Below are 71,314 nucleotides of genomic sequence, written 5' to 3'. Positions count from 1 at the left end.
CCGCCAACAAACATTGCTCCTTCTGTTTAAAAAACTAGGAAATAAAATGTCACAAAAAACCTTTGTTAATGCAGAGTTAAGGTGCCCGGCGATAGCTAGGGCCCTTCCCAAAGGCTGAGTTCAGCAAAAGTCTGACTTCTGAGAACCAGGAAATACAGAGAGAAGATAAATGCCCACACAACCTTAACACTTCCCTATTTGTGCGAAACCCCAAAATACCCACACCACACGCTCCCACTCTACCGTGTCACTGCAGTGGGCAGGTGCTCCCTGCCCTGGCCCTATGTTCAAACACTGATCCCACTCCCCCAACAGAATACCACACTTGTAAAGTGTAACGGCCACTTCACACCCTTTTCCAGCCCCTGAGTTGCTGAAGTCAGGGGAGAGTATTGTCATACTTTTCAAGACCACCTGGCTCACTCATGCCTTCCCTGATGACGGGGAAAGAAGAGCTGTCAGGCTGTCTGGAGTGGCTGAAGAGCACGGGTACCAACCTCAGGGCAGACTGTTCAGAAGCAGGGCACAACCCCCACATTGGCTGTGAGTTCTAGACTTACATTTCACCAACCAAGTATCAAGTGGGAACTCCTTAAGAACTACAACAACCTTAACGTGCAGTCACAGACAGTCCCCTTGGGCACTCCAGTCTGTCTTGCCACCCAGGTGAGCCTGCCTTTGCAATAGATGGCCCCTTACACCAAAAATCACAATATTAAGGTTATTCCTAGTCCCAAAGGACCAGTCACTTACCCCAGGTCAATTGCAATTTAGATATAACACCAAAGATGATTCTTGTAGCCAATCCTATAGTAAACTACCTAAGGATTTATTAGCTAAGAAAAACAAACATATCTATTCAGGGGACGCCATCATAGGGCCTAATCATGTCGGCCACACTATCAGAGGCTCGTTCACCTGCACATCTACCAACGTGATCTATGCCATCATGTGCCAGCAATGCCCCTCTGCCATGTACATTGGCCAAACTGGACAGTCTCTACATAAAAGAATAAATGGACACAAATCAGATGTCAAGAATTATAACATTCAAAAACCAGTCGGAGAACACTTCAATCTCTTTGGTTACTCGATTGCAGACCTAAAAGTGGCAATGCTTCAACAAAAAAACTTCAAAAACAGACTCCAACGAGAGAGTGCTGAATTGGAACTAATTTGCAAACTGGATACAATTAACTTAGGCTTGAATAAAGACTGGGAGTGGATGGGTCATTACACAAAGTAAAACTATTTCCCCATGTTTACTCCCCCCCCAGCACTGTTCCTCACACATTCTTGTCAACTGCTGGAAATGGCCCACCTTGATTATCACTACAAAATGTCGTTCCCCCCCCCCCCCGCTCTCCTGTTGGTAATAGCTCACCTTACCTGATCACTCTTGTTACAGTGTGTATGGTAACACCCATTGTTTCATGTTCTCTATGTATATAAAATCTCCCCACTGTATTTTCCACTGCATGTATCCAGGGAAGTGAGCTGTAGCTCACAAAAGTTTATGCTCAAATAAATTTGTTAGTCTCTAAGGTGCACAAGTAGTCCTTTTCTTTCTACAAGGGAAGAGGCAATTCTTGATTTAATCCCAAGTAGAGCACAAGATCTGGTCCAGGTGGGTAAATATAGATGAACTACTCAGTTACAGTGACCGTAATGTAATTAAATATAAACATCCTTGTAGGGGAAAACCCCCACAGTAGCATTTAACCTCAAAAAAGGAGAACTACACAAAAATGAGGATGCTAGTTAAATGAAATTAAAAGGAACAGTCACAAGGGTGAAATGCCTGCAAACTGCATGGAGAGTATTTAAAAACACCATAATAGAGGCTCAAACTAAATTTACCCCCCCCCTCAAAGTAAAGAAAACCAGAAAAATGGCTAACAGCAAAGTAAAAAAGGCAGTTAGAGACAAAAAGATATCTTTTTACAAATTGGAAGTCAAATACTACTGAGGAAAATAGAAAAGAGCATAAACTCTGTCAAGTCAAGCATAGAAGTATAAGTAAGTGAGGCTAAGAAAGAATCTGAAGAACAACTAGCTAAGGACACAAAAACTAAAAGCAATTCTTTTAAGTGCATCAGAAGCAGGAAGCCTGACAAACAGTCAGTGGGGCCACTGGACAATCAAGGTGAGAAAGGATCACTCAAGGAAAACAAGGCCATTGCGGAGAAGCTAAACAAATTCTTTGCATCAGTCTTTACTGCAGAAGGTGTGTGGGAGCTTCCCACACCTATGCTATTCTTTTTAGGTGACAAATCTGAGGAACTCTCCCAGATTGAGATGTTAATAGAGGAGGTTTTGGACCAAATTGATAAATTAAACAGTAATAAGTCATCAGCATCAGATGGTATTCACCCAGGAATTCTGAAGAAACTTATATGAAATTGCAGAACTACTAACTGTGGTATGTAACCTAGCACTTAAATCAATCTCTGTACCAGATGAATGGAGGGTAACTAATGTAACACCGATTTTTAAAAAAGGCTTCAGAGGCAATCCTGGCAATTACAAGCTGGGAAGCCTAACTTCAGTACCAGGCAAATTGGTTGAAACTATAGTCAAGAACAGAATGATCAGACACATAGATGAACACAACGTGTTGGGGGAAGAACCAACACAGCTTTTGTAAAGGGAAATCATGCCCCCCCAATCTATTAGAATTCTTTGCAGGTGTCAACAAACATGTGGAAAAGGGTGATCCAGTGGATATAGTGTACTTGGACTGTCAGAAAGGTTTTGACAAGGTCCCTCACCAAAGGCTCTCAAACAAAGCAAGCAGAGAGGGGATAAGAGGGAAGGTCCTCCCATGGATCAGTAACTGGTTAAAAAGATAGGAAACAACGGGTAGGAATAAAAGTCAATTTTCACAATGGGGAGCTGTAAATTATGGCTCCTCCCAAAGATCTGTACTGGGACCAGTGTTGCTCAACATATTCATAAATGATCTGGGAAAAGGGGTAAATAGTGAAAAGGCAACATTTGCAGATGAGAGAAAGTTACTCAAGAATGTTAAGTCCAAAGCTAGGAAGGTGCATAGGAATCTGCCCCCAGAGAAGTCTGGAGAAGCAGCTGATAAGTAGTTGAGAAACTGAAGGGCAAGGTCCCTGAAAAAACAATGAGTTCTCAGAGAGAGAGAAAGAGAGAGAAAGACAGGAAGTGAGAAGGTGAGGGACAGACAGAGAGAGCATGAGTAACAAAGGAGATCTCATAAAACGGGGTGACTGGACAACAAAATGGCAGATGAAATTAATATTGATAAGTGCAAAGCAATGCACACTGGAAGACATAATCCCAATGATGCATACAAAGTGATGGGGTCTAAATTAGCTGGTACCACTGAAGAAAGATTTTGGAATCATTGTGGGTAGTTCCCTGAAAACATCTGCTCCACGTGCAGCGGCAGTCAAAAAAGCAAACGACGTTAGGAACCTTTAGGAAAATGGTAGATAATAAGCAAGTAAATATCTTACTGCCTCTCTATAAATCCACGGTACGCCCACACCTTGAATACCGCGTGCAGATGTGGTCGCCCCCTCTCAAAAAAGAAATATTGGAATTGGAAAAGGTGCAGAGAAGGGCAACAAAAATGATGAGGGGCGTGGAACAGCTTCCGTATGAAGAGAGATTATAAAGACTGGGACTGTTCAGCTTGGAAAAGAGACGACTAAGGGGGGATAGGAGAGAGGTCTATAAAACTATGACTGGTGTGGAGGAAGTGAGTAAGGAAGTGTTATTTATCCCTTCACATAAAACAAGAACCCGGGGCCACCCAATGAAATTAATAGGCAGCATGTTTAACACACACATACGGAAGTTCTTCTTCACACAACGCACAGTCAAGCTGCAGAACTCATTGCCAGGGGATGCTGTGAAGGCCAAAAGTATAACTGGGTTCAAAAAAGAATTAGATCAGTTTATGGAGGACAGGTCTATCCATAGCTGTTAGCCAAGATGGTCAGGGACACAACCCCATGCTCTTGGTGTTCCTAAACCTCTGACTGTCAGAAGCAGGGACTGGATGATAGGGGATGGATCAGTCAATAATTTCCCTGTTCTGTTCATTCCCTCTGAAGCATCTGACACCGGCCACTGCCAGAGACAGGATACTGGGCTAGATGGACCATTAGTTTGACCCAGAGTGGCCATTCTTGTGAGATTACGCTGTTTTAAAAAGTAACACAGCATCAATTCTCCTATGGAGGGAACCCAGAGGATCACCGGCAGCAGTCCCAAGGGAGATCCCAACAGCAGCGGCAAGGACCAGGGGCTGGCTGCTTTCCCTGATAAATACTGCAAGAATCCAGAGCAGGAGACATTAAGAATTTGTGTGAGGCCAACAATCAACCCAGGCAGCGAGAGATGCCGATCCCAGCAGCCACAGGCAGGTGTCTGCCCACACACTGGGACAAGAAGGCTGACTAACACCAGACCCAGTCACTGGAGATGGGGAGCTAACTGCTTCATGCGAAGGTTTGAAGGTAAGTGTCACTAGCCTCGGGGCAAATCCTCAGGTCCTTGTTCATATGCAGCCCTTGCTCTGAGACACCCCCCTTGGACAGTGTCCTCACACGCTGGGAGCTCTGCCAGAGTAAGGACTTCAGAGTTGCTTTCTTTGTGGTTCACAACTAGAAAAAATGATGAATCAGAACAGAGACCCAGCTATCATCTCTGCCCTTACTCATCCCTCTGTCTGTCCTCCCCTCATCCTCTTGCTCGCTGGCTGGCTGTCCCCATCTCTCTCTCCCTGACAAATCATTGTTTTCTCAGGGACCTTGGCCTTCAGATTCTCAGCTACTTAACAGCTGCCACTCCAGACTTTTCTGGCAGGCAGATACCTGTGCACCATCGCAGCCCAATCCTCAGATGCTTTATGTCTCATGCTGAGTATTTCCTCCCTGCATTTCTGTGGGACTTGAGGGCCCTCAGCATTTCTTGGGCAGTATTGAACACCCCACCGAAAAAGGGTGTACATTAGAAATGAACTGAATGGAGACTGGATTCCTTACAGATTAGGAAACTTTGCCCAAGCATTTACTGCTCTACCGTAATTTTTTTCCAGAGGATGGGTACTACAGCGGTTAGGGCACCAGCCTGTGATTTAGAAGACATGGGGGCTCTTCTCTGATCAGGCGCAGCCTCTTTGTATGACCTTGGATAGTCACTCAGTCAATAATTAATATTTAACAATAATCAATAATAGCTGGCAATTCATTATAAGCAGTTTCAGTGTTTCTGGACTAGTCATTAATGGGATATGAATGAGAGGAATCTGAGTATGCATCTACTCCAAGGGGTGGTTTCATCTGTGCCTTGGGCACGGCCATTGGCAGAGTCACTTTCCTGTCTGTGCTGTTGGTCATTGTCACTCCCTCATCGCAGGCACTGACCTGGTGCAATCTCATTCCTGCCCTTCTCTGGGGAAGCTCATGTGTCTGTCCCTCGCCCCCATCACATTGTTAAGCTGGAGCTCAGACTACAGTGGACAAGTAACTCATCTTCAGCTCCCAGCATGATGCTGCGGGGCAAGGGCTGATGCGATCCACCATTTACACTAGTTTAATCTGGCAAGTGACCTCTGCCCCGTGCTGCAGAGGAAAGCGAAACCCCCTCAGGGTCTCTGCCAATCTGACCTGAGGAAAAATTCCTTCCCGATCCCAAATATAGCAATCAGTTAGATCCTGAGCATGTGGGCTAAACCCACCAAGCAGATACCTGTGAAAGAATTCTCTGTAGTAACTCAGAGCCCTCTCCATCTCGTGCCCCATCACCAGCCACTGGAGATATTTGCTGCTATCAGTTGCAGATTGGCTACATGCTATTATAGTCAATCTCATCATACCATTCCCTCCACAAACTTGTCAAGCTCAGTCTTGAAGCCAGTTAGGTTTTTTGCCACCACTGCTCCCCTTGGAAGGCTGTTCCAGAACTTCACTCTTGTGATAGTTAGAAACCTTAATCTAATTTCAAGCATAATCTTGTTGATGGCCAGTTTGTATCCATTTGTTCTTGTGTCCACATTGGCACTTAATTTAAATAACTCCTCTCCCTCCCTGGTGTTTATCCCTTTAATGTATTTGTAGAGAGCAATCATATCACCCCTCAGCGTTCTTTTGGTTAGGCTAAACAAGCTAAGCTCTTTGAGTCTCCTCTCATAAGATAGGTTCTCTATTCCTTGGATCATCCTAGTAACCCATCTCTGCACCTGTTCCAGTTTGAATTCATCTTTCTTAAACATGGGAGACCAGAACTGCACACAGTATTCCTGATGAGGTCTCACCAGTGCCTTGTATGATGGTACTACCACTTCCCTCTCTCTACTGGAAATACCTCACCTGATGCATCCTAGGACTGCATTAGTCTTTTTCACGGCTGCATCACATTAGCAGCTCATGGTCATCCTGTGATCAACCAATACACCCAGGTCTTTCTCCTCCTCTGTCGCTTCCAACTGATACGTCCCCAGTTTACAGCAAAAATTCTTGTTGTTAGTTCCTAAATGCATGACCTTGCACTGTGCACTATTAAATTTCATCCCATTTCGAGTACTCCAGTTTTCAAGGTCATCCAGATCTTCTTATTTGATATTCTGGTCTTCCTCTGCATTGGCAATACCTCCCAACTTTGTGTCATCCGCAAATTTTATTAGCACACTCCCACTTTTTGTGCCAAGGTCAGGAATAAAAATGTTAAATAAGATTGGTCCCAAGACTGATCCTGGATGAACTCCACTAGTAACCTCCCTCCAGCCTGACAGTTCACCTTTCAGTATGACCCATTGTAGTCTCCCCTTTAACCAGTTCCTTCTTCACCTTTCAATTCTCATATTAATCCTGATCTTCTCCAGTTTAACTAATAATTTCCCATGTGGAACTGTATCAAATGCTTTACTGAAATCCAGGTAGGTTAAATCTATTGCAATTCCTTTGTCTAGAAAATCAGTTATCTTCTCAAAGAAAGTGATCAGGTTGGTCTGGCACAATTTACCTTTTGTAAAACCACATTTATTTTATCCCAATTACTGTTTACCTCTATGTCCTTAAGTACTTTCTCTTTCAAAATTTGTTCTAAGATCTTGCATACAATTCAGGCCAAATTAACAAATCTGTAGTTTCCTGGCTCACTTTCCCCCCCCCTTTTTAAATATAGGCAGTATATTTGCAATTCTCCAATCCTAGGATATGATCCCCAATTTTACAGGTTCATTAAATCCTTGCTATTGGGCTTGCAATTTCATGTGCCAATTCCCTTAATATTCTTGGATGGAGATTACCCAGGGACCCCGATTTAGTCCCATTAAACTGTTTGAGTTTAGCTTCCACCTTGGACGTGGTAATTTCGACTTCCATATCCTCGTTCCCATAAGCCACCCTGCCACTACCCCAAAGCTCTTCATTAGCCTCATTAAAAACTGAGGCAAAGTATTTGTTTAGGTGTTAGGCCATGCCTAGATTATCTTTTATGTCTACCCTCAGTGTTTAGTGGTCCCATTTATTCGTTCCTTGTTTTCTTCTTATTTATATGGCTATAGAACCTTTTACTATTGGTCTTAATTTCCTTTGCAAAGTCCAACTCCGCTTGCGTTTTGGCATATTCAGTTTATTCCAACACATTCTGACCTCCATGAGGTAGCTTTCTTTGCTGAACCATCCCATTTTCCATTCCTTGCAGGCTTTCTGCTTTCCCTTAATCACCTGTTTGAGAAGCTTGCTTGTCTGGGCTGGTCTGCAACCCTTCCTTATGAATTTTTTCCCCTTGCTTCAGATGCTGGCTTCAGATAGCTTCTGCTACTTCTACCAAGTAATTCCAAGTCTCCTCCACATTAAGATCCTGAAGTTCTTCGCGCCAGTCCACTTCCCAAATAATTCCCTTAATTTTTTTAAGTTAGCCCTTTTGAAATCAAACACCCTAGTTGCAGATCGAGTTTTGTTTATCCTTCCATTTAGTTGAAACTCAGTTAGCTCATGATCACTCAAACCAAGGTTGTCCCCTACAACCAGTTCTTCTATGAGGTCCTCATTGCTCACCCATACCAAATCTCAAATGGCATCACCTCTTCTTGGTTCAGCAACTATTTGGAGAAGAAATCTGTCAGCAATCACATCCAGGAAAACCTGGGCACTACTATTATTAGTTTCAGAGTGGTAGCCGTGTTACTCTGTAACAGCAAAAACAATGAGGAGTCCCTGTGGCACCTTAGAGACTAACACATTTATTTGGGCATAAGCTTTCATGGGCTAAAACCCACTTCATCAGATGCATGGAGTGAAAAATACAGTAAGCAGAATATATATTCTAGCACATGAAAAGATAGGAGTTGCCTTACCAAGTCGGGGGTCAGTGCTAACAAGCCAATGCAATTAAGGTGGAAGTGGCCTATTCTCAATAGTTGACAAGAAGGGGTGAATATCAAGGGAAGGAAAATTACTGTTGTCGTGCCAACAAAGCCAATGCAATCAAGGTGGCCCATTTCCAACAGTTGACAAGAAGGTGTGAGTATCAGCAGAGGAAAAATTACTTTTTGTAGCACTTGTCCCCCAGTCTATATGTGGGAAATCAAAGTCTCCCTTAATCACACAATTCACAGTAGTATTTGTTTCATTACAAACATTAACAAGAGGTCTCTATCCATATCGGATCCTGGTGGTCTGTAGCAGACTCCAAGATTATCCTGGGAGAACCTCCAGAAGCTTTCTTCCCCAAAGTGATTTTAGCCAAAACAGACTCTGTCTTATTGATTCCATCACTTCTAATTTCTTTACAGTCTACCTCATCATTAATATACAATGCTGCTCCACCACCTTTGCCTTTATTTCTGTCTTTCCTGAACAGCACCCACCCATCAATACCTGTACTCCAGTCATGATTATTACTCTACCATGTTTCTGTTATCCCTATAATATCTCGTTTCACTTCCAGCACCAGTAGTTCTAGTCAATCCATTTTGTCACCCAGGCTCCTTGCGTTGGTGTACAAACATCTTATCTGTTGCTGCTTGGCTTCACCCACATTCCTTGCCTGATCGGGTACAGTTATTCTTCTTCCAGTGTCACCTATCTGACTGGTATCAGCACTATCCTTCCTCTTAATGTCCATTCTCCGACCCACTGTGGCTCCTTTCTCCATTGCTGTATCCTTTCTGACTTGATTTTCCACCCTCTCAATCTTAGAATCAGGCGTGGATATTACATGAGCATCTCCCCCAAGTTTCTAGTTTAAAACTCTTTTAATCAGTTGTGTCAACCTCCATCCCCAAATGGTCCCTTTTAGTCTTAAATCTAAGAATCAATTAATGAAAAAAGTTGGGGTATGGGGCAGAAGAGGGGCAAGTTAACAGGGTGACAGCTCTTTGGGGTGTGGGGGAATCTCTCTGAAGTGAAGAAGTTTCTCTGTTGTGAGAGAATATAAACCCAGCTCTCAGTTTGCAGTGGGAACTCTTAGGGGATCAAAACATGGAAATCTATCTAATTTCATAGTCCAGCCAAATCTTTTGATGTTCATTACTTTTCACGATCACAGGATGCAGCTCATGGAGAAAGGAGATGCGGAAAATGAAACAGATGTGACAGAATTCATCCTCCTGGGGTTTGGGGATCTCCCTGAACTGCAGATCTTTCTCTTTCTGGTTTTCCTAGTGATCTATATTGGGACCATGGCAGGGAACTTCCTTATCATTGCGCTAGTTGTGGCTGATCAGCACCTTCACACCCCCATGTACTTCTTCCTGGGGAACTTGTCCTGCCTGGAGATCTGCTACACTTCTGCCCTCCTGCCCAGGATGCTGGCCAGTCTCCTGACTGGGGACAGAACCATTTCTGTGGGGGGCTGCATGACACAGTTTTTTTTCTTTTGTTTTCTAACAACTACAGAGTGTTCTCTCCTGGCAGTGATGTCTTATGATCGGTATTTAGCCATATGCAAACCACTGCACTATGGAACCTGTATGAATGGCAAGTTGTGCCTCCAGCTAGCGGCTGGGTGTTGGATAAGTGGATCTCTACCTTGTACAATAATGATGCGTTTTATGTCACAATTAATTTTCTGTGGCCCCAGTGTAATGGACAGTTTTTTTTGTGATCTCACCCCAATGCTAAAGCTCTCCTGCAGCGACACCAGCCAGATTATGCTGGTTCTTTACATATTTTCCTTCCCAGATGCAGTTACCCCATTTCTATTAACCTTGACATCCTATGTTTGTATCGTAAGCACCATCCTGAGAATCCCTTCCACCACCGGGAGGCAAAAGGCCTTTTCCACTTGCTTCTCTCACCTCATCGTGGTAACATTTTTCTATGGGACCATAATGATTGTCTACTTGCTACCGAAATCCAGCAACCTGAGAGCCCTGAACAAAGGGTTCTCTGTCTGCTACACAGTCCTGACTCCCCTGGCCAATCCCCTCATCTACAGCCTGAGAAACAGAGAAGTCAAGGAGGCCCTGAGAAAAGCTGTCAGGAAATGTCTGGCCCTCACAAAGAAGTCAGACTAGTTGAATGAAATGAGGATCAATCAATCTGCTTTCTACTGTGAAAGAAGGAGGGTCTAAGTGGGCCCTGATACAGAAATGCAGTATACAAGAGATGTGTGTGCTTGTGCACACACACACCCACACCCACATATATATATATATATAAATTTAAGAGTGATACAGATAGTTGGAATGTTGCAGGGGGAGGAGGGGAGAGAAGATTTTGACTTTTCATCAAAATAACTGAAACCTGAAAAATGAAAAAAAAATGCTTTTTGGCAACTGACATCTGAAAATCTTCAGATGGAAACTGTAAAAAAAAAATAAAAAAAAGTCATGCACTGTTGTGGCTGTGTTGGTCCCAGAATATTACAAAGACAAGCTGTGACCCTCTGTACCTCAAAATAGTACCCTGGACCCCCCTATTCACCACTGGGATAGGAGGATGCTGTGTTTGGTACAAAGTGTGCCTTGGGAGGGATCATTTGAGAAGTCTGGATCTGCTGAACATTACTATCCTGTTGAATTGTGGGTACTATCATTGTATGTGATGTTATGAAGAATTGCTAAATGTGTTACTGAAATATAGTGGGATTGTGAGATGGGCACAGCTGGCCTTTCAGTAACAACAAAGGGGCACCCATCGCTGGCCAGACAGGCGTTGATGGCCCATCAAGAAGAATCCACTCTCCCAGAGAATCCTCAGAGGGCAGGTACACAGTGGGTACTGCCCGACCCCACCTCACAGCAAGGATCTTTCTAGCACCTGGAGAGAAAGTATAAGGAGGGTCAATGACATCACCACTTGGCCTCTCTCCTCCACCATCTTAACACCTGGAAGATCCTCTGGAAGACAAAGACTTTGAACTGGGGAAAATTGGTCCCCTGCTGGGAAAGGATTCCAGCCTGTGTATAGAGAACTGTGAGCTGCCTGTAACATTTATTAGGGTGAGAAACTGTTTGATTCAAATGTTGCTTCATTTGTAGAATTTAGACTGCAAATTTATTTGTATTTCTTATGTAACCAACTCTGATCTCTATGCCTGCTTCTTATAATCACTTAAAATCTATCTATCTATCTGCAGCAGACTTTATATACACACAGAGATCATAAAACAATACCTCCTCCCACCCCACTGTCCTGCTGATAATAGCTTATCTAAAGTGATCATTAAGTTGGGCCATTTCCAGCACAAATCCAGGTTTTCTCACCCTCCACCCCCCCACACACAAACTCACTCTCCTGCTGGTAATAGCCCATCCAAAGTGACAACTCTCTACACATTGTAAGAAAACCTGGATTTGTGCTGGAAATGGCCCAACTTGATGATCACTTTAGATAAGCTATTACCAGCAGGACAGTGAGGTGGGAGGAGGTATTGTTTTATGATCTCTGTGTGTATATAAAGTCTGCTGCAGTTTCCACGGTATGCATCCGATGAAGTGAGCTGTAGCTCACGAAAGCTCATGCTCAAATAAATTGGTTAGTCTCTAAGGTGCCACAAGTACTCCTTTTCTTTTTGCGAATACAGACTAACACGGCTGTTACTCTGAAATTTGAGAGCATAGTGATTGTCTGGTTTCACCCACATAGCTGTTGTCTGGGCATTTGATTCACTGGATGAGGTACAGCACATGTCATGATAGGCACAGATAGGACCCATGGATCTTGAAAGGCGTGTTGGGGGAAGTATTGCTCATTGTAGCAGAGGAGATATGTCTGCTGCTTTTGCATCTGTTGTTCTGGCAGGGTCTGATGCGGCTTTGAGTTGGTGTGTCCTGATCTGTGGGGAACTTGCTTCTGATGGTGAGGTTGGAAAGGATGGAGGGTTGTCTGAAAGCCAGAAGTGGGGGTTCAGGAAAGATTTCTTTCAGAATGTGATCCCCATCGAGTGTGGATTGTAATTGTTTAATGATACTTTTCACAAAGCAATCACTCTACATCTGACCTCTCAGTCCTCATTCTCAAAAGAAATCTGCACAACCCTGTCAAAAGATGAGCCTGGAAAATTAAATTCATAACTTTGCAAGACACTAAAAATCATGAACCGAATAGAGACACTAGATTTATGGCTTATTACAACAAACTGTAACCAACTAACCCCCGCTCCCCCCCACACACACAGCTGCATTTCCCACCCTCCCTCCCATGACTGGGGGTGTGTGTGTCATAACCATAAGGGTAGCCTAAAATTACAGGTAAGGAGGAACCTGGTTGGCACCTGACCAAAGGAACCAATGGGGACAAAAGATAGTTTCAAATCTGGGGCTGGGGGGGAGGCTTTGTTTTCAGTTCTTTGTTTCTGTGTTCCTTTGCTCTTAGGACTAAGAGGGACCAGACTTCAATCCATGTCCTCCAAACCATTCTGAGCCAGTCTCCCAACTTGTGAATTTTCCCTTTGCTGGAGGGAGGTTTATCCCTGCTTTGTTGTAACTTTGAAAGTAAGGCTAGAGTGGGTTCCTCTGTGTTTTGTTCATCTTTTGTTGCCCTGTAAAGTTATCTTCCAACCTGATTTTACAGAGGGGACTTTTATCTTTTTTTTTTTTTTTTAAAAATCTTCTTTTAAGAACTGATTGATTTTTTTTTCAGTGTCCAAAGATCCAGGGATTTGGGTCTGTGTTCACTTTGTACCAATTGGTTAGGATATTGTTCTCAAGCCTCCTCAGGAAAGGGGGTGTAAGGGCTTGGGGGGGATATTTTGGGGGAACAGGAACTCCAAGTAGTCCTTTCCCTGATTCTTTGTCTAAATCACTTGGTGGTGGCAGCATACTGTTCAAGGACAAGGTGGAATTTGTGCCTTGGGAAAGTTTTAATCTAAGCTAGTAAAAATAAGCTTAGGGGGTCTTGCACATAGGTCCCCACATCTGTACCCCAGAGTTCAGAGTGGGGAAGGAACCCTGACAGGTGTTAATCATAGAATCATAGAATATCAGGGTTGGAAGGGACCTCAGGAGGTCATCTAGTCCAACCCCCTGCTCCAAGCAGGACCAATCCCCGACTAAATGGGACATTTCAACTTGAATGGTCCCCTGAAATGTGTTTGAACTATTTATGATAAACTATCTGTTCCACCTTGTACTTAGCTGTGACACCGAGTACATTTCCTAGGCTGAAGAGCTCTGTGTAAGCATGAAAGCTTGTCTCTCTCACCAACAGAAGTTGGACCAATCAAAGGTAACACCTCACCCACCCTTTTTTCCCTCTCTCTCTCTCTCTCTCTCTTTCTGAAAAAAAATGTTCCTTTGTTTTCAGTTTTCTGTCAAAATCTTTGGAGGTGGTTTGTACTGTGCTCCTTTCTACTCAGCTGAGGAAAGAGAGAGGGGCCCAGACTCACAATCCCCGCCCCGCCCATGTGCACACACCTACCCTCCACGCTGCAAGACTCTCACTTCCCCATTAACCCGCTGTCCCTGGGGGAGAGGAGCTCCTAGATACATAGATTTTAAGGTTAAAAAAATCCATTCTGATCATTTTAGTCACATCTCCCGCATAGCAGAGGCTGGAGCTTTCCAGCCAGCGATTCCCCCCTCAGGCCCATCGCCCTAGGGGGCTGGTGAAGATACCCTTTGGGGGAGCTCAGGGAAATGGTCAGGCCCCACTCTCTGGTGTCGGGGTCGCTGTCTCTATCCCAGCCTGGTGCGGAGATGAGGCCCCAGCAAGGAGGGGAGGGAGGTTGGAGAGCCAGCCTGCCCCACGCTCACCCCACAGCAGCATCCTGTGGGGCTGGGCCCGCCTCCCTACTCTGGTCTGTTGGCTCTCCCCACTCTTAGATTTGCTGGGTGGCTCATTCCAATGAGTGGGGCTCAGACCTCTGACCACCCCAAGGGGACAAGGAAGGGGAGGGCTAAGGAGGGGGAAAAAGGTCCCCAGCCCCACATACGGTGAAGGTAGGATGCTGGTGCCAGGGTAAAGCGGTGAGGGGCCTGTGGGGGGTTCCGGGATGAGCCCCAGGGGACCGGAGCGACTGAAGAAGGGAGAAGGGGGTTGGTGTAGCCAGGAGCTGGGGGCATTCGGGCTGATGGGTAGGGTAGATGGACCTGGGTGTTGGGGGCCGAAAAAGGGCCCTGGGGGGAGTCGGGGTGCTGGAGCGGTGGCAGGAGGGGCTGGGGTAAAGACAGAGGGAGGTGTGGGGAAGGAAGTGGTTTGAGGATGGTGGGGGATGGGGGCGTAGGGATGGTTTTCAGAGGTGGGTTTATTAGGCAATGGGGCTGGGGGGGGAGGACGAGCAGCGGCGGGGGGAGGTCTGGGTGGGGTGAGGGGGTGCTGTCAGGGTGATGTTTTCTGGGGGTGTGTAGTTGGAGGGGTGTGCCATGAGGTGGATATATGTGGGGAGAAGGGGGTTGGTGTAGTGTGGTGGGTGGGGGATGTGGCAGAAGGAGGTTTTGTGGGGTTTGGGTTTCTCCGGGGGTGGGTGGATGTGTTTATTTGGGGATGGGGTAAAAGGGGTTGGATGGATTTAAACAGGAGCTGTGGGGAGGGTTGGGGGTTATATGGGGGTCTGTGGTGGGGGTGTTGGCTGGGAACTGCAGGAGGGTATTGGGGGGGTCTGTGGCAGAGGGTTGGTTGGGGGGCTATGGGAGAGGGTTGAGGGGCACTGTGGGAAGGGATTAATTGGGGGGTCTATGATGGGGGTTTGGAGGGGAAAGGGAAGGGCGGTGGGGGGCTGGGAGCACAGGCAGCCGTGTGGCAGTGCCGATGGCAGCAGCTGGCTGTGTCTGTCTCCCTCCCTCCCCTGCAGCCCCTTCCCCCTCCCCTCCCTCCATCTTACTCCCCACACCAGGGACAGGCCTGGCACGCTGGGCACGCTCAGGATGGACTCTGCCTGCAGCACCACACCGGGCCACGGGGACTCTCCCTGCACGTCCTCCTGCTGGGCAGCCAGCGGGCTCTCACCAAGCGGGAGGCTCCCTCAGATCTGGCAGGGGGTGAACCCCCTCTAGCCCGAGCCCACCCCTGGCAACACCCCTGGCTTGTCCCGGAGCTAGAGAGGATCTTTTAGAAGGAGGCATCCAGCCCTGATTTAAAGACTGCAAATGACCCAGAATCCACCACAGCCCTGGACAAACTGTTCCAATGGCCAATTGCCCTCACTGTTAAAAATGTGCCCCTTCTTTCTCACCCAAATTTGTCTCCCTTCTGCTGCCAGCCATTGGCTCTCATTTCGCCTTTGTCTAGGAGACTAAAGAGTCCCTGGCAACCATCAACGGAAGCTTTGCTCACCGTCTCCCTGTTCAGTAACATAGTTTGAGGTTCTTGAGTCTTTCACTGTAAAGTTGGTTTTCCAGATCCCCAAATCGTTCTTGGAGCACAGGTCAGCACCACCATGTTGTGCAATGGACACTTGACAAAATTACTGGACTTAGTGACAGACATTGCAGGAAGGATTATGTCTTTCAGTCATTCAACCCAGATTCCAATTGCCATGGACATTACAATTTTTACTACAGATACTTGTCTCCGTGTACGGACACGTTGCCTACCTCTGTCTTGGAGCAACTCTGAACCATTTACCAAGGGATGTGGTGGAGTTGCCATCATCTGGAGACTTTACAGGAAGGCTGGAGCCTCCTTCTAAAAGCTACACTCCAAGTAGGGTCATAATTGATTGACTTTCAATAATGAACATGCCTTTAGAGCAGGGGGACTGGATCCAGGGTCTCCCATGTCCTTGGGGAGTGCTGTAACCCCTGAGGCTCAGAGTTATGGGGCAGCTGTGTCTGATTCAAAAAGAGGGGCTGAGAGCCCCAGTCAGAAGTATGCACCTCCCTCCAGCCAGGATTTAGGCGCTGAACTTTTTGAGGGGGCAGGTTTGGGACACACTCCTCTTAGCATCTCCCAGGAACTACCTTAGGCGCCTGCCTGCAGAGCACGCTGGCTTTTGTGACTCCCAGTCTTAGTCCTGTCGCTCCCCATTCATTGTCCAGGGAGCCTGAGTACCTATCTCATCCATTGTGAACCCCAAGGATGTCCTTGCCGCTGACAAGCTAGGAGTTGCTCCACTCTAAGTTCCTGTGTGAATCATAGAAATGCAGGGTGGGAAGGAACCTTGAGAGGTCCTCACTGCCCGGGGCAAGATGACCTCAGTGCCCTGCTATTGACACAACCTAAATCAGTGGTTTTCAACCTGGGATCCGCACACTATGTCTAAGGTTTCCAAACGGGTTTGCACCTCCATTCAAAATATTTTAGAGGTCCGCAAATGAAAAAAAGCTTGAAAACCACTGACCTAAACGATTCTGTATTGGAACGGGTATTGACAGCAGTGAGATAGGATGTGAGAGTGGTCTGCGGCTTTAATGATGGGTAGGGAAAGTATAGGGTTAGTTGGTATCATGCATGTAACAGCGAAGGGATTGTTGTGACACAGGGGCCCCTTGGTGCCAACTGGCAAAGAGTTTGCTGTTTACAAGCAACTCCTGTCTCAGAACTGACAAACTCACTACAACTAATACATCTTTTTCAACGTGTTTATCCATAAAGGGTAGCATCCAAGGTGTCTACTGAAAGCTTGTAATGTACCGATACTCAATTATTGCGAGGTGTACATATAGGGAATAATGTAGCTATACTAAAAGTTTTGCCCTTATGGTCTTGGAGTAAGAGTTAGTCAGCAGGGAATCGTGTCTTGGTGATGGCCCATTTAACTGGAAGGGAGTTGTCATCCCTCCCTGGCTCATCTATTATGTAACGTTTCGCTCAATTGTCTACCAACCCAGAACAATCAACGGAAAGCCAAAGACACTATAAACATCAAAACCCCGTGGAAGCAAAAAAGACGAAATGACAGGGAGGGGACGGCCCTGTCTGGGAATAAAGACAAAAGACTGATTCTGTACATGACAGGAGAAAGACTGCACTCGTTCACTGAGGAGGTACCTGGCCGAGCAGGGGTACTTTATGAAAGACCAGGTCCTAGCTCCGTGGGGCCTGCAATCCCTGTGACAGACTGAACTTTGGGGTGAGAATCTACTTTATTAGATAGGAAAGGTGACCATGAGTAAGCTTAGGCCCTAGTTTGTGCTTTATGATTTTGTTTTGTATGTAGCCATTTGCTTCTGTCACTCACACTTGTTTCTGTGTGAATCTCTGTTCTTTCTCAAATAAATTCCCTTTTGTTTTACTGTGACTGAACTCAAGTGCTGTGTGACAGAGGACCGGGGGCGGTAAGGTGAAACTAAGGAACCCAGCGATTGGGGTGGATGCCAGAAGGGGACACTTTGAAGGAACTCAGGAGGTGGGGTGCATCGATTGTGAGGCTGCAGGGCTGGTGGAGACCAAAGGAGAGCATCTGAGCCGCCAGTTGTGTCCGGAGCTCTCACTCAGCCAGCACAGGCAGGACTCCCTCGTGCTGGAGGCAGGGGGTAACAAGGTGACTCCCAGCCCTGGGCACCCCGAGAAGCATCATAGTTGTAAAAGTCTGGTTACATTTTACAGGGCCTGGCTCAGTACTGAGGGCCAGGCAGCTGTAGATATACCCGTCCATTGCCGTGACAAGGCAGAGAGGCAGCGTGTGTATTATGGTCATGGGGGAGGAGCAGCACGCACTGAGGGCAGAGTTAAGGTGACTTGGGCTTCTACCTTACCTGAAGTTTGAGTTTTGCTGAACGCAATGGTATGGAAGGGCACGAGCTTTCCCCTTAGCTGCACGGTTGTTCTGTGATTCCGCAGTGTTCCTCCCCATACTTTGGTTATAGTGAAGTGGCTTTCAACCTTTATTCATTGCAGACTCCTAAAAAATTTCCAAGGAAGGTATGCACCCCTGTGGAAATCTTATGCAGACTACGGACCCCAAAGGGGTCTGTGGACCACAGGCTGAAAACCACTGGTTTAGTGCAATAGCAGTGCCTCACAATGTTTGCAGTTGCTACCAGGACTGCCATGGCAAGTTTTAACAGAATCTGCATAAGCATGTGAATTTTAGAGCACTTGGAGTCATCCACTTAACAAGAAGGGCTTCCCAACCTTGGCTAGGGCGGAGCTACCCTGGCACTCCATTACTGTATGAAGCAGGGGGAGAATGACGGGGAGAGGATCCACCCATCTATCTGCAGCAGATTGGGCTCAGAGAGGTGGGAAGTGGCCCACTCATCTCCCTGAGAGGTTCTCAGCTGAAAGAGAACACCCAGGAGGGCTCAATACAGCCTGAAAGCACAGCTCTGAGGCACGTGAACTGCCCCTGTTCACTTTAGTGGGGGTTCCCCTCCCCCCACCCCAGGGCTGGAGAGTTTCTGGTGTGTCAAGCACCCCCCTTCTCAGCAGTGTGTCCTTGGTGCATGCCCCAAACCTGCCTGTTCTCAGCTCCCCCATCCAGAGGTGCAAAGGCTCCCCTGATCCTGGCCCACAGAAAGGCTAGCTCCACCTGAACCTGATTCAGGTAGGAGGAGACTAGAAGAAGGGGTCAGACCCCCATAGGCAGGGCCAAAAAAATACTGCAGAGCTGTGTGGGGACCATAAATTGGAGTGACCAGGACATCTCTGTAAATGCGCATGAGCTAGCCCTGACCTTAGTACAGACACACACAGACTTTCACTGCCATTCAGCTGGTTGTGGACATCCAAATCCCCTCAGCACTTTTGAAATCTCAGCCTGATCTCCCTGGGAAGGGAGTGACTCAACGCAGGCACACCTCCTCCTAGCTGGTCTGGGAATCAGTTCTCTCCCTATCTGGTGCCCTCTTCCATGAGTTGCTCACTTTGTTACCCCTCCCTATAACTCAGGGTGCTCCCTTCTTGTGACTCAGCCCTCCGGCCAGGTCACTATGTGGCACCTCAGGGTAACGCAGTCCCAGCCGACAAGCTGTCCATCTGCCTTCTCAGGCAGCTTCTGTCCCAGCACCAGGCCCTGGGCCACTTTGCCGGTGGGGGGACCCAGGCACCCTCTGACTTGCAAGCTAGGCCTGCTCAGTCTCAGACCTGGTTGCTGCAGCCCAGCGCTCTATCTCCTTGCCTTCCCCTGGGTTCACCCCTGGAGCTTCCTCCATGCCCCTTTGCTACTTCACTCCTCTAGATCTCTTGTCAGACTCCCTGGCTCAGGGCACAACTCCAGGGCTTCTTTATCCCCCTGGATCTCCTCCTTGTCCCAGGCCAACTCCCTTTCTCTCCAAGGAACAACTGCAGACATCCTGCCTCCCAGCAGCTCATTCCTGCATGGGCTTCCTAGCTTGATAATGCTCGCCCAGCTCCTCCCACAGCTGGGCTTCACCTGCCATTAGGCCCTATCAAGCCCTGGTTTCCCTCCAGGTGCAGAATCAAAGGTTAATTGGCCCCTCCCAGCCCACATTAACCCACTCAGGGCTTGTGTGGGGTGGACACCCCATCACACCCACATACCCAGTGCAATTTTCTTGAGCTCAAAGTCCTTACAAGAAAGAGAAGCATGGCTAACCCCCTTTTGCAGATGGGGAAACTGAGGCACGGAGTCATGTGATTTGCTCAGGGTCACCCAGCTGGTCAGTGGTAGGCATGGAAATAGACAGCAGGCTCCCAGCTCCCCAGCTACTGCCTCCCAGGATATAAACACCAAGTTAGTGAAGAAAATGATAGAGCCCAGGATTGTCAAAGGGCCTCACGGGGGCCAGCTGAAATTCTGGGGGAGCTGGGCCTTTATATCCCTCTCAAAGACCTTTGAAAATCCAACCCTAATAGAGGGGATATTATGTCAATGTTTGGGTGTTTTTTTTTTTTTTGCATGTGTTTATTCTCCTTGACATGAGACAGGAGAGATTCTCTTGCCGTGAGCACCCTGACAGTGCTATGAACTAAGGTGAATGGACGTTAACTAACAGAGATACATGTGTGATTAATTCAAAAGTTGACGTGGGAACATGCAGGTTTTTGGCAGGGGTTTCCCCAAGGTCAGACGGGCAGAGAGCCTGGGGTTTTTTTGCCTTCCTCTGCAGTGCGGGGCGGGATCACTTGCTGGCTTGAACTAGTGTAAATGGTGGATTGTCTGTCACTTGAGGTCTTTAAATCAAGATTTGAGGACTTCAGTAACTCAGCCAGAGGTTGGGGGTCTATTCCAGGAGTGGGTGGGTGAGGTTCTGTGGCCTGCGATGTGCAGGAGGGCAGACCAGATGATCATGATGGTCCCTACTAGCCTTAAAGTCAACGTGATCTCCGGGGGGGAAGACAGAAGCAGCACCCAGCAAAGCCCCCCTCAGCTGCAAGGGGTGCTGCAGGAGGCGATGGTGACCTGCTGTATAGCCTGGATCCATTTCATTTGAAACACATTAATTTCACTGATGCTCTGCTTAGGACAAAAATATTTAAAAAAACAAACAGAAAAACAAACCAACCCAAAAGGCTGCTTCGTTCTGTGCTCATTAAAACCATTCCTGTTAGCAAAGCTCCTTCTAAAAAGAACTCTCTCCAATGAGCCTTGCAGTGTCTGTGAGTGTACCGAGACCGACAGGAGGACGCGCTGATCATTAGAACTTCGCTTGTCTTAATGAGGACTCGGAGAAGGGCTCAGCCCAGCACAGGGCTGGGCCCGGCCTGGAGAGCTGACAACCCTCTCAAGCAATTACGGGCCAGCAGCAGAAACAAAGTTACTCGTTGCTTTAATGGGTCCCGCCGCGGGCCATTAGAATGGCAACACTGCTGGGAAATGCCAGTCTCGGTGGCAGTCTCGTGGGGACTGATTAGAACAGAAACTCAGAGGCATTGATTAAAGTTAGACAAAGGAAGGGACAGGCCTGTTCCTATGCAGATAGCCCTGATGGGTAAAGCCAAAGAAGTCAAGCCGTTCATTCCCAGTGCCTGTGACAGGTGATCCCCCCCTTCGTAAATTCCATCAGACCCTCAGGTAGTAAGGGAATGTGAGGGGCTTGCTGGGGGGTGGGGGTTGCAGTGAAACAGACATGTAAACAAACCTCAGTTTCCCACGAGGTTAGCAAAGGCATCACCGCCCAGGGGCACTAAGCAAAAGGCAATTCTGGGTTTCTAGGCCTCAGTGACTGACGGGCATTGCTGTCCTGCCCGCAACCCCTACTTTTGCCGATGTCCTCGGTCCTAACCCACAGCCCCCTTCTCCCCCACCCCATTCCATCTCTGGGCTCACACACACAGCTGTGCTGCTGCCCCTCCATCCCGACCCGCAGCCCCCTGCGGTCCCAGCCCTGACTCCCTGACAGCTCTGCTGAGGGATCTCAGCCCTGACTGACAATACCCCTGTTGTGCCCGTCCTAACGCTGCCCATACATCACAGCAAGGAGCTGTCATTGCTGCCCTGCCCCAAACACACAGCGCTGACAGTTCCCGTCCGTCCTGACCCTCTGCGATCCAAGTCCACCCCCCACCAGAGCTCTGTCAATGCACCACAGTTGTGACCGGCAGCTCTCCTCCTGCACTGCTCCTGCCCTGTCTGCAGCACGCAGGCGAAGGAGCCTGGCCCAGGCCCTGCGTCCTCAGAGCTCTGGTATTTCTGTGGAGTTCTGAGCTCCGGCAGCCCCTGCCAGGCCAGGCCCAGGCCAGAACTGAGCTGTCTCCATGCCTCACAAAGCAGCTTGCACTTCTCCCCCCTCACCCACCCACTCTCACAGAACAAGTGTCCTTCCTTCCAAGAGGGCGCAAAAGGGAAATACGCATCCCGCCCCACACCCGAGCGAGGGAAGAGGACAGCAGGGATGCATGGACCTGCACCCACACACTGAGCAGGTCTCATTCCCTCCAGCAGGGGACAACAACAAAACACACACACACGAATACACAGAAAGAAAAGGAGGACTTGTGGCACCTTAGAGACTAACCAATTTATTTGAGCATAAGCTTTCGTGAGCTACAGCTCACTTCACAGTATGCATCCGATGAAGTGAGCTGTAGCTCACGAAAGCTCATGCTCAAATAAATTGGTTAGTCTCTAAGGTGCCACAAGTACTCCTTTTCTTTTTGCGAATACAGACTAACACGGCTGTTACTCTGAAACAAATACACAGGAGATCCCACAGCCTCCGGCAGGGGGAACACCCTCACACACATACTGTCCCAGATCCACAGGATCCATGCTGCACCCCCAGCTTTGGAACAGTCCCTTGGCGGATCCCCTTCGATGGGCCAGACCCCCAAAGGGTCTCACTCTCCCTTCAGGGGAGGCCACGTGGCCTCACCACCTCCTGGACTGACCCTCTGGGGCTCCAGCCCCCCTGCTTCATCCCATGAGCTCTGTCCAGCGGAGCCAGACTCCTGAGAGAGACGTGTCCACTGTGCAGGGACCCGGGCGCCTCCCCCAGGATTTGCGGTAACATTCGGGCAGCGTGTGCAAAACAGCTGGGTTTATTAGTCACGTAGACACAGCCTAGGAAGCTCTTAGGTTAGCAGAGAGAAATGAAGGTGAAAACGTCATCCGTTCTGGTCAGCCCGGGGCCCCACCCAGCCGCAGTGAACCCCATGTCCAGGCTATGTCTGTCGAACCTCTGCAGTCAGTTCCCAGGAGAGAGAGCGTCCGGAAGCCGCCTCTGACCCCCCAGCTCACCCCTTCCCAGTCCTCCGTTCTCCAGCTGGCAGGTGGGTGTCTTGGCTCAGCTTCCCTGCGAGAAGGGGGGAAATCCAGGCAGCGCTGGCATTGTCTCTCTGGCCCCCTTGTTCATCTGGGTCAGTTTCAACCAGTTCCTTAACGACTCTTCCTGCCACCCAGACAGGGAGCTGACAGGCACACTCCTCTGTCTTTTAGCCTTTCCTGAAAACACAGGGAGTCCTTTTCCCCGCACTGGGTAACCACGTGCCATAGAGGGGAAACCGAGGCACATAGTGAGGTCATAAAAATATTTCCAAAAATTCCACCTTCCTCACATATATACATACACACAGAGCAATATATCACCAAAAATGTTAAACTTCTGTTACAGTTCTGGGTCTTCATAGTGTGAATCAGAATTCACCTTCCGTGACTTAAGTGGGGTTAATGCATTGGGGCACCTGAGACCCTGATTTGTCTCCAGAGGTCAGTTTCTAACCTTGGTCTCACTGGTGTAAGTTTGGAGAAGAAGAAGAATTCATAAGAATAGTCTGGAGCACGTGATGGGGATCCAAAGACCTTAGCTTTAATATCGGAGGTGGCCCTGACTGTCTTTGCGACCTCAGCCAAATCAATCACTCAACAGGTGCTTGCGAGGGGTACTGACCCAGGCGATCCCGGACGAGCCCCCAAAAATGTAACCCTTCTGCCCGTCAGAGTTGGCAGCAACAAGGGCCGGGTTCAATATCTAGGGGTTCCATTCCAATAACACAATGCAAACCGGCTCGAGCCCCCACCCAGTGACCTGGGACCAATATATACCACCCCCACTGGGCGCCTCCAAGAGGCAATACTTCCCCTCTCGCAAGCACATAGTCTGAGTGTAGCAAAAGTCTTTTAATAACAGAGAGAAACAATGTGGCATTATGTTGGGGAAACACCACCAACAGGATTCATAACACAACCCATGAGCAAAAAACCCACCCCAGGCAAATTGGGGGCATGCCCTTTTCCCTTTGGTTCTTGAGTCCAGCAACCCCAAATCACCCAAAGTCCCAAAAGTCCAATGCCCCAAAAGTCTCTGTCCCTGGTCAGGGCAGCCCCAGAGTTCGAAAGTTTATCTGCGGAGCTTTACCTCCCAACCTGGGTGGAAATGGGACAGGGGTAAGAGGCACCTTACGTGATCTGAAGCTGACCGCCCCATAGCGGCGCTCCACTCCGCCAGCCGCCCCACAAACTCCTTCGCTCAGCTGCGCTCCGCTCCGCCAGCCGCCCCACAAACTCCTTCGCTTAGCTGCGCTCCGCTCCGCCAGCCGCCCCACGAACTCCTTCGCTCAGCTGCACCCCGCTCCGCTCCGTCAGCCGCCCCACGAACTCCTTCGCTCAGCTCCACGGCCCACAAGCAGCTCCTGCCATCCACACACTGCGCCGCATCGAACTGCTTCACCAGCCGTCCCGCAAACTACTCCACAATATATCTTCAGGCTCCCCCACTACTTAACACAACACTCAGTGATTTCAGCTCTTAGGTGAATTCAGCTTATAATAGGGGAGCCCCAGTGCTGGTGCACTGTCAGCCCAAAGTGAGCTCAGCAGCCTATAACTAGACTTCTAATGAAATCAAAATTAGCTCTGATATTCCACAGTGGAGAGAGGAGGAAGTGCAATTAGCACTTAAGGCCCTCACCAGGGGGCCCATGCCACCAAGTATTAATACTTGTCCCCAGCCTCTCTCCATTCACACAGTTTTGGAACCCATGACCCTTGCCTAGCGAGTGCTACTTAGTTGATGGTGAATCCCTCCATCATAACAAAAGGCCACGTACAGTTCCAAGCACAGTTCCCATAATCAGGGTAATAACAATTTATTCTTCCTGCCCCAATAACAGAGACACTGGGGATCCCACAGCAGCCAAAGTGACCATTTGGGCAGCTATGGTCTCATTCTAGGCATGGTGGGTGTGCCTATGCAAATGAGATCGGCCCCTGAAGTTCTTTTCCACAACTTGCCACACCTCACCACCAGATGTCAGGGTGGAGCTCATCCTGACACTGCTTACACACTTATGCAAAAGTTTTCAAACTCAGGTGCCTAAAGTTAGCCAGCAAAAATCCTTACTAATCAAAGTGGCCAGACTTGTGTATGCTGGGCACCTGCATTTCTCAGTGACCTGTCTGGGAGCCAGGGCTGCCCAGCAATCCTGAAAAACACACCCAGACCATAACAGAGACATTAAGGCTAAGATTTTCAAACTGCCGAAGGGATTTGGATGCCCAATTTCTCTTCATTTCTAGGGGAGTTAGGCATCTAACTCCTTTAAGCACTTGTGAAAATTCCACAAAGCACCTAAATACCTTTAAAAACCTGTCCCTCTGGATACTAGGATTAGATGCTTTTGAAAGTATGTCCCATCTCCTCTCTGTGCCTCAGTTTCGCCAAATGGGGCTGAGGTCTACGGTTGGGCCAGATGAGAGCTAAGTTTGGCACTTTGAAAGCAGCTTTATAGAAGCTAGATGTCCAAATCCCATTGAAATTCAGTCGGATTTAGGTGCCTAATTCCAGCCTAATTATTATTAATTTTAGGTCCCCCAATTTGAAAATGTTGGCCACAAATCAATCTTCCTAAAACTGTTCATTTGGGAAAAGCAGAGGTTGCAATTTTCATTGAGGAGCAGGATGCTTAATGCTAAACGATTCTTTTGAACAGCCACGGATCAGTTTCACTAGGAGACGTATAGGTTCCCAGCTGTTCCAAGGCCGGAAGGGACCCCCGTGATATAGTCTGTTCTGGGCATAGCACAGGCCAGAGACCCTCACCCACGGACCCCAGCGTGGTGGTGACGGCTGAGCGTGTGTTGGAGGCATTGGACTGGCCCCCGGAACTCCCAGCTCAGTTCCTGGCTTTGCCCCAGACTCCCTGTGTGGCACTGAGCGCGTCACATAGGTTGATGTTTTCAAACTAAATATGATGGGAATTGTGTGCCCAAATCACCTTGTCAGGATTGGAAAATATCAACCTTAAACTCTGGCTCCAGCTGAGGATCTGGCCCACAATCAGCCGTCGCTCCATTGGAGTCGCTGGGCAGATCCCCAGGTGGTGTGACCCGGCCGTAGCTCCACTGGACTCATCTCATCCCTGCGTGTCCTCAGACACGACAGTGCTCAGAGGCATTTACCTACCTAGATAGACAGTGAGGGCAAAACCTGTCCCCACTGAGATCAAAGACCAACCTCCCATTGGCCCTGTGTCACCAGGATTGGGGCCTACATGCGTTCCCTGCTGGTGACTTAATACAAAGGCAAATCTCAGTGGGTGCCTGGGGCGCTGCGATCCCATCCACAGTCCAAGCGCCCCAACCAGCCCTTGCTGATTAGGAGTTTGGACTGACAAATGGGAAGCATTTGGAAGCGAACTGGTAAAGAGAAAAGATGGAGAATACAGCAGATCTCCATGAAATTCTGGCTGCTTCATGCGGTCGCCAGAGGGCAGCAAAGGATAAGGAATGAGAGGGAAGCAGCATTATAGGGACTGGATGGAAGGGGATGACTCCCTGGTCTCTTCTGGCCTTGGAAACTATGGGACCATCTCATCTTCCCTCGTGTAACACAGGCCCTAGCACTGGTCGCATTCTGGGCTGTATTAACAGGAGGGTCGTATGTAAGACGCGGGAGGTAACTGTCCTGCTCTACTCGGCCCTGGCGAGGCCGCAGTGGGGTACTGTGTCTGGTTCTTGGCACTGCACTGAAGGAAAGATGTGGACACATTGGAGAGAGTCCAGAGGAGAGCAACAAAAGTGACCAGAGTTAGAAAACCTGACCTGTGAGGAAAGGTTAAAATACTGGGCATATTTTGCCTTGAGACCAGAAGACTGAGGGGGACCTGCTAACAGGCTTCCGATAAGCGAAGGGCTGTTCTGAAGAGGACGGTGATCCATTTTTCTCCATTGCCACTGAAGGGAGGAGAAGCAGCAATGGGCTTAATCTGCAGCAAGGGAGATTCAGGTTGGATATTAGGAAAAACTCGCTCTCCCTCTCTCTCAGGGTAATCGAGCTCTGGAACAGGCTTCCAAGGGAGGTTGTGGAATCCCCGTCACTGAAGGTTTTTAAAACCAGGTTGGACAAACACCTGTCAGGGATGGTCTAGGTTTACTCTTGCTGACTCAAAGATTAAAGGATTTATTCCAAGAGGAGGTGTGAACTATACATTTGATAAGTGAAGTTTCTTGCTCAGAACTATTTCTGCTACAGTAACTGACCAAGATGGTACCCATCATGTATCTACCCTAGGTATTATACCGCACCCAGCACTGTCGTATCCGACTCCCAAGTATTTTTCGAGTTATCCTCATAGCACAACTGGAAGTGGGAATATCATCAGCATCCTCATCACTATTTTTCAAAGGGGAAACTGAGGCACAAAGCAATGAAGAGACTTACCCAAGATGACGCTATGATTCAGTGACAGAGCTGAGAATCGAACTCAGCACCCATGTTCCCCAATCCAGGGCATCACTGGGATGCTCTCTGCAGGCCAGTCTTAGATATCGCACCCCATCAATATTTTGAGGACCACACTGTATTAAGTTTATGTATCATTGTGTGCCAGGAACTGTACATAACTCCATGGGAAAGGGCTATACCAGCTCCTCCAGGAACCAAAAATACCAGGGGAGGGGTGAGTAAAGCAAAGCAACTAACCATCTATGTCTACACTGCACCCTACGCCCGGGTTCTGACTCATGTCTGAGCCCAAGGCCCCCTTCTGCGTGCACACAGGTCAGTCTGACTCAGCGCAGGAAGCACTCAGGGCCAGGGTCCTAGGATGCTGCTCGGGGGATGGGTCAGAGCCCGACTCCCACTGAGACTCGGGTCCAAGCCCTGTCACCGTTCAGTGTGGATGCGGGTCAAGCCGCAGACCCGAGTCAGAAGGTCTGCACAGTGCAGTATGGACATGTTAGCACAGCTAACCCAGACCCAGCATTGTAAACCCAGGCTTCCAATGCAGCGTGGACACTCAAGCACGGGCTTGGAAACACTGAGTCCACAAGCCTGGGTTTACAATGCAGTGTAGACACCCCACCGCAAACTGATCCGCTCCCCAGAAGTTCCACGCCCTCACGGGGGTTCGCACACATTGGGTTAAGCTGGCTTTTCCAGAAACGAGGAAACAAAGAAAGGACTTTTGCTCTGAAAGGATGAGCTTGAACTGACTCGGACCCATCGACGGACAGGACCTTCTGGGCTGGCGGAAGCGTTGGAAAGACTCTGACCTGCTGGGACCCCATAAGACTGACGCGTGACTCCTGCTATGCTCAGCGTGTTTACATCGGTTTCTTGTCTTGGTTTCTCTGTGATGCTTTTACCACAGTAGAAGCCAGAAGTCCTGAGTCCCAGTCCCCACTACTCAACCCACTAGGCCACATTTGCCTCCAGGAACCAAAACAGAACCCGGGAACGCCATGGGCCAGTCCCCTGCTCTAGTCGCTAGCATGCCAAGCCCAAACAGAGCCAAGGAGAGGACCTAGGAGCCAGGACCAGACGGGAAGGGATGGGGCATTACAGGCTGGAGGGTTCATACATTAATGGGTGTGCTACAGTACGTGAGGCTGTCTTTGGTCACATATGTGTGAGTACAGACGGTCGTATGATTTTATTTTGTTATTCTGTGTGTGGATTTTCTATCTATCTATCTATCTATCTATCTAAAGGCTCAGGTATACAGACTGGCTCTGCTTCAAAGTCCACTAGAGTCAGCTGGAAGCTGGGATATCCAAAGGCACCGAAGGGAGCTAGGCAATTAGCTTCTACCAATGGAGTTTATCTAAAGACCACTGGAAAGACTCACGCCGGCTGGAGTTTTCAATGGGAGCTGGTTCCCCAGCTCTCTCTGAAAGAGCCTTTCCTCTGACTTCAGGTGGTTTGGACCAGGATAGGAGGTTGGCATTTTCAAAGAGGACAAATCCCCTGGAACTGGGTGCCTCAACCACTTCTTCCAAAATCCCAGCCACAGGGTTTAATTTGCAAAAGCCTAGTAATATGGGCTAAAATACTGTGCCCATTGAAGTCAAAGACAAAACACCCTTTGATTTCAATGGGGCCAGGATGTCACCGCTGGTATTGAAGTTCCCCTATTCATAGCGGGAAGTGAGAATTAAGATCTCTGAATTCCGTCTGGCCTTTGGGGAAATCTCCGTCCCAGGGCAGCATTCCTTCAGGCCTTAAGGCAATTAATCCATTACCTGGTATCTTAATCCTTCCCTGGAGTCGCTGCGCAATGTGGCTGTAAATTGAATTTGTTGAGTTGCCTTCTCAGACACGGAAAGGCTGAAATAGGGACACCTCCCAGCACAGAGTCATATGGTGCAAGCTGTTCAAAGGAGGTCAGTGCTGGCTAACATGAAGTGGGAAAACTGTTTGCTTCTTCCTTATGTTCCTGCAGTTTCTTGATAAAAATAGCACTTTCTTTCCAGGGAATTAACCAGCTGAGGTCTTTCATCGTTTGCTTGAGTCCCAGGATGTCCTGAGAAGGGCCCGGTGCTGTCCAGGATGGACACAGCGTGAGCATTAACCGTCGAGATGGACGGTCAGGTTTTGAAGCATTTCTTCCTGTGGTAGAGAATTCAGCAGCTGGTGAATGGGGACGGATTCACAACACGCAGCACGGGGCAAGCTTCCTCCATCTGCTGCCTGATTCCACCTTTCAGCCTTCACCGCGGAATTGCATTTGCCAACACAGCATTGTTCAGCTGGAAAATGTCTGACCAGCTCTAGTCTGGACCTAGGCAGAGAGGAAATGAAGAATTAAGCCAATCACTGTGCTCGTGTTTGCGTTCAGGATTGTCCAGCAAAGAGAAAACTGCCATTACGACAAAAGGAGGTCGTGTTTGGACAAGCAAAGATCCGGTTGGTCTGCCTGGCTGTCCAACAGTGGAACTCCGTGCAGATGGGACGAGGTTGACACTGGATGGCTCATGCAGGGCGAGGTCAGTGCAGCCACCTCCGGGGTGGGGGCCGGGGGCTGTTTACAGAGGGACCCCTCAGTCATTTGTAAAAAGCGAAGAAATGTGCAACATTGATGCAGGCGATCACGAGGACTCCCCCACAATGCGGAGAGGAGGCAGCGGCTGTGAGCAGCGTGGGGGTTATGCAACAGTGGGTCAGAGTGGGGTGGAGCTGGGGGGCAGCCATCGCTCCTCTTCAGCCAGCGGGAGGCAGATGCATCTGAATTGGTGGCAGTGGTGGGATCCCAGCTGGGGGTTTGCTCCGGGCTGGGCACAGGCTGGCCAGGTGGGTCTGCACCCAGTGGCCCCTGCTGGCCCTCGGGCTTCCAGTTGGACGCCCAGGGTAGTTTGGGGAGCGAGTGCGGGGATCCTGGAGGGGGCTCAGAGCCCGAAGATGGCAGGGCCATCGCTGCAGCCCAGCAGGGCGTTGGCAGCTTCCAGGCACTCGCTCAGCTGGGCCCCTGAAATGAGAGGGGGGTACTGGAGAGACACCAGCCTGGGGAACGAGGGGAGGGCCTGGGGGCAAAGGGAACAGAGCTCACAGCATGTGCGGGACTGGCGTGGGGGTTGGGAAGCTGGGAAGTAAAGGTGCTGGGGGGCGGGGCACGGAAATCCCAGAAGGGTGCTGGGATTGGGATGGGGAGAGGCTGGGGATGGGGGCTCTTGAGGGCTGGGCTGTGGGGCCCTGGGGCACAGGAATCGCAGGAATAGGGGCCCTGGGACCCATAGGGCACAAGCTCTCAGGGCCCTGAAGGAGGCTGGGCTATGGGACATGGTGGGCAGGCTCATGGCTCTGGGCCGTGGGAACAGGGGCATGAGGATGGAGGTTCCAGGGGCCCAGGCTCAGGGGCCCCATGGGGCAGGGGCTTTAGGGTCAAGTCCCTGGACCCTGTCCCTGCCCCCCACCCCACAGGCCCCCTCTCACCTGCTCAGTCCCGCACCCAGCCCACAGCCTTGGCCTCCAGCAGCTCGACTCGTCGGGCTGCCCCACGGCCTGGCCGTGCAGCCAGACCATGGCCAGCACTGTGGCCCAGATGCTGGGGGTCACGTCCTGTGGGGGGCAGGATAGAGACAGCCTGAGTCAGCGCCCAGCCTGGCCCCCTCCCCTGACTTCCATCCCTCACCCAGCCCTCCTCCTTTTCTACAGACCCCCCACTCCATCCCCCCACCCCGACTCGGAGGGTTCCTATAGCCCCCGCTCCAGCACCGTGGACCCTCTACCCAGATGCCCAGTGCCATGTCCAGGGAGTGGAGAGATGGCCTGAGACAGAGCCCAACCTGGGCGCCTCCACCTGGCCCTGGGCCCCCTCAATCCAATGCTCCGACCCCGTTAGGGGGTTCCCAGCCCCCCGATCTGGGCCCGTCTCGCCCACTGGGCTCCAGATTCAGGGGTCCTTTAATCCAGTCACCCACAGACTACCCCCCACCAATCTCATCTGGGAGCAGAGAACAGGCCCAACCCATGGCACCTGCCCCCGATCTCTCCCCTCTCCTCTGCACCCCCGCTCACCTCACTGGGTATCCTCCCCCTGGCGTTGGTCCCGCTCACCCCCAGCACAGCAGCCAGCCGGGGGTCCAGGTTCCACCAGACGTCGGCATTTTGCAGAGACACCAGCCTCAGCAAGGGAGACTCCTCCGGTGCCCGCTCTGGGGAGAGACACAGGGAGATGGGGCTGGCACAGGTTGTGGGTACAGAACAGCGACATGGCCTGTCCAGGCTGGGGGACAGCCAACAACCTTAACTGTCACCCTCTGTGTGTCCTTAACTCTGTCCCTCCAGGGGTGTCATTAACCTGCTCCTCTGCACCCTTTACCTGCTCTTCTGCACCCTTTACCCCACCACAGACATCCTTAACTCTGACCCTTCTTGCACCCATGGGATGACAATTAACTTTCAATCCGAGATGGGCACCCAACTCCCTGTGACTGTTCCTGCCCAGGCATTAATTCCACGACCCCACAGTGTTTCTCAATCACAGTCTGACCCCGGAACCATCCCCCACTACAACCTGCGATAAGGACCTATGTCTGGAGAGAGACACAAGAGTCTAAAGGGGTAGCGGGGGATGGGATGTTACAGAGTCTATATGATAGTATAGCCATGCATGGGCCAGGGTTACAGGGCAGAGTTAACGTTATCTGGGCTACAGTCACTTTGTATTTCCAGACTCTCCAAATGCAGGTTTTAAGGTAACCTTCACTTTAAAATTTCTGCCTTTCGTGGGTTTCTTCGTTTATAAACCAGAAGGTGCCAATAAAGACTTTTGCCCCTGAACTCGCCTGTACAAGCCTCCAAGCTCAGACCCAGCTTCACAAGGTTTTTTTGCCTGGGAATTTCCCTCTGGGTTTATTTCACAGAAAACTGCTCAGAGACATTCCTGTTAGGAAAAACTACTGATCCCACCCCCCTGCCGCCCCACACACACATACCCCCTTAGCTCACTGACACAAACCTTACACCCCAAATTCCACCTTCACAGAGTTTTTTGCCTGGGGGTTTCCTTATTTTTTTATTCATTTTCTTTCAACATAATTTGCTTCATGACACAAAAAAAAAAAAAAAAAAAAAAAAAACAGCCAAGAATTCCCCCTCCCTCAGCGACACAAAGGATTTTCACCCAGGAATTTCCTTCGTTTTCTATGTAGTTTTTTAAGACTTGCACAGCTCCATGACCTTCCGGGCACATGGGTCTCTAACCCGATGAAGCATCACCCTGGCGTTGGCCCACCCCCGGAGTCCTGACTCCCAGCCCCCTTCACCGTTCTGGGGTGCTGTCTCCGGTGGGGCCCCCTGATTGCAGGACTGTCTGCCCTTGTGTTGGGCCCCCCCGGCTGAGCTTTGGGAGGCCACGGAGCCAGGACAGGTGCTTGCGAGGGAGGAGATGGCCGGCGCTGGACTTTGGGAGCTTCAGACACGCGGGGCAGAGGTACTCACGTGCTGCAGCCAAGTCACGGGACAAGCGCCCGAAGACGCTGCGCTGGTTCGGTTCGTCCAGGCGCACTCCGCTCGCCGGCCGCTCGCAGATGGGGTCTCTCGAGACGCAGTCTATCATCTCCGTATAGTCCATGATGAAATCGAAATTTAGGGAGCAGATGGACATGCAAACAGACCCAGAGAAGCAAAGGGAGGGAAGAGAATTCCGCCCCCCCCAGCACTTAGAGCCAATGCACCACTGGGACCCCTCCTCCATACCCCCAGCCCCTTTCCCCGAGCTGGGACCCCCCCACACCCAGCCCCATCCTCCTCTCCCCACAGCTCCATCACAGCCAGGATCTCCCAGCTCCTGCCCCTTCCCCGCTGGCTGTGAGCCCCAGATCCAGTCCCCACAGCCCCATTCTTCTCCCCTCAGCCAGGACCCCTCCTCCAGCCCCAAGGGATGCAGGGGTGGGTGCTGCGCTCCATGGATGAGGGCAGGATGCTGGGGGGCGAGAGGCCCCTACTAGCCAGGTCTGCTCATGACAGCAATGTGCCCGCCCCTCCTGTCCCTGCATCTGTCTGGGTCGGTCTGTCTGTCTGACTGGGTCTGTTTCTCTCTCTGCATCTCTCCGTCCTGTCCCCGTCTGGGTCTGTCGGCTGATTCTCGGTCTCTGTCCCTGTCTGACTCTGGGTCTCCGCATGCCTGTCTGTCTCTGTCCGTCTGTCTGGCACAGGTCCCACTCTTCCTGTGTGTGTGTGTGGGGGGAACAACACACCCCCGTGGGCTACTCCCCGTCTCGCCCTGCTCTCCCCATGCCCCGGAGGTATGGGGATTGGGGTCGCCATTGCCCTGGAGCAGGAAGGGGACAGCACAGCCCCCGGGAGTCAGGGGGGCAGGGAGAGGGGCAAAGGGACATTACCCCATAAACATGATGCCCCCTGCATGCCCCTTCTGGGTCCCCCCCTCTTACACTGGGATCCCCCCGTGCTGGGATCCTTCCCTGAATTGCCCCCCTCCCTGGCGCCAGGTTCCCCCCACCTCCCCCAGTGCCAGGTTCCCCCTCTCACCCGAATTCCCCCCACATGCTGGGTCCCCCCCGGCGCCAGGAGCCCCAGTCCCTTCGGGGGTTACCTGCCAGCGGGACATCCCTCTCACCAGCAGCCCCTGCACCAGCTGCCCTCGCTCCATGTAGGCCATGAGGGAGCAGACGACCCCCGAGCTCAGGCTGGCCTCCAGTGCCCGGCGCCGGTCCCCCTCCGATCCTGTGCTCACGGCCCCCTCCAGCTCCAGCAGCAGTGACTTGGCGGCCAGCCGGTGAACGGGCAGCCTGTGCCAGGGAGAGAGATTCACGGGGTCAGCCCTGGACACCTGGGTTCCAGCCGCTGCGGGGAGGGGTGCAGGGTCTAGCAGGATGGGGGCTGAGGGTGCCAGGACTCCTGGGTTCTATCCTGGCCCCGGGAAGGGAGTGCGGTCTAGTGGCCACAGAAGGGGGGCTGGTCCCATCCTGTCTCTGCTCTGCTGGGGTGAGGACGTGTGGGGGCAGGACCCAGCTGCCTGGGGTGGGGGATGGGAGCCAGGGGAGCATTGCTGTCACCTGTCTCCATCCTGTGGCTGCAGGGAGAACTGCGGCGTCTCCTTCTAGGTCTGGTTCTGGATGCAGTACTGCAGGGTGATGCCCCCCATGGGAATGTCTGGGGGCTGCGGGGAAAGAAAGGTGGTCAGAGGTGGAATGCAAGGGGGGAGAAGATGCCCTGGGACCCCTCAGACCCAGCTTACAGAAAAAAGGGGATAAAGACACCCAATTAACACCAGTTGGGGGGCTGGCTTAGTAAGCCCAATGGCCGTCATTAGGATCCAGAGATAACAATCCCCATTGAGCTCAATGGGGCTGGGGTAGCACAGAGACTTCCAGCCCAGTGGCCATCATCAGAGGTCAGAGTTATCAATCCCCACTGAGGTCTCGTCTACAGGACATACTTTGGTAGAACTACATCGCTCAGGGGCATGAAAAATCCACACCCATGAGCGGCGTAGTTACACCGACCGTAGCCCCCCATGCAGACAGTGCTACGTCGGCAGGAGATGAACATTTGTAGTGTAGACCGGCCCTGAGACCAATGCAGCCAGGCTAGTACAGAGACCTGCAGCCCAATGGCCATCGTTAGGGGTCAGATTTATCAATTCCCATTCAGATCAATGGGGCTGGGGTAACACAGAGATCCCTGGCCCAATGGCCATCGTTAGGGGTCAGAGTTAACAATCCAAACTGAAATCAATGGGGCTTGGGTAGCACAGAGACCCCTGACCCAATGGCCATCGTTAGGGGTCAGAGTTATCACCCAGGAGGGGACTGTGGGGCTCCTGGCTCAGTCGCTGACCCCGAGCCCTGGGGGCATCCCAGGGCGGGGACCTCGCTCTCTCACCTGGGGTTGCCCGCGGAGCTGGGCATAGACGAGGCACCACTGCCCAGCAAAGATCACCTCGGGGTCCCAGTGCATCAGCTCAGCCTGCATCCCAGCTCAGTGAGATCTCGGTCACCGCCGGCTCACCGCCGGCTGCAGGGCCCGCTTCAGAGACTGCAGCACCTGGTGGGGGACCGGGACACACAGGGTGGGCCAGGATGCCTGGGTCCTGTCCCCAGCTCTGGGGGGGAGTGGGGTCTAGTAGGCTCGAGTGGAGGAGCTGGGAGCCAGGACTGCTGGGTTCTCACCTTGGGCTGGGTGCGATCCTGGCCGGTGATGAACTCGGCACTTCCCCCCACTGCCCGGGCGATGCCTTTGATCAGACGCCCCCGTCCCCGATGCCGAAAGAGAAGCACCTGCTGGGGGGCAGAGACCGGAGGGGGAGGGGCAGAGCAAGTGGGGTCCATCCAGTGCTGGGGGGGCAGGGCAGTTGGAGAGGGGCCAGTAGGGCTGGCTGGACTGGGGGGGCTCCCCATATTGGCAGGGCTGGGAGGCAGGGTGAGGGAAATGGTTGGGCAGATGCTGGGCACTATGGTGGTGAGGGTCCACATGATGGCAATGCGAATGGGGGCAGGGCTGGGGGGGGTTAGGCACCTCCAGTTACCTGTGGGTCCCCCGGTGACGCTGCACCTCTGCGATGATGTCCTGGGTGTTCTCTACCTCCCCGTCCATAAACACGAACAGCTGAGGGGGAAAGAGATGCTGTCAGAGCCGGGGACCCCAACCCCCCCAGAGACACCCCCTCCCTGTTGGGAACGGGAGCAGCCCCCTGGAGAGTCTGCCCCACTGACCCTCCCAGAGACCCCCAGCCCCATCCCTCCCCTCCCAGAGATCTCTCCTGAGGGGCTGACAGACAGGGACTGCTGACCTCCCCGATCTCTGTGATCCCCAACCCCTAGGCATGACCCCCACCCATCACCTGTTCACCGGCCCCTGGAGACAAGAACCCACCGACTGCTGTGGGCACTTTTCCAGGATCTCCCTCCTGACCCCCCCCTCCAGTGACCTCCCTGCCCCTCCGGGCTGCAGGGCACCCCCCAGAGCTGGGCACAGCACAAAGCGCTGCCCCTCCCTGCTCTATACAGAGGTACCCCCACGCCCCGGTTGCTACCTGCCACGCCCTGCTCACACCCCCAGGGGCACCAGCCCCTCTCCCAGGGTCTCCCCCTTGAACAGCCTCCGAGGGGAGCGGGGCGGGGGGGAGGGAGGGCAAGGAGGGGCCTGTAATGTCGTATGGTCCACAGCGACAGCTGGGAGCAAACACCCCATGGGCGGCAGCGGGGCCCTGGCAGTTGGGGGGTGCTCAGAGTTACTGCAGAGAATCCTTCCCAGGGGGCTGGCTGTGGGGGGTCTCGCCCCCATCCTCTGGGCAAGCTGACCCCCGCGTGTGGGGTGGGGAAGGGATTTTCCCCTGGCTCAGACTGGCAGAGACCCGAGGGGGTTGGTCTCCCTCAGCAGCCTGGGGCACTCACTGGTTTGAACCGGAGCAACTGGGGGGAGTCGCTGTGACCTGACGCCTGTAACTCAGGGTTTGGGGGTGCCGGTGACTCAGCCTGAGGGGCGGGGCTGTCCCCGGGGGAGCGAGGGGCTGAGCAGTGTCACGGGGGGGAGGTGGGGCGGGCGAGGAGCTGGGGCCTGATGAGATGATCACGATGGTCCCTTCTGTCCTGAAAGTCTGTGAGTCTGTCCCCACAGGCCTGCATCCCTCTCTGAGACCCCCCACATCACCCCTCGCCCCCACAATCACTCTCCAAGCCCTCCCCTTTGGCTGGCCCCAGCGCCCCGGTACCTGGCGTGGGTGCCCGTCCCAGCAGGGGCTGCGGTAAATGGCTCGTAGCGGCTCCAAGATCTCGGTGCCCCCCAGGTGAGCCTGGAGCAGCTGGAGGCGCTGCAGGGACTCGGCCTTGGTCTGCTGGGTATTCTCCACGCTCTGCCTGTGGGGGGCGCCGACAGGTCTGGGGCTGGGACAGCCAGAGCCAGGGACACCCTGCCCCCAGCCAGCCCTGCCCCCTCACCCACCGACACTCCTGTCCCCTAACCAGCCCTGCCCCCTAACCAGCCCTGTCTCCAACCCACTGACACCCCTGCTCCCAACAAACAGACATGCCCTGACCCCCAACCCACCAATACCCCCTGCCCCCTAACCACCCTGCCCCCTAACCCACAGGCACCCTTGCCCCCTAACCAAGAGACACCCTCTGTTCGCTAACCAGCCTTGCCCCCTAACCCAGCCAGCCCGCTCCCTGCCCTTCGGACTCACGGGTAGAAGGACTCGAATTCAGACCCAAAGCCATAGATGTTGAAATAATAGCCCAGGGGCAAACTCTTCAACAGCAGGACCAGGGTCTCCCGGGGACAGACAGACGGATGGAGAGTCAGCCCCACGGGCCCAGCCAGCCTGGGTTGCTCCCCTGGCACGGCCCCATGGGCCCATCGAGCGCAGCCTCCCACCTGGCCGTCCCTTAGTGCTGTTGATGTGCTGGCGGGACAGGTCTCTGCGTCCATGGGGCAGGCCGTGCTGCCGGAGCGGCCCAGCAGGAGGACGAACTCCCCGGCTGGCTCTGGGCCGGCACCGCCTCAGGCATACTGGGCAGCAGGGTCATCATCACGGCCGGGTCGCCCATCAGGGAGCCTGCGGGGAGATGGGGGCCAGCCCCCAAATGGGGTGGGCATGGGGTCGAGTCCCTGTGAGCCGCCCTCTCAGAGCCCCATGACTCAGAGCCGCCCCCCAGAGACCCACCCCCACTGCTCTGTCCCTCCCCCACTCCCTCTCCCCTTAGATCCCCCCACCCCTAATACCCAGCCCCCCAGGGCCTGCTCTCCCATCCCCAGTTCTCCCCCATGCCTCCCAAACCTGCAGTGCTCCCCAGTGCCCGCCTGCTCCCAGACACCCCGCCCTGCCAACGCCGCTCCTCCAAGACCCCCCCCGCTCCTGTCCCCTGACCCTCGCCTGCCCCCAGATTCCCCCAGCACCCACCTACATCAGTCCTAGGACCCCCCTTTCCCCCATCATCCCCCTCATTGCCCTGTGCCCCCCCCCGATCCCATGTCACCGCTCAGCACCTACCTCACCCTCCCCAGATCCCCACCCCATGGATCCCCCTCTGCGCCCCCGCCCAGGGGTAGTAGGGTTCAGGATCCCCTCCCGCACCTGGCTCGGCTCTGGGCAGCCGGGCCTCCAGCACCACGCTGGGTTTGGGTGGCTCCGTGTAATACACCAGCAGCTCCAACTCCCTGTCCCACGGGGGGGCCTGGGCCAGCGACACCTGGGGGGCGACAGACACACAGTCACCTCCACACGGTTCCGGGGGGGGCAAGGTCCCGCTGGCTCTCGCGCCCGGCTTAGCACCCCCCCATGGAGACGGGGTGAGGGGCAGACCCTGGGAACGCTGACTGGGCCCCCCGGGTTAGGTGGAGAGAAGAGAAGGAAAAACAACCCCAAAGGCCAACGCGGGAACTTGGATTTTCCTGGTGAAAAATTGCAAACATTTGACATTTTGGGGGGGCTAAATCTTTCCAATTTGGGGGTGACATTTTCCTGGTCCCCCCACCTCCATTTACTTCCACTGAGAAACAAGGCGAGGGAAAATCCCAGACACTAAAGACTTACAGAGCCCAGCGACTGCCAGGGATTGCATCCCCAAACTGGCAGATTTCAGCCTGTCCAGATTTTCCCCAGAGAAATTGGGAAATTCCCCAGATCCATTGGTGTCACTCGATCCGCCACCCCCACAATCACCCAAAGAGTCTGGCCCATGTTCCCCCTTTCGGGACCCACCCCCTGCCCTACACCACATCTCTCACCCCCTGGGACCTTCTCCCCCAGCCCACAGCCCCGTTCCCTGGAATCCACCCCTTACCCCAGAACCCTCCCCCCTACCCCACCCCCAGCACCCTCCTCCCAGTGGGGAAAGCCAGGAGTCCAGGTGAGCCCTTACCTGGGCAGCGGTAAGGTTCCCGGCTGTATAGCTCAGGGGGGTGAGGGGGCAGTTGGAGAGCAGTCGATGCCTTGGGGCGACTGCAGCATGGCGCTTAGGCTCAGGGTGTAGGGCAGCTCCCCGTGGAGGACATGCGGGACCTCCTGAGTGATGTTCTCCCCATCCCACCCTGCAGAGAGAGACACAGGGGTGAGGGCCAGGGGGCTGGGAGAGTGTGGGGAGGATAGGGGGTATGAGATATTGGGGGGTATTAGGCTGGGATATCAGGGGATTTCAGGATGGCTGGGGTGGATCACATATCCTGGGGTGGGGACTCCAGACCCTGGGGGGGCCACTTACCACAGGGAACACAGTAGTGGCCTATGGGGCATTATGGGGGCTATGTGGGTCTTTCACTATGGGGTACGTAGAAGGGGCTATGGAGGTTTCGGGGGTTATAGGCTGCGGGGTCACTCACCGTGGGGTGTGTAGCTGGGGTTCTGGGGGCTATGTGGTACAGGGAGTTATGAGGGATCTAGGGCACCTAAAGGTCTGGTCTCAACATGAGGCTTGTAAAAGGGGTGTAGCATGGCTGGAAGCACACAGCTGGGCTACAGGGTGCAAGGGAGTATGGGGAGATCTGTGGGTCTCACCATGGGGCGCGTGGGGGGGGAGGGCTGTGGGTCTCACAGTGATGGAGGTAGGGGATCTGTGGTTCTCACTGGAGGGCGCGAAGTGGGGACCTGTGCGTCTCACAGTGTGGCGTGTAGAGGAGGCGCAGGGGGATCTGTGGGTCTCACCGTGGGGCGTGTAGCGAGGGTGCAGCACAGTCAGCAGCACGTAGCGGGCGGCCCCGTCATGCTCCAGCGGCAGCTTGCAGGTGTAGCTCAGGGTCAGCATCGCCTCCTCCCCGGGGGGCAAATTCCCCAGGGAGCAGCTGAACACATTGCCCCCAGCCCCCTCCTGCTGAAGCAGGAACGAGCTCTGTCCCCCGGCCAGCGCGTCCCCGTACAGCTCCTGTGCCTGCCGGGAGAGACGGGGTCACCCCGAGATCCCCTGTCCCCCCGACCAGCACATCCCTATACAGCTCATGCACCTGCCGGGAGAGATGGGGTCACCCCGAGATCCCCCCAGCCCGGCCCCCTCCTCTCTTCCCCCCGGGACCCCTGCCCCCAGCACCTGTCTCTTGTCCCGCAGCTGGGCCTGGATCCAGGCCCCCCGCAGCTGGGCCTGGATCCAGGCCCCCCGCAGCTGGGCCTGGATCCAGGCCCCCCGCAGCTGGGCCTGGATCCAGGCCCCCCGCAGCTGGGCCTGGATCCAGGCCCCCCGCAGCTGGGCCTGGATCCAGGCCCCCCGCAGCTGGGCCTGGATCCAGGCCCCCCGCAGCTGGGCCTGGATCCAGGCCCCCCGCAGCTGGGCCTGGAAGGTGTCGACAACCGCCTCGGCGTCCATGGGGAATTTGAACACGGCCTCCACGGGCCCCAGCTCCTCGCTCCTGCAGAGCAGCCGGCAGCCCACGTCCGCCACAAAGCCTCGGATCAACACCGACACCAAGCTGCGGTGCAGGGACACTGGGGGGAGGGGGACGTCAGCCACAAGCCCCCCACGGGCACCAGGGGGAGGAGCTACGTCAGCCATGGGGCCACCCTCCCCCTCACGGCACCGTCCCCTGCAGCCCTGACTCACCCGGCTCCTTGGAGCTGGTCAGGAGGCCACAGCTCATCATCTCGGCTCCGGGTTCGGGGATCTGTGTGAGAGGAAGGTGGGGGGGTGAGATACAGGGTTCCCATGGAAACTGACGGGCATAGGGTGCCCTGACCCCCCCCACACACACACACACACTCGGAGATGGCTCTGAGACCCCAGCCCCACCCCTCTGCTCAGCCAGGTCCTGTGGCAGGGAGTCCCACAGGCCCAAGCTCCTGAGATCAGAGTCACGGCTCTGCCCCAACTGCACCAGCCCCTGGCAGGGAGGGGCAGGCAGGGACTGGGGTACAGCTGGGAGTTGGGGGATGGAGAGAGAAACATAGGGGGGTGCCATATGGGGATGGATGGACAGATGGAAGGAAGGAGAGGTGCAGGGGTCAGACGGAATGAAGGGGGATGGGGGACTCGTGCGTTAGAACGAGAGGGCTGGGAGCCAGGACTGCTGGGTTTTATCCCCAGCCCCTGGGGGGGCGCCCTGGAACAGCGACAGGGGTTGCAGGGGACCCGGGTCGGTCACTGGGGGGTTGTTAACCCAGCTAGGCCCTTCTTCCCGCTGTCGCCCTGCAGAGAAGCAGAGGTTTGTGGAGCAGGCTCCAGCTCCTGGCCGTTCTTGGCAGGGATATGGCCCTGCTATTTACTCAGCTTTCACCCCAGGCTGGAGCAGTCGCCATAGACCCCCCACCCCAACGGGGGTGAAATCCAGCCCTTGGCTGCGCCCAGGGGCTCCCGGCGTTCTTGCTCCACGCCCCCGAGCTGTTCGGCCTGGGCCTTGGATTTGCTGCTTTACGACGGGGTAAGAGGACGGCAGCCGGTTGATTTCTCCCGCAGCAGAAATCTGGCTCTGAGGCGCGCAGGGAGTCTCTGCGGAGGAGCGGGGAGCTGAGGGTGGGATGGGGGCGAGGAACGCCAGAGCTGCCGTGAGCGAGAAGGGCTCCCAACCCCACTCTCCGAGCCTCGTTTCTGCTGGCCACCACTCCAGCCGCCTGGAGAATTCCCAGCTGGAAGGTGGGACGGGGAGACTGGGATCACCTGGGGGGCGGGGGGGGGGGGAAACGTAGGCAGATTTCTAGACAAACCTCCCGCCCGGCTTCACACGTGGCCCAGGATGGAGAATCCACCCGAGCGCCCGGGGAGTTGGGCCAGCAGCTAATTCCCCCCCCTCCCCGCCAGACAGGTGAGCCTCCCTCCTCACCTGAATTCATCTGCCTGCAACTCCCAGCCACAGGACAGGCCACGTCCCCCCCGCAGGTATTTACCGCCTCTCTGGGCTGCGCTCCCTAGGCTGGGAAAGGGCTGAGGCCAGGGCAGGGCTCCAGCGGGGCGCGGGGCGGGTCGGTTGGTCCCGGCACTGAACTCTGATGCCTAATTCCCCGCCCGGAGAAAGGGAGTCGGCGTGAAACTTCGGCCGATTCACAGGCGGCGGCTCCTGCTGCAGCCGCTGCTTCTTGGGGGGCGAGGGAGCCGCAGGGTGGGGTGGGCGGGGGTGGGGAGCTCCGACCCCTCATGGGACCCAGCGGACCCCAGGAGCCTGTGGGGAGCAGGTCAGGGCCGGTGCCCCCCGGTGCAAAAGGGGAGGGCTGAGATTTGTGTCGTCACACCGGCCGGGCGCCACGGGGATGGCCCCTGGGAAACCCACGCAGGGAGAAGCGCGGGAAGGGGGGGGTGGATGGGGGGGGGCGGAGCAGAAACGTTTCGGGGTCACCTCCCTCCAAACACCCCCAAACCCGCCCGGCACGCAGGGCCCCGCAGCCAGGGCGGGGAGACTCTGCAGGGGCGAAGCCCTGAGTGGGGGGATGGGCCCAGACCAGGGGGTGGGGGCCCTGGACACGGAGGGGAAGGGGGGCTGGGGCCAGGCCCCCCAGGGGAGGGGGCTCGACTGGGGCCCGATCCGCACCCCCGGTACCTTCTCGCTCGGTCTCTGAGCCAGGCTGGGAGGGAAAGTGTCCCCGCGAGCCCCACCCCCCGCCAGGGAGCGTCTGCAAACGCCTCACCCCCCCACCCAACCCAGCCAGGGAGCGTCTGCAAACGCCTCACCCCCCACCCAACCCAGCCAGGGAGCGTCTGCCAGCTCCCCGTCCCCAGCTTCTATAAACCAGGGACCGTCTGCACAGTTCGCCGCCCGCCCACCCGGGAGCCAGGGACTGTCTGCAAACTCTTCGCTCCACACATCCTGCCATGTCCCCCCATTGAACTGGGGCTGGGGAGGGGGGGTCTCCAAACTGCCCCTTGCTCCTTCCTGCCCCTTTATGGCGCAAAAAGCCGGGAGGATTGTGGATGCAAATGTTTCAACTCCAAGATACCCCTTTCCCATCAGGGTATTCACCCCACACTCTCCATCCAGGGGCAGTGGTGGAAGAGGGGGGAGAACCGTCAGTCGACCGTCACACCTGCCTCTCAGTAGCGAGAAGGCATCCGAGAGACATGAGGAAGCTCGGCTGCACGTGGGGAAGGCAGGGGGGAGTTTTTCCACCCACCGCGTTTCCTCTGGGGTCTCTGCAGATCCTGCTTTTAATGTCCCGCTGGATGGTGCTGGATCGGCCCCCCCGCCCTGAGTCCTCTGTGGGTGGGAGCCCAGAGCTGGGGCAGAGAGAGGCCCCCCACACACACACACACAGCCGCACACCCACAGGCCTCTGGCCTGGGGGGACTAATTGTAATGGGGAGGTGGGAGGTCAGTCTCCATGGCCCCTCCAGACCTCGCTCTCTCTGCTAAGGCTGCCAATGAGGTAGCGCCCAGGGGCATGAGGGCATCTTCTCCCCTACGGCCTGAGCTGGGACCCACCAAATGGACCCCACAAGCAGGCGTCAACTGGGTTCGCTCTTCCACCCCCACGGAAGTGGCTCTGGACCGTAGCTGCTGCTGGGGCAGGTTCATAGGAGGCGCCTGTGAACGGGGCAGCCTGACCCACCCAGAGGATGACACGGGGGGCACCCAGGGATCCCCCCTTCCTTGCAATTCCAAACATCACAGTGTGAGAGGAGGGGTGTCCCCACCCCCACTCCCTGAGACCTCCTCACCCTCTCTGCGAGCATCTCAGCAAGGAAAGGAGAGGTTGTTACCTGCGGGGGACACCGGGCTGGGGAGAATCTGGAGAGAAAAGAGAAGAGAAGAGGTGAGAGCTCCAGGGAGGGGATGGGGGTGCAGAGGGCAGGAGGGATGCTGGGAGGGGGGGATCTCCAGACAGATAGACAGACAGAGGGAAGCGGGCCGAGGGAGGTCACTTACCCAGCACAAGTAGAAGGAGAGTTCGTGCCATCCTGAGCTGTTTGCTCTGGGGTGGGAGCTGGGTTCTCAGCTCAGCCACCGGCCCCGTCTGGGTGCAGGGAGGGGCACGGGCCCTTCCCCTCTGATGGAGGCAGAGGAAGTCACAGCCTTAGGCACAGTCACCGCTCAGCTCAGAGGGCCATTGCACTGTAACTGCAGTCCTCTTACTTTAAAGTGTAATGTGTATCCCTCTTTTGTATTTATATAGGGCTCATGTTGAAGGAGATTTTTGTCCACCCACTCTGTTCCTGTGAGACACTAGGGCAAATTCTCCGAAGTCAAGTGAGTTACACCAGATGTGAATTTGGTCCAATGTCCCTTTGTAACATCAGTACCCAAGCTTGTATCACAACTTGATAATCACTCCATAGGAAGGGTAAATAAGTCTTTAATTTAAATCCTCAGATCCTCAAACCATCAGCCTGGGATTTATATTGCATATTAGACAAAAAGTGAACAATAAAAATCATATCGTATGAGGTGATCAGGTCCCTCATTCACATTAATTGCTGTGTTTCTATGTAGAATCATAGAATCATAGAATATCAGGGTTGGAAGGGACCTCAGGAGGTCATCTAGTCCAACCCCCTGCTCGAAGCAGGACCATTCCCCAATTAAATCATCCCAGCCAGGGCTTTGTCAAGCCTGACCTTAAAAACTTCTAAGGAAGGAGATTCTACCACCTCCCTAGGTAACGCATTCCAGTGTTTCATCACCCTCCTAGTGAAAAAGTTTTTCCTAATATCCAACCTAAACCTCCCCCACTGCAACTTGAGACCATTACTCCTTGTTCTGTCATCTGCTACCACTGAGAACAGTCTAGGTCCATCCTCCTTGGAACCCCACTTCAGGTTGTTGAAAGCAGCTATCAAATCCCCCCTCATTCTTCTCTTCCTCAGACTAAACAATCCCAGTTCCCTCAGCCTCTCCTCATAAGTCATGTGCCCCAGCCCCCTAATCATTTTCGTTGCCCTCCGCTGGACTCTTTCCAATTTATCCACATCCTTCTTGTAATGTGGGGCCCAAAACTGGACACAGTACTCCAGATGAGGCCTCACCAATGTCGAATAGAGGGGGATGATCACATCCCTCGATCTGCTCGCTATGCCCCTACTTATACATCCCAAAATGCCATTGGCCTTCTTGGCAACAAGGGCACACTGCTGACTCATATCCAGCTTCTCGTCCACTGTCACCCCTAGGTCCTTTTCCGCACAACTGCTGCCTAGCCATTCGGTCCCTAGTCTGTAGCTGTGCATTGGGTTCTTCCATCCTAAGTGCAGGACCCTGCACTTATCCTTATTGAACCTCATCAGATTTCTTTTGGCCCAATCCTCCAATTTGTCTAGGTCCCTCTGTATCCTATCCCTGCCCTCCATCGTATCTACCACTCCTCCTAGTTTAGTATCATCCGCAAATTTGCTGAGAGTGCAATCCACACCATTCTCCAGATCATTTATGAAGATATTGAACAAAACCGGCCCGAGGACCAACTCCTGGGGCACTCCACTTGACACCGGCTGCCAACTAGATATGGAGCCATTGATCAAAATGGGCCAAAAGAAATCTGATGAGGTTCAGTAAGGATAAGTGCAGGGTCCTGCACTTAGGACGGAAGAATCCAATGCACCGCTACAGACTAGGGACCGAATGGCTAGGCAGCAGTTCTGCGGAAAAGGACCTAGGGGTGACAGTGGACGAGAAGCTGGATATGAGTCAGCAGTGTGCCCTTGTTGCCAAGAAGGCCAATGGCATTTTGGGATGTATAAGTAGGGGCATAGCGAGCAGATCGAGGGACGTGATCGTTCCCCTCTATTCAACATTGGTGAGGCCTCATCTGGAGTACTGTGTCCAGTTTTGGGTCCCACACTACAAGAAGGATGTGGATAAATTGGAGAGAGTCCAGCGAAGGGCAACAAAAATGATTAGGGGTCTAGAACACATGACTTATGAGGAGAGGCTGAGGGAACTGGGATTGTTTAGTCTGCAGAAGAGAAGAATGAGGGGGGATTTGATAGCTGCTTTCAACTACCTGAAAGGGGGTTCCAAAGAGGATGGCTCTAGACTGTTCTCAATGGTAGCAGATGACAGAACGAGGAGTAATGGTCTCAAGTTGCAGTGGGGGAGGTTTAGATTGGATATTAGGAAAAACTTTTTCACTATGAGGGTGGCGAAACACTGGAATGCGTTACCTAGGGAGGTGGTAGAATCTCCTTCCTTAGAGGTTTTTAAGGTCAGGCTTGACAAAGCCCTGGCTGGGATGATTTAACTGGGAACTGGTCCTGCTTCGAGCAGGGGGTTGGACTAGATGACCTTCTGGGGTCCCTTCCAACCCTGATATTCTATGATTCTATGATCACTACCCGTTGAGCCCAACAATCTAGCCAACTTTCTACCCACCTTATAGTCCATTCATCCAGCCCATACTTCTTTAACTTGCTGACAAGAATACTGTGGGAGACCGTGTCAAAAGCTTTGCTAAAGTCAAGAAACAATACATCCACTGCTTTCCCTTCATCCACAGAACCAGTAATCTCATCATAGAAGGCCATTAGATTTGTCAGGCATGACCTTCCCTTGGTGAATCCATGCTGACTGTTCCTGATCACTTTCCTCTCATGTAAGTGCTTCAGGACTGATTCCTTGAGGACCTGCTCCAAGATTTTTCTGGGGACTGAGGTAAGGCTGACTGGCCTGTAGTTCCGAGGATCCTCCTTCTTCCCTTTTTTAAAGATTGGCACTACATTAGCCTTTTTCCAGTCATCTGGGACTTCCCCCGTTCGCCACGAGTTTTCAAAGATAATGGCCAATGGCTCTGCAATCACAGCCGCCAATTCCTTTAGCACTCTCGGATGCAACTCGTCCGGCCCCATGGACTTGTGCACGTCCAGCTTTTCTAAATAGTCCCTAACCACCTCTTTCTCCACAGATGGCTGGCCATCTACTCCCCATGCTGTGATGCGCAGTGCAGCAGTCTGGAAGCTGACCTTATGTCTTGCTATCACTGTACACTGAGTTGAGTACGTTGTGAAATCAGTAACTTGAAATATTCTTTTATCTTGTGAACCATCAAATGATATTTCCTGAATTGTTTCAGGTGGTCCGATGGTCCAGTGAAGCACAGTCTAGAAATTCCATTTGAAACATCCATGTTTGCCAAGAGAAACCAAAGCTACCAGTAAAATTCTATTCAAGTATCAGGGGAAAGGAAGGTGAATTAACTGTATGGAGATCACAGTTAACAAAAATTATCTCTCTCTGTGTCCCCAGACACATCTATCTATCTAATCTAATTTCTTGTACTATCTAGGTATTCCAACAATAAATAAATCCAGACTGATCAAGTGCATAGTGTCTCACAAAAGTAGAAAGAAAAGGAGTACTTGTGGCACCTTAGAGACTAACCAATTTATTAGAGCATAAGCTTTCGTGAGCTACAGCTCACTTCATCAGATGCATATCGTGGAAACTGCAGCAGACTTTATATATACACAGAGAATATGAACCAATACCTCCTCCCTATTCTCTGTGTATATATAAAGTCTGCTGCAGTTTCCACGATATGCATCTGATGAAGTGAGCTGTAGCTCACGAAAACTTATGCTCTAATAAATTGGTTAGTCTCTAAGGTGCCACAAGTACTCCTTTTCTTTTTGCGAATACAGACTAACACGGCTGTTACTCTGAAACCTGTCACAAAAGTAGAATTCACAGAATAAACTAAATTGGTTGAGAACGATTTGGGGACATAATCTTCCTTGTACATATTACTTTCATAACCTTTACCATTTTGAAAACAGCCTCCACCAGGCCCAAAGTGATAGCTATCCACAAAAGCACCACATTTCGGAGGCACTTCCCTATTCTAACACCTGTGAGTGCATGGAAACGTTAGAATTTACACTCACAAAACTCAATGGGCTCAAGATTCAATGGAAACATGGACACTGCTTATGTGAATCAGTGAGTGACCACTTACAATGATCTTTATGTGAATATTAGGTAAATCAGATTGCACAAAATCTTAACCAGTTCCATGTTATTTTATGAAGCGATATTAATTGTACGTAGCACATCTGTATGTTTTAAGTACATTTGATTGACCGGATGCTAATCTACTGTAAATTGGCAGTTGAAGGTCTAGCCCTAGACAGCAGGCACGCCTCAAAGGATTTGAATGTTGGGTTAAGATAAAATTCTGGACAATGTAGGATGAAATCCCGGCCCCACTGAAATTAAGTTCTGTCGTTGACATCAGTGGGGCTAGGATCTTCTTATGATTTTTAATGTCTGTCTCACAATATTTGTTGTTTTTCTTCAAATCTCAACTGCTTGAAACAACATATCAGCTTTCATATTTTCTTTTACATAATCATTATCCCTCTCTCTTAGGTAGTTCTTTTCATCCATAGATCACAAAGCACTATATAAAGGAGGTGAGAATCATTATCCCCATTTTACAGATGTGGAAACTGAGGCACAGAGAGAAGCCATTTGTTAGGGGGCTTATTCCTTCACCCACTTACTTCCCTGGTCCTTCTCGTATGAACAGAGAGCAACAATACCCCAAGTCCAAAGGTGCACACAATTCTATGTTTATTGGGGTGAACTTCCAGCAAGCATGATTCCACTTTCCTTCCTTAGTGTCCCTCTTCCCAGCTCTGATACCATAGAGCCTTACCTATGTCCCTGTTCCCATTCCTGCCCTTAGCTAAACATGATTCCAATTTCCCCATCCCCATTCCCTGTTCCCATTTCCCCCTGCCCACACCCCCACCCACCCACTTCCTGATTGACTTGCGGACTATACAGCCCCCTAACACCATTACTTGCCCAAAGTCACCCACCAAGCCAATGGCAGAGCCAGGAATAGAACTAAGAACAGGAGTACTTGTGGCACCTTTGAGAGTAACAAATGTATTTGAGCATAAGTTTTCATGAGCTACAGCTCACTTCATTCTCCTAGTTGCAGTCCAGTCCTCTTGCCACCAGGGCATACTCATGGTTACAGAGAAAACCCTAAAAACATGAAGTGCACCCTAAAGACTCAAAAACCAGACAGCAAATCAAAAGAACCCAACATTTATTATTTAAAGCCAATCTCATGATTTCTAAAGACGTCTCCTCTCCTTGCTGAGATGCTCGCAGCGAGGGTGAGGGGGTATCAGGGAGTGGGGGGTGGGGATCCCCGTCCTCTCACACTGTGATTTTAAAGGTGAGTCAGGACTAAGATTCTGGATTCAGTTTTGACATCATCAAAATTTTGTAAGCTATTCTCACATATTTTCAGTCCAAACCGGCAGAATCCGTGTGAAATCAATCTTTCCAAAGTTTTGGAATGCCCGTGTACTAAAAACAAAGAAAAAAAGAAGCCTACAAAAATACCCATCTGGGTTTTTACCCAGTCTGGAACTGGAACCAGAACTTTATTCTGAATCCCCTTCAAAATCCACTGGGGTCTTGATTTGAGGTTCCTGTGAGTTTATCTTACCTTGGTTTGGAAGGGTTAAATTTTTATCAGTAAATGTCAGGAAATGCCAGTTTCACCATGCAGAACATCAACCGACCAAAAAAAAAAAAAGGTCCGAAAAACCAGTTGTCATTAAATAATTATTCTCTGACCCACCTTGTTGTCTGACACGCCACAGTAATTTCCCACAAGTGTGAAAATAAAAATAGACAATATTTTTTTTAAAAATGCTTACAAATAAACCTTGATATTTTCTGTCAAAATTATAAAAAATAAAAATTGAATTCTGCCAAGCCTGTCGATATCTCTATCCTCTCCACAGGCCATGCTTTAATATAAATAAATAATTGGCACATGTGCAATTTGTTTCATTTTAAATTAAATACAAAGTAAGAGGATAATAATGCATAAGGGCTGGATTTTGAAAAGTATTTAGCTGCTTAGTGGGGTTTTAAAAAGCATCTAGGCCCTTAAAACTCATAGAAAATCCAATTAAGCACCTAAATACATTTAACAACCTGGCTGTAAATGTTCAAGGATGTGAGACACTAAGGACCAGATTGTTAAAGGTATTTAGTCACCTAACTCACATTGATTTCCATTGGAGTTAGGCATCTAATTACCTTTAGACTTCTGGCCCTCAGGGATTGTTGTTGTTTTTTCAGTACCCTATCAACTTTGGTATATCTTCCATGTTCAGACTCATTTTTCTTTCACCACATTTTCTGTGACAGCCAATGACCTCCAGCACATTTTGAAAAACATCGCTTCCCTGAATACATGCCTCAGGGCTTCTTTTACCTCTGGGTTCCTCAGTGTGTAGATGAAAGGGTTCAACTGGGGTGTGACAATAGTATTCAAGACGGTGACTATTTTGGTCAATTCCAGTGAGTTCTGCATGGAAGGGTTGACATGTAGGAAAATGGTCGAACCGTACCAGATAATCACAACTGTGAGATGAGAAGAGCAAGTTAAAAAGGCCCTTCTCCATTCCTTATCTGATGGGATTGTCAGTACAGTGGAGATGATATAAATGTAGGAGAGCAGGGTTATGACACAGGAGCCCAGGATGACGATGAAGGAGATGATAAAGGCCACCGGATCAATAAGGTAGGTATCTGTGCAGAAAAGAACTATCCACGGTGCTACGTCCCCAAAAAAGTGATGGATGACACTAGGGCACAGAAGGACAACCTGGTGATCAGAAATGCTGGGACAGAAATAGCCAGGAAACCACACAACCAAGAGCCAACAGCCAGCTGAGCAGTCAAGGTGCTGTTCAGGATGGAGCTGTAGAGCAAAGGATAGCATATAGCCACATAGCAGTCGTAGGCCATGACAGCCAAGAGAAAATCTCTGTGCATCCTAGGGAGAAAACAAAATACATCCGTAGGACACAGCTGACGAAGAAGATGGATTTGCTTTGGGACACAAGGTTGGCAAGCGTCTTTGGGATACAAGCTGTGGTCTGCCATACCTCCGAGAAGGAGAAATTGCAGAGAAGGAAATACATTGGGGTGCGAAGGTGACGGCTGGTTGCCACTAGGACTATGATCGCCACATTTCCTGCAACAAGGAAAGCACAAAGAGCAATATCTGCAAATATTGGGTCCCAGGGAATCCCAGGAGAATAAATTCCTTCACACTGGTGTGATAGCCCTTTTCCAGTGCGGTCAGCTGTTTTACCTGCCAAAACAAATGAAGACATGAAATTAAACTGATTAAACACAACTGTGGCTTTGTGGGATGCAGATGATTTTGATGCACAGAAAGAGCAGATAATTAAAAGAGGCAGGAAATAATGGTTTAAGGCTGAAAATATCCTATTGCCAGTACATTTCTGGAGCCTTCCTGCTCACAGGGTGAATTTAAGCTTGTCCTAAATTTTCCTGTGGAAACTTTTTTTCCAGTGGAAAGTGGCTTTTGGACCAAAAAGAAACTTTCAGGATAGAAATTCCATTTTCAGGTGTTCCTTGAAAAAACAATTTTTAGTTTTTGTCAATGAAACATGTTTTTTCCACAGTCAGCATCCAAAGCCCAAGATTGATTTTATTTTAATTTATATTTTTGTTGTTTTAAATTGAAAATTTTCAAATAAAAAGATTGTTTTCTGGGTGTGTGGGGGGGTGGGGGTGGGGGTTGTCCTTTTGATAAAACCCTGAAAAATTTCAACAGAAAAAACAACATTTTTCCTGTAAATTATTCAGGATTCAGGAGCCAAATCATTTTCAAATGAGACCTATGGGTGTTAGGCATTCAGCACAATCTGAGATTCCTTTAGAAGTGAATAAAACCCCATCGTCTCTTTTGAAAATCCCTGCTAAATAGGGTGAGCTTTTCAAAAGTTCTCAGTATAGGCCTATTTCTGCTCCCGAGGAAGTCAATAGGATTTTTGTCATTGAGTCAGTGGGAGCAGACTTAGGTCAATACTGAACACATGAGATTTGTACCTGTCAATTTCCTTCCTACAATGCAAGAGGACATTTAATTCTTTTTGTGCAGAAAGTCTCAGGTTCTAAGCCTGCTGAAGTCCCAAGTTGGAGCAGGGATGTTATACAAAGTTGCAGTTCAGAGGACAGCTACTCAATTTTGGAGCATAAATAACCATTTACATCTATAAACCAGCATTCATTTTGGGTGGTTGAAAATGAGTCAGTTGCAACCTCCTTTGACCAATTGAGACTGAGGTGTGCAAGGTCATGCAATGTGCCAATTACAGCAAAGCTCAGGGCCAGAGAGGATCAAAGAACAAAGGAAGCAATTTTCCTAAAAAAAAATCACAAAAAATGCATCCCTTTTTTATCAGAATTTTAAATTCTGATGAAGAATTTCATCAAAACTGTGAATTTCAAACATTTTTGACCAGCTGTGCCAGGAGTCTGCAATTCTTCTCCCCGTTTAGTCATTCGAACATACTTCTCAACCAGAACCGTTAATAGAACCCAGGAGCCCTGATTCTCAGCCCCCGCTCTGCTCAAACCACGATCCTAACTCCCCTCAAAGAATGGGAATAGAACCCAAGTGTACTGATTCCTGTTCCTTTGATACAACAGCTATTCTATGCATCCCTAAAAGAGCTCGGCACAGAATCCAGGTACCCTCACTCCTAGACACCTGTGCTAAGCAACAGACCGCAAGCCCCACAAATACAGCAAAACTGTAATATGCCGAGTTTCGAAAACACCTTCAGAAAAAATATCAGGTTCCCAGTGCTGGCCAAAAGTTTCCTTCACAGATGGATTAATGCTGAGGTCTCAAATTTGAGGCATTCAGCATTAGAAGCCACTTTTGAAAACGTTGTCCCTAACTTGAAATCTATCAATGACTTTTACAGTGAATGTTCTGAATTTTTGTTTGATTGCTTGTTTTGGGTGTTCTGATTTTTCATTTTTCATCACCTAAATTTAGTCCCCCTCCCTATTTGGATTTGAATTTGCAAAGGATCTGAAGGGAGTTATGAAATGTAATGGAGTTGGGTGCCTAACTCCCTCAGACAACTTTGAAAATCCCAGCCTTAAATATTTTATATCAAAGTCTAATCAACACGGGCAATCAACAATTATATTTTCTCCCTCTTCAGCATAAACCATTTATTTTGTTATGAATAATATCCTATGAATAACATCTAATGCCTTGATTCTGCAAACAGTTAATACATAAATAAACTTGCATATATAGACATATATAAAATAAAAATGCCTAAATTTACTCACATGAATGATTCCTTTGAAGTCAAGGGTTCCACTCACATGAGTAAAGTGAGGAAAATAAGTAAAATTTTTAAACATTTTTAAACAATGGAACTTACTGCAACTCATCATTCAGCAAATCTTCTCACTGGGCAAACCTTCAGCTGGTGTGAATTATCAATAGACAGGGCTGATGAGAGAGGGAAGGTGGAACAATTGTACTGAGGTCCTGAGCTCAGTGCCCCCGCAAAACTATCTATTTAGGGTGAAATGGGAGGGGGAAAACATAATTTACCGGGCCTCCAAATTTCTCTCAGCAGACCTATCAATGGAGCTACGATTATTTAGACCAACTGAGGATCTGGCTCTTTTTATTCAGTCTCTACTGATGGAAAGAGCTGAACCTAGCAAAATTTCCAGAACAGTTAAAACACCTGATTGACAAAATCTACTTGCCTGCCCTTTATCATGATGAAAATGATGAAAACAGCCGTGACATTCTATTTTCTCCATAAAAAGAAGGACTCATCTCAGCTGAATGGTAGAGTTAATCTTTTCAAGACTTTCCTCCTACTTTCAAGACTTTCAAGACTTTCCTTGTACCAACGAGACCGTATTGGCTTGCAGGGAACTGTATGCCTTTCACAGTAAATTATGTTAAAAATATTGAATTCCTTTAAAAAAAATACCTCGTTTGTAAGGTAGTGAACTGTAAGCACTCAGAACCAAGTTGGACACTAAGAAGACAATTGATTAGATAGATAGAATAGGATTAAAGTTCAAAATGATCTGGACAAACTGGAGAAATGGTCTGAAGTAAATAGAATGAAATTCTATGAAGACAAATGCAAAGTACTCCACTTAGGAAGGAACAATCAGTTGCACATATACACAATGGGAAATGACTGCCCAGGGAGGAGTACTGTGGAAAGGGATCTTGGGGCCATAGTGGATCACAAGCTAAATATGAGTCAATAGTGTAACGCTGTTTCAAAACAAAAAGCAAACATCATTCTGGGATGTATTAACAGGAGTGTTATAAGCAAGACACGAGAAGTAATTCTTCTGCTCTATTCCGCGCTGATTAGGCCTCAACTGGCATATTGTGTCCAGTTCTGGGCACCACATTTCAGGAAAGATGTGGACAAATTGGAGAAAGTCCAGAGAAGAACAACAAAAATGATTGAAGGTCTAGAAAACATAATCTATGAGGGAAGATTGGGGGGGAGGGGGGAGGGAAAGTGCTTGTTTAGTCTGGAGACTAGAAGACTGAGGGGGGACATGATAACAGTTTTCAAGTACATGAAAGGTTGTTACAAGGAGGAGGGAGGTAAATTGTTCTTATTAACCTGTGAAGATAGAACAAGAAGCAACGGGCTTAAATTGCAACAAGGGCAGTTTAGGTTGGACATTAGGAAAAACTTCTGAATTGTCAGGGTAGTTAAGCACTGAAATAAATTGTCTAGGGAAGTTGTGGAATCCCTATCTTTGGAGATTTTTAAGAGCAGGTTAGACAAACACTGTCAGTGATGGTCTAGATAATACCCTTTTAACAAAGTTAAAATAATTTTCTAACCTCAGATCAAGTTTGGTGGTTGCTTCAGATAATGATGGAAAATACAAGGTCTTTGGGAGAGGAAGAGTTATTTTGTAGATTTGCAAACTCCCTTATGATTAGTTCTCCACAGAATGTTTACATCCTTTCTGAGGTCATGTGAAAAAGTCACACATGAGCTACTTTCTGAGGAACAGTTTATGATCCTATGGGTGGCTGAACTTTCTGTTCAGCTCACAGTTGCTATCATGCATTACATTTGTTCTTGTTCACATTTGCTTGTACTAACAGAAGAAACTTCCAGTATGGGCAGGCTGTTCCCATAACTGCTTCTGCATGTGGCCTCTTACAGCTCTTTCTGAAGGACGAGCATTTGGTGAGGATTACCATACACTCGAGACTGAGACAGTCAGGTTTATTCATTCAAACCTTTCTTTGAACCAAAAGCAAGGGCCTGCACGTTACAATTACCATAAAAGCAATGAATGACAGATATACAGAAAAAAATATTGCCCAATTACCTTTTCTTGGGGGCGTAGTCACTGTTGATTTTTCCTACGAGGGTCTGACTATTCCCTTACACTCTAGCATATTTATACCTTTACATGTTATCTGACCGTCCAATCAACATTAAGCATTGTGTCTTACTTAACCCATAGTATATACATGTGCAGGCTTCAGTTTACAAAACTTTTTCTGTCCAGGCTACTTTCATGTCATCGTGTCCCTTTTCCAATTGGTTTATTTACTTGGATTGTACCACTCAAATATAGGGACTTTTCTGTTTTTCACAATACAGGGACTTTTTGGCAATACCTTTTATGTATTATACTGATTAACTTCCTTTTATCTATGTCCTTCAACACAGTACAAAACGCCTTTGTCTTACCCAGCTGCTGTAAGCATTCTTTAAACAAGTCTCTCCACACGGACGAATTTCGCAAGCAACACTCATGTCAAGCAAAGACTTGGCTGAAGCCAGTGAGCTTAGCATAAGTATTACCCTGGCCTGTCCACATTTATTCACCAGATTAGACCCATGTGTAGCACTCTTCCAACACCAGGCACTGGTCATTGTTACAGATGCTTTCCTTAGACTCCAACAACAGGGTGAAAACTGGTGACAAATGCAATGTTGATATTTCTCCACCACAATGTGAGCAAAGACTTACTAATTCATATCATACAGGTCATCAACTCACGATATCAACTGTAGATTTCTATCAACCTATGTCTTTGGTCCTGTGTCCCATGCTGAGATGAGGAGTCGAATTCACCCAGTGCACTACTGAAGACCTCCTTAAGTGATACTGTGAGGGTTAGGTGTATGGTAAGTACTTCTCTGTACAGGACGATTTTCACCCTAAGGCGTACGGAATCTGCCCACTGGCTCTGAACTGGAACAAGTCACAATTTCTGTATTCTAGCCACAAACACACATGCTCTCATCTTTGCAGCTCATTTACATTTAGGAGCTCTGACCTATCATTTAGAATGGGGTGTCCATGTTGCCAAGCCTAGCGATGTTATCATGAATCTCTTACGGAGTTGAGGGCCATAAAGTCACAGATCCTGATTCTCTTCTCACATGTATTACACTATTATGGGGAGTAGCTTCTGCTTTAGGGGCCAGTCCTACCTCAATTAAGTCCATGCCAAAGTGGACTGGTATTTTCAAATGTGCCTAAAGAAATTTAGGTGCCCAAATCTCATTAATTTAAATTGGAGTTGGAAACCTAACTCCCTTAAAAGAAAAGGAGTACTTGTGGCACCTTAGAGACTAACCAATTTATTTGAGCATGAGCTTTCGTGAGCTACAGCTCACTTCATCGGATGGCATGCATCCGATGAAGTGAGCTGTAGCTCACGAAAGCTCATGCTCAAATAAATTGGTTAGTCTCTAAGGTGCCACAAGTACTCCTTTTCTTTTTGCGAATACAGACTAACACGGCTGTTACTCTGAAACCTAACTCCCTTAGTCGCCTTCGAAAATCCCAGCCTAAATCTCTGGAAGGGGAAGGGAGATCAGGTGCATAATTTCAGCAATTATTTTACCCCTGACTTAAATTTTATTCAGTCCTTAGCCCAGCAAATTCCCATTGTATTTACCGGGATGATGCCTGATATTGCTCAGTAATTTTCACACCCATGTGGATGGCAAATGCTCTGAGCAATTCAGGATTTCATGATGTTAGCCGACGGCCAAGGATGTTTGGTGAGGTGCCAGCTATGCCCGTTTATACCATCCGTGACTTTAACCGCTAGAGCTCAGAGCTCCTTCGCAGCGGGCAGTCAATACTGACTGACAGGTGCCCCCAATGGCAGCACTAAGAGCCTCTCCACACCTGTGACTTTAACTGCTAGAGCTCAGAGCTCCTTCGCAGCGGGCAGCCAGGATTGACTGACAGGTGCCCCAAGAGTTTGCCCCGTGGAGGCAGCACAACTCAACGCTAGGCTCTTAGTACTCTCACCTAATGGCCAGGCTTTAGAGCCAAAACGGCTGAGGTTCTTTAATTGTGTTGGCTGCTTTACAGTAAACCAGAGAAAACAAGTCAGGCTTATGCATAAATGGTTACCAAAATTTATTAAGCTAGATTCTAATCATGTGGTTACAAAATTGCTAGTGCCTACTTATTTAAATGTAGAGATGTTACACATACAAACAAGTTACAAAACTGAAGCCACAATCCCAAAGAAAGAAAACAAAGTATAGAGCTCTATTTCAAAATATGTGTACACTAAAGATAGGAGATCAGGTGTGGGTGCTTCTTACCCTCCTTGCATCTCTCGATTCCAGCGGTGCCAAGCCAGGATCGGTCACTCAATTCCGCGGAAAGACGAATAAGGGACAAGGCGTAGGGACCCTCTTAGCTGCAGAAGCCTTGGGAGGCTGTCACTTATCTGACCAGCAGATAGATAGTGAAAAGCACTCAAAAATCATGGTGCTGTAGGTCCCCTACTTATACCTCTGTACTCCTTTATTCTCTTTCTCCTTTCTTATGCCAAATTGAGGCTGGTCTGTCGGGGTGACGCCAGCTTTCGCAAGAGTAGTTTACACTTGCAAAGGAGAGAAACAATAAGTTTCGACTACTGGACATTTCTTTTATCAGGGTAAATATTTTCCCACCTAGGATGTTGGTGTGTGTGCATCACACTATTTAGTTGGGGCTAAGAGCCATGTCTGTCACAGGGCCTCTGCCTGCTGTGAGCTTAATCGTCGTATCTGTTCCCAGAAGCACATTGTAGCAGCACACCTGTGCTTTCACAGCTTCAAAGGCTGTGCTTGAATATATGTTAAGTGCCCTGTTCCTGCTTCCTCCTGTGTTTCCAGCAATGCTGGTCTGAGGGGGGGGGGGCGGGGGCTGGCTGTCTGGCTACACATGAGCACGACAACCCGGTGGAACTGGGTAGCTAAGCACTAGGGCTGAGATCCTCAAAGGTATAAAGGTGCTAAAGAGACAAACAGGTGCCTAGCAGGATCTTCAAAAGTACCTTGGTGTCTAACTTCCATTGAAGTCCCTAGAATTCAAACTATACGACATTCAAGCACACTAGGGAGCCTTAGGCTAAAATTTCCTAAAGCACCTAGGTGACTTAGGAGCTTAAGTCTCATTGGCTCTTTAGTCAATTAGCTGCACTTGAAAATTTAACTGTCAATCCTATTTTCAAAAGTGATTTAGGGCCAGATTAGTTGAGGTATTTAGGCACCTGGTGGGATTTTGAAAAGCACCTTGGTACCTAAAACATTGATTTCAATGGATGTTAGGCCACTAAAAGGTTTGAAAATTCCACTAGGTGCCTAAATACTTTTAAAAATCTGGCCCTAGGGCTTGTCTATACAGAGAAGACACAGCAACTTAACTTCAATATGTTTATTTAGTCCACTGCAACTTTTGTGCCTTTGTGGACTCTTAGGTTGAAACTGGTTATATCAGTTCAGTTTGCACCTGAAAATTGATATACATGAGGTTTAAACCAATATAATATCCACACACAAAGTTGCACTGTTTTAGCTAAATTGGTATAAAATCACACCTTTCATTATGTCAGTACAACTTTTTGTGTAGACTGGAGGCAAATATTTCAAAAGCACCAAAGTGTCTTAGAACCAGATTTTCAAAGGTTATTAGGTGTCTAGTGGGATTTTCAAAGGCCTAGGCACCTAAACCCCATTGAATTCAATTGGAGTTATGTGCTTAACCTACGTAGGTACTTCTGAAATTCCCACTAGGTGCTTATCTGCCTATCTTCAGACGTCTGAATGTCTTTAACCTCTGGTGCTTTATACTTCTGTATCTTAGACCACCTATTAGGTTGCCTAAATGTGGACGTAGTTGCCTAACTTTGGGCAGCCACTTAGGGCCAGATTTTAAAAAGTATTTAGTCACCTAGTGAGATTATTAAAAGGACATAGGCACCTAACATCCACAGAAATCAATGAGTTGTAGGTTCCTAGGTGCTTCTGGAAATTTCAATAGGCATCTAAATACCTTGAGAAATCTGGCCTTTTGTCTTTTACAAACGGAGAAACTGAGAACTTAAACAATTTCACAGTGGTCCATCAGCAAGTCAATGGAGACACAGAACCAAGGTCTCCTAACTTCCAGTGCTCTTCTTTAAACAAGGACACTGTCCTTACTAAGCCAGGGGTTTGGCACATTCTTGAGAAGACAATGAAATTCTGTTGAGACCAAATCCCAAGAGCACTTCTGAGGAATATAAATTAGTCTTATTTCTTGGACCTGTTGAGTTGCCATACATAAACGAAGCAGGTAAGGGAAAAAGACAGCAGGGTGATGACAAAATGGTAATGCAATGAGATTCTAATCAATATAGAAATTTATGCAATAAGTAGGAAGATTTTGTGTATGAAACCTTTAAATGTTTGATTTATAGCTGGAGGAAAAAATATGGCTCGCAATGCATTTTTTTCCTCAGAATCCAAGAACTCCTCATTCTAAGGAGAGAATATAATGTGTGAAGGGGGTCTGTTCTGGCTAGTTCTGTCAGCAAAAGCTAATAAGTTAGGTCCACTAGAGAGAGAGAGAGAGAAAGAGAGAGAGAGAGGATCCCAGAAATATACTTTAAACCACTTGTATTAAGACATATTTTTTGTATACTTGGTAATGTGACCTACTGGGCCATATCTGTTTGGAAGGAATAGGTTTCCCAGTGAGTAATTGGTTCATCTGTAACATACTTCCTTCTCTCTCACTTACTTTCTCACTTTCTAAATTTCATTCATCTTTTTCAACTCTTGAATGCATAAGAGAAAATAACTATATGATAGATCTGTGGAACTCGCTGCTGCTGTAATTTATTGAGTTGCTTAGATAAGAATGTAAAAATGGATTGGATATTTCTCTTAGAGGTAGACTTAGGTTTTCATAGCCACAAATGCCACATGGATGCCCACTCCTCATTCATTTTCACGGGCATTTGTTTGTTTAAGAACCAGATTTTTAAAGGTTTTTAGGCACCTAATGAGATTTTTAGACACATCTAGGCACCTAAAAATCCTTGATTGCAATGGGTATTAGACACCTAGCTGTTTTGAAAAATCCCAGTACACACCTAAAAGCCTTTAAGAATTTGCCCCATAATCCCTTAGGCAGCTTTTGAAATCTCAGCTGTAGCCTGGTCTGGTAGATGGGAAATAAGGAGTTGGAGTTTGTCCCAGCTCTGTCACTCATTTACTGTGTGAAAGTCAGATTAACTGTCTGTGCCTCAGTTTCCCCATCTGTAAATAAATGAACTAATACCATTCACCCACCTTGGTAAAATGGTTTGAAATCTACAGGTGAAAAAGCACCATGAATTTCTTCACAAGTCTACTAGAGTGAATGAATAGAATAACTTTGACTTCCTCTGTCATTGGATCAGGCCCTCTGTAACTATGAAGTTTAGGGTATTAGAAGGCAGGAGATCCTAGTCTCTGTTCCGGGCTTTTCCCCTGACTTCCGATGCATCCATAAGCAAGATCCTTTACCCCTCTGCCCTAATTTCTCCTCATATGGCAGAGGATTGATAATGATTAATTATTTACTAAAGAGGAGCATTGGGCCCATTCCAAACAACACTGAAGTTATGGCTACAAAGGGAGTTCTTTTCAACCTGTTGTAGAATAAAATAGCTTATGACTGGACAGTGATTTGAAGATGTAAAGAGGTTTATAAATACAAGGTATTATTATTTTTGCCAGACTAGCTCAGATTAGCATAAGGAGGATAATCATTATGGGTGCGATTTTTAAAAGAGTCTGTGGGAATCAGGCATTTACATTCCACTGAATCACAATGAGATTTGAATTTTTAATTGCTTTGAACTCCTTTGAAAATCCCATTGCACAGTGACAATCAATCGTTTATCCTTGAGGGCAAAGTCTTATTTCTGTCTCAGCTGAGCATGGAATGTGCCTCTAAGGACTGGCACCGCAAAATCAGGTACATTTATTTTGGTTTATAATTTCTTCTTTTGTAAAATGGGGACAATGACCCTGACTCCAGTTGTAAAATGCGTTGAGATCTACTGATGAAAAGAATTGCACAAAAGCTAGGGATTATACTTAATGAGCATTGTCAATTAAGCACTGTCTGGTACATAATTCTTTATGAAATTCTTGTTCTGTTCTCACTTTTATGTTAATATGTCATGGATAGGCTTGGCAGCATTTTATTTTTATTATTTATAATTTTGATGGGTACTGTCAATGTTTATTTTTAAGCATTTTCTCCACTTTTTATTTATTTCAGTGTTCATAGTTGTACAAAATTATGGGGGTGGGGCGTGGGAGACTGTCAGACAAATGATAGTTAACACTATCAAAAAGTGAAAGCTCTATAAACCATTGAAACACAAATTGTCAACATCACGTGTTAAACTATAGAAAGTAAATATCCTTAATTCAACAGATCATACCTGTTTTTACTGTTCATTTACTAATCCATTTGTAAGCCGAATTCAAAAGTCTAAATCACTGGATTTTGACTCTAATAAGTTCTCCCGCAGTATTTTTCTTACTTTGCCTATCTGTAAATTTTGAGTTTTATCGATGGAAATACATTTTCATCTGTGTGTGTGTGTGTGTGTGGTGAAATCGACATTTACCAACATTCACCAATACAAATCTAATCCTTCCAAGCCTAGTCATGACGTCTGTTGCTTGGTTGTTAGAATTTGATCCTGGGCAAAATGTAAAATCAGTTTTAATGTTCGATACAAAGGGGGAGATTGTCAAAGGATTTTCAATGGGAGTTGGGCCACAGAATTGCCCTCTTTGCCTCTGAAAATCTTCACCAAAGACAAAAATCATGGTCCTGGACTCAGAAGAAGACACATAAATAACCCCAGTGTTCCAAAGGTGTGTATTGGGAATGGTAGCTGAGTTCTGAAATGAGCTGGAGAATGGAAAATGAGGGAGGATCTAGGAGAAAAGATTAGGAGTTCAAGTTTGGCAATGTTGTGCTGGAACTAGAGATTATGATTCTCTGCCTTGGAATATACCAATGTAAAATGTTCATCGTAGAGCTTTTGAGGAACAAAGACAAGTCCTGCCTGCCGCAGAGCACAGCAGAGATTCATGAAGGAGAAAATAGCAGAGGACAAGACTGACCCATTTACCTTAATATTAGAAGAAAGGAAATTTTCAGGGAAACTGGGATATTTTTCTTCCTATTCTTCTTCATGCTAAATTCCGTAGATCTGTTAAAATGGGATTTGCATATCAGTGATTCTCCAGAGTGCAAGTCAAGATCATCCCTTAAATATGGACATCCAGAATCAAGGGAAATTCTACATGCCGTGTGTCCATAACCTAATGGAGTTCAATGGGTATTGGGTACCAAACTCTCTTAGGCCCCTTTGAAAATCCCAGCTAACAGCATGGAGGGACTTTTGACAAGGAATAGCACTGGCTGAAGATTGAATGAACAATTAGTAGATCAAAAGTGTCATCAACATTTCAAATGTCAATGGGAAAAATGATGAAATGATCATGATCCCCTTCCCTTCCCTTGCTCTGTTTCTTGACAAACTCTAGTTGTAAGTCGTAGCTGATTGAGGCTTAGGGAGATAGGGGAGGTGGTAATAATTATTCAGGCACTAGGATTCTGACTTGAACATTCAAGGAACATCCAATAATGCATTTTAACTGTTTAACTCCATGAGCATCTCTTGTGACCTACAGAATTCAAGACTGGGATAGAGATGGAAAACTGATTTGGTGTGTTGGTTTTTACCCTCTGAGTCCTGGATTTCCCTATTGCTGCTATTTGCATACAGAAGGAAGCGTCCACTCCCATGGATGATGAGATTGTTTCTCATCAGGGGGACTGAGAAGAACAGAATTCAATACAAAGTATCATTTGTTTCTCCAGATGTTAGAAACTCTGTGGACCAAATGAATTTGGTCACTGTGTGGGGTGGGGTAAAATTTTCAACAGCAGCTAAGGGCCAGATTTTTAAAGGTATTTAGGCACCTAGTGGGATTTTCAAAAGCATCTAGGTGGCTAAAACCCACTCAAATCCACTAGTACCTCAGGAGGATGTTAAACAGAAGCTACTAAAGTTAGACATTTTTAAATCAGCAGATCCAGATAACCCACATCCAGGAGTTTTAAAAATGCTAGCTGAGGAGCTCACTGGGCCTTTAGTGTTGAAACACTGGAAGAAAGCTAATGCTGTGCAATATTGAAAAAGGGTAAATGGGAGGACCAAGGTAATTATAGGCCTGTCAGCCTGATAGGCCTATCAGGCAAGATAATGGAGTGGCTGATTGTGAGGTTATTGACATAAGCTGGGACCATATAGATCATTGTTGCTACCAAAGTCCTGTAGTGGCACCAATTCTTGTATAAAGGGAGTCAAATAAGGTGTCAAAGACAAGGTTATGGTTTGCTGGTTCTGATTATGCTGTCTATTTGTGTGTATTATTTTTGTAGTTAAAGTTATGAATATTGGCTCTATACTGACTGTATTTCAAACTTATTCTACGCTTCTCCGTGACACCCCAGACAAGTTGGTATCAGCTCTGCCTAGCCTGCTTGATGGCCCATTAAGGACCATCCGCTATACAATTGACCCACTGAGAGAATGCAAACATGCCTTGGGACTCAGCAAGGTATGCAGGGACCTGCCTATGGACAGAATTCTGAGGTGTTTCCAGGCTAGGTGTTGGACAGCTTGTCTTTGGCACAAAGAAAGAAAGACCACATGGCAAGAGACTATAAAAAGCTGCTGCAGCTCCCCCATCTTGTCTTCAGTCCTGCTTCTTACCTCTGGAGGGACTTTGCTACACTGAAGCTCTGAACCAAGGTCTGAAAGACCCATCCCTGCTGTGGATGTCCTCCAGAGACTTGATTTGAACCTGCAGTTTATTCTCTCACTGCTGCAAGCCTGAACCAAGAACTTTTCCATCACTGTGTGTAATTGACTCCATTGAACAAATTCTAGCTCTCATCTCTATCTTTTCTTTTTATGAATAAACCTTTAGATTTTAGATTCTAAAGGAATGGCAACAGCGTGATTTGTGGGTCAGATCTGATTTGTATATTGACCTGGGTCTGGGACTTGGTCCTTTGGGATCGAGAGAACCTTTTTTCTTTTACTGGGCTATTGGTTTTCATCACCATTTGTCCTCATAATGTGTGGCACTGGTGGTGATACTGGGAAACTGGGGTGTCTAAGGGAATTGCTTGTGTGACTTGTGGTTAGCCAGTGGGGTAAAAGCAAAGTCTTCTCTGTCTGGCTGGTTTGGTTTGCCTTGGTGTGCACAGAAACCCCAGCCTTGGGCTGTAACTGCCCTGCTTGAAGCAATTTGTCCTGAATGGGCACTCTCTGTTGGGTCCTGCCAGAACCAGCATCATTACACTGATAGGTTTCAGAGTAACAGCCGTGTTAGTCTGTATTCGCAAAAAGAAAAGGAGTACTTGTGGCACCTTAGAGACTAACCAATTTATTTCAACCTCAGCCTGGTCCAGTCCACACAAGAGATCCACTTCCTGGACACTACAGTGCTCATAAACAATGGTCACATAAACACCACCCTATACCGGAAACCTACTGACCGCTATTCCTACCTGCATGCCTCCAGCTTTCACCCTGACCACACCACACGATCCATCGTCTACAGCCGAGCTCTGCGATACAACCGCATTTGCTCCAACCCCTCAGACAGAGACAAACACCTACAAGATCTCTGTCAAGCTTTCTTACAACTACAATACCCACCTGCGGAAGTAAAGAAACAGATTGATAGAGCCAGAAGAGTTCCCAGAAGTTACCTACTACAGGACAGGCCTAACAAAGAAAATAACAGAACGCCACTAGCCGTCACCTTCAGCCCCCAACTAAAACCCCTCCAATGCATTATTAAGGATCTACAACCTATCCCAAAGGATGACCCAACACTCTCACAAATCTTGGGAGACAGGCCAGTCCTTGCCTACAGACAGCCCCACAACCTGAAGCAAATACTCACCAACAACCACATACCACAAAACAGAACCACAAACCCAGGAACTTATCCTTGCAACAAAGCCCGTTGCCAACTGTGCCCACATATCTATTCAGGGGACACCATCACAGGGCCTAATAACATCAGCCACACTATCAGAGGATCGTTCACCTGCACATCCACCAATGTGACATATGCCATCATGTGCCAGCAATGCCCCTCTGCCATGTACATTGGTCAAACTGGACAGTCTCTACGTAAAAGAATAAATGGACACAAATCAGATGTCAAGAATTATAACATTCATAAACCAGTCGGAGAACACTTCAATCTCTCTGGTCACGCAATCACAGACATGAAGGTCGCTATCTTAAAACAAAAAATCTTCAAATCCAGACTCCAGCGAGAAACTGCTGAATTGGAATTCATTTGCAAATTGGATACTATTAATTTAGGCTTAAATAGAGACTGGGAGTGGCTAAGTCATTATGCAAGGTAGCCTATTTCCCCTTGTTTTTTCCTACCCCCCCCCCCCAGATGTTCTGGTTTAACTTGGATTTAAACTTGGAGAGTGGTCAGTTTGGATGAGCTATTACCAGCAGGAGAGTGAGTTTGTGTGTGTATGGGGGTGGGGGGGTGAGAAAACCTGGATTTGTGCTGGAAATGGCCCACCTTGATTATCATGCACATTGTAGGGAGAGTGGTCACTTTGGATGAGCTATTACCAGCAGGATAGTGAGTTTGTGTGTGTGGTTTTTGGGAGGGGGGTGAGAGAACCTGGATTTGTGCAGGAAATGGCCCAACTTGATTATCATGCACATTGTGTAGAGAGTTGTCACTTTGGATGGGCTATCACCAGCAGGAGAGTGAATTTGTGTGGGGGGGTGGAGGGTGAGAAAACCTGGATTTGTGCTGGAAATGGCCCAACTTGATGATCACTTTAGATAAGCTATTACCAGCAGGACAGTGGGGTGGGAGGAGGTATTGTTTCATATTCTCTGTGTGTATATAAAGTCTGCTGCAGTTTCCACGGTATACATCCAATGAAGTGAGCTGTAGCTCACGAAAGCTCATGCTCAAATAAATTGGTTAGTCTCTAAGGTGCCACAAGTACTCCTTTTCTTATTACACTGATAAGGGACTCAATTAATAAAGAAATAAAGTAATATAATTAATGTCATTTAACATGGGTTTATGGTAAATAGATCCTGTCAAACTAACTTGGTATCATTTTTGATGACATTACAATTGTGATTGATAAAGGCAATAGTGTTGATATAATAGACTTCTCTATGGCATTTGACTTGGTACTGCCTGACGTTTTGACTAAACAACTAGAAGGATACAAAAATAACTTGGCACACAATACATGGACCAAAAAGCTGGCTAACTTTTTGGCCTCAAAATGTAATTGTAAAAGGGAATTGTCATAGAACAAGTATGTTTCCAGTGGGGTCCAAGAGGGTTCTGTTCATATCCTAACGCTATTAAACATTTTTTCATGACATGGAAGATGACATAAACTCATCACTGATAAAGTTTGCAAATGACACAAAAATGAGGAAGTAGTTAATAATGAAGAGGACAGGGTTACAGAGGGATCTGGATCGCTTGGTAAGCTGGGCGCAAGCAAACAATATGATTTTACTATGGCTAAATGTGAATGTCTACATCTAGGAACAAAGCATGTAGGACATACTTGCAGGACGTGGAACTCTATTGTGGGAAACAGTGATTCTGAAAAAGATTTGGCGGTCATGGTGGATAATCAGCTGAACATGAGCTCCCAGTGTGATGCTGTGCCAAAAGGACTAATGAAATTCTTGGATGCATAAAGAGGAAAAAGACTATGTCCAGTTCTCATGTCAACAATTCAAAAAGAATGTTGATCAATTGGAGAGGGTTCAGAGAAGAGCCATGAGAATGATTAAAAGTTTAGGAAGCACGCCTTATAGTGACAGACTCAAGGAGCTCAATCTATTTAGCTTAACAAAAAGAAGGTTAATGGGTGAATTAACCACAGTCTATAAATTCCTTCATGGTCTCTTCAGTCTAGCATAGAAAGGGATAACACCATACAATGGCTGGAAGTTTAAGTTAGGCAAAATCAGACTGGAAATAAGGCGTACAGTGAGAGTAATTAACTTTTGGAGCAATTTACTAACGGTCATGGTGGATTCTCCATCACTGAGAATTTTTCAATCAAGATTGGATGTTTTTCTAAAAGATCTGCTCTACAAATTATTTGGGAGAAGGTCTATGTCCTGTGTTATACAGAAGGTCAGACTAGATGATCACAATGGTCCCTTCTGGCTTTGGAATCTATGAATCAATGAAATCAATGAGTTTAGGTGCCTTGGTGTTTTTGAAAATCCCCGTACATGCCTAAATACCATTTAAAATCTGGCCCTGGGTGACTTGAGAGCCTACATCCAATTTTCAAAAGAGCTTTAATCTTTCAGAACCAGATTTTCAAAAGTAAGAAGATGTCTAAAGCTTCAGATAGATGCTTAGTGGGATTTTCAAAAACACCTAACCAGATTAGGTGCCTAACCTGCTTAAGCATTTTTGTCAGTCAGCACCGTTGACATCTAAACACTTTTGAAACTCTAGCTCTTAGGCTCCTAAGCAACTTACCTGATTTTGTAATAGGATTTAGGCTTCTATATCATTTAGGCAGTCTCATAAATATAAAGGGAAGTATACAGTGCTATAAAATCCCTCTTGGACAGAGGCAAAAGCCTTTCACCTGTAAAGGGCTAAGAAGTTAAGATAACCTCCCTGGCACCTGACCAAAATGACCAATGAGGAGACAAGACACTTTCAAAGCTGGAGGGGGAGGAACAAAGTGTCTGTCTGTCTGTCTGTGTGATGCTTTTGCTGGGAACAGATCAGGAATGCAGCTCAGAACTCCTGTAAAAAGTTAGTAAGTAATCTAGCTAGAAATGCGTTAGATTTCCTTTTGTTTAATGGCTGGTAAAATAGGCTGTGCTGAATGGAATGTATATTCCTGTTTTTGTGTCTTTTTGTAACTTAAGGTTTTGCCTAGAGGGATGCTCTATGTTTTGAATCTGATTACCCTGTAAGGTATTTACAGAGGTGATTCTTTTACCTTTTCTTTCATTAAAATTCTTCTTTTAAGAACCTGATTGCTTTTTCCTTGTTCTTAAGATCCAAGGATTTGGGTCTGTGTTCACCTGTACAAATTGGTGAGGATTTTTATCAAGCCTTTCCCAGGAAAGGGGGTGTAGGGCTTGGGGGGGGATACTCTGGGGGAAGACGTCTCCAAGTGGGCTCTTTCCCTGTTCTTTGTGTAACACTCTTGGTGGTGGCAGCATAGGGTTCAAGGACAAGGCAAAGTTTGTACCTTGGGGAATTTTTTAACCTAAGCTGGTAAGAATAAGCTTAGGGGCTCTTTCATGCAGGTCCCCACATCTGTACCCTGGAGTTCAGAGTGGGGAAGGAACCTTGACAGGCACCCTTGAAAATTGTACCTGTGATGTCTAACAATCCATGTAACAAAGCTTCTCCTGAATTATGATCTCTTGTATCTTGACAGACGGAGCCTGTGACTGGAATAGAGAAGGAAAACCACTCCAGGATACAGGAATTATCCTTCTGGGCTTCCCCTGTAGTCAATATTTGCAGATCTCTCTGTCTGTGGTGTTTACCATGATGTATGTCCTGACAGTTGCAGGAAATGTTGCCATCCTAGTCCTAGTGAGGGCCAGCCATCAACTCCGTACCACCATGTACTTCTTCCTTTGCAACCTCTCCTTGCTGGAGATATGATACACCACAGCCTGTGGCCCCAAGACCATTGCGATTTTCCTGGGGAAAAGCAGGACCATCCCCTTTAGTAGCTGCATCCTGCAGATGTACTTCATTTTCTCCCTGGGTTGCACAGAATATTTCCTCTTGTCTGCCATGGCCTATGACTGCTATCTGGCTATTTGCTACCCATTGCACTATAGCACCATCATGAACAGCATCTTGTCTGCTCAGCTGGCCCTTGGCTCCTGGCTGTGTAGTTTCCTGGCTATTTCTATCCCAGAATCTCTGAGAGTTAGGTTGTCCTTCTGTGGCACTAATGTCATTACTCGTTTCTTCTGCAGCATGGATTCCTTAATCATTCTCTCCTGCCCAGACACCTATGTGATAGAGATGGCAGCTTTTATCATCTCGATCATCGTCATCCTGGGACTATGTTCAATAACTCTGTTCTCCTACATTTACACTGAGAATCCCGTCAGCCCAAGGCCGGCAAAAGGCCTTTTCCACTTGCTCTGCCCATCTCACTCTTGTGATTATATGATACAGCTCCACCATCTTCCTGTATGTCAGGCCTTCCAAACAGAATGCCTTGGACATGAACAAGCCTGTCAACACTTTGAATACTATTGTAACTCCGCTGTTAAACCTCTTCATTGACAGCCTGAGAAACAAAGAGGTGAAGGAGGCTTTATGGAAGGTATTCAGTGGGATATGAAGTTGTTTTTGAATGGCTTAGATGTTACTGGGTATGATTCTCAGCCTGTGCTCATGTTCCCTTTGGTAGTAACCGTCCTTGTTGTTGTGCTTTTAATCCTGGTTCCAGTTTTACATCTACAACTTTTGTATTTGGGTAAAATGTTCAGAAGTGCCTAAGGGCCAGATTTGCAAAGGAATTTGGGCACCTAAAGATTCAGATAGGCCCCTAAACACCATGAAAGATGTGGTTTCTAGGGGCCTAATTTTTATTGAAAATCTACTGGACGTGAGCTCCTAAGGGCCATATTTTCGAAGATATTTAGGTGTCTAAAGATGCAGATAATTGTTTAGTGGGCTTTTCCAAAGCACTTCAGCAGATGAGGCACCAAAATCCCATTGATTTCAGTGGTAGCTACAAATACTTTCGAAAATCTGTCCCTTAAAATCTCTCGAGAGGTCTCATCAACAGCCCATTAGCATCAATGAACATCTTTGAACTGAATTAAATGGCCTTTCGATCAGGCCCTATGTGGACATTACTTTTAGCAATTCACATTTAGGCCCCCATCCTGAGATCCTTACTCAAGTGCTAAATTATATTATTTTGAGTCGTCCAGTTGACTCTAATGGGACTACTCACACTAGGAAAGAAAGCCTGTGCATAAAGCGTATGCAGGATCAAGACCTTAGTGACTCAGAAGTTTGTCCTAAGTTTAAATTTGTAGCAACTCCAGAGTTTTCATTATCTGTGATGTATGACTGGTTGGCCAATTCACACGACATTGTGTCTGTTCCCTGGTTCAATAGCTGAAAAATTATTAAACAGCAGACAAAAGAACAACATGCAGGAAATAAAGAATGATGAACAAAAAAAATGGTGGATTTTTTTTTTAATTAGTGAAGAATTTTAAAAAATTAAACTTATTTCCCTTTTTAAGGGTTCTAAGTTTGGAGGTCCTACATGTTGGTAAATGGAAACAATTCAATAATGTTTTTTATAAAGTTTTCCATTTAAATGTTGTCAAAAATTGAAATGAAAAATTTAATTAAAAAAAGAAAAAAAATTCACTAAATCAACAGTTCTTTACAAAAATTTTCATTTTTGAAAATGGGTCATTTTTCAACAAAAAGGAATTACAAGGGAGAAGTTCAATTAATGGTGATCAATATGTTTTCACAGAATGTTTTTTATCAAATGAACTTGATCTAACTGTGACATTTCTGATTGCTAAAGGCCATGGTGTTGACATAATAGACTTGTATTTTTCTAAAGGTTTGATTCAGGCTAACATCACAGTATTTAAAAATAACACTACACAAAAACAATAGTAAATTGATTAAAAACTGGCTAACTGATAGCTCTCAAAACATAACTCTTGATGGGAACTGTTCATTTTAATGGGTGATAGATGCCTAGATGCTTTTGAGAATCCCACTAGGTTCCTAAATACCTTTACATATCTTGCCCTTG

General features: G+C 48.8%; 1 protein-coding gene and 3 pseudogenes across 4 annotated transcripts; 2 read left to right on the top strand and 2 right to left on the bottom strand.

Annotated features, from left to right (window-relative positions):
- Positions 1–9,535: 9,535 nt before the first annotated feature.
- Positions 9,536–10,504, top strand: LOC311530596 (olfactory receptor 10A7-like; the record flags this gene model as incomplete). The annotated part of the gene is made up of 1 exon (XM_084647413.1): positions 9,536–10,504. The coding sequence occupies one exon, from the start codon at positions 9,536–9,538 to the stop codon at positions 10,502–10,504; it is 969 nt and encodes a 322-aa protein (XP_084503539.1).
- A 12,234-nt stretch (positions 10,505–22,738) lies between these two features.
- On the bottom strand, positions 22,739–40,960 carry LOC311530274 (von Willebrand factor A domain-containing protein 5A-like; annotated as a pseudogene). Its single transcript, XR_014714574.1, has 16 exons — positions 40,921–40,960; positions 40,414–40,805; positions 40,035–40,257; positions 39,256–39,424; positions 38,469–38,583; positions 37,578–37,949; positions 37,107–37,251; positions 35,922–36,001; positions 35,566–35,673; positions 35,279–35,440; positions 34,450–34,553; positions 33,987–34,182; positions 32,873–32,990; positions 31,448–31,584; positions 30,863–30,988; positions 22,739–29,714 (listed from the first exon to the last, which is right to left on the bottom strand). The product of XR_014714574.1 is annotated as a von Willebrand factor A domain-containing protein 5A-like (transcript).
- Positions 40,961–50,378: 9,418 nt separating this feature from the next.
- LOC311530272 (olfactory receptor 6F1-like) lies at positions 50,379–56,574 on the bottom strand (annotated as a pseudogene). The gene is made up of 2 exons: positions 56,560–56,574; positions 50,379–51,362 (listed from the first exon to the last, which is right to left on the bottom strand). The product of its transcript is annotated as an olfactory receptor 6F1-like (transcript).
- Positions 56,575–61,333: 4,759 nt separating this feature from the next.
- On the top strand, positions 61,334–70,645 carry LOC311530622 (olfactory receptor 6F1-like; annotated as a pseudogene). Its single transcript, XR_014714573.1, has 2 exons — positions 61,334–61,363; positions 68,933–70,645. The product of XR_014714573.1 is annotated as an olfactory receptor 6F1-like (transcript).
- Positions 70,646–71,314: the final 669 nt, after the last annotated feature.

The sequence above is a fragment of the Lepidochelys olivacea genome, assembly GCF_965140295.1.
Source record: "Lepidochelys olivacea isolate rLepOli2 genome assembly, chromosome: 14".
NCBI classification, from domain to species: Eukaryota; Metazoa; Chordata; order Testudines; family Cheloniidae; genus Lepidochelys; species Lepidochelys olivacea.
The sequence above is the reverse complement of the archived record's forward strand: the minus strand, read 5'-3'. Positions and strand labels throughout refer to the sequence as shown.